At 37.6% G+C, this 57,101-nt stretch overlaps 1 protein-coding gene and 1 pseudogene across 1 annotated transcript; both read right to left on the bottom strand.

The window, feature by feature from the left end:
* Positions 1-22,498: 22,498 nt before the first annotated feature.
* On the bottom strand, positions 22,499-42,484 carry LOC110792315 (uncharacterized; annotated as a pseudogene).
* Positions 42,485-44,781: 2,297 nt separating this feature from the next.
* LOC110792317 (uncharacterized) lies at positions 44,782-46,440 on the bottom strand. Its single transcript, XM_021997129.2, has one exon. The coding sequence runs from the start codon at positions 46,438-46,440 to the stop codon at positions 44,782-44,784; it is 1,659 nt and encodes a 552-aa protein (XP_021852821.2).
* Between the last annotated feature and the right edge of the window lie 10,661 nt (positions 46,441-57,101).

Here is a 57,101-nt window from a genome sequence, read left to right as displayed (position 1 = left end):
ATCATTATTATTTTTTTGCATTGGAGTACTTCATCAAGCCTCGTTCAGGTGTTCGAACAAGTGTAGCACCTTCTGCGTGGGTGTGCACGGCTTATTACTTCGTTCGATGCGAGGATTCCTAGATGTTTCTTTCTTGTTTTTATCCTTGATTTTTTTCTTTCGCTTTTACTTTGGAACGACGTAGACTTTGTAACGGGCGCTTGTAGGGCGAGCGTTATGTGCAGTAATTGGATCGGAGTTTTTGGTGACTCGCGATTTTCAGTTACCCTTGTTAGCGGGGTGACTTTATATATTCTAAGTAGCACTTAGAATTTGGGAGGGGTTGTAGCCATTCTAAGGTTCGTTTTACACGATCAAACCGTAGGATTGTGCCCCTATGACGTGTGTATAGCATTAGCGTCGAGAATTTGCGATAAAATCGTCACTTCGAGCATTTTTAGAGTGTTTTTCTCAAGCCCCCCAATTGTAGCTACGGGATTGGCTTGGTGCTATAATGCTTGGCATACGTTTTTATGCATTCATGGTGACATGGATCATGAATAGTTTGAACCAGACTCGTTTAGTGCGAGGTACGTTCGAGTAGTGATTTGCTACTTCTCTTGTAAATGTCGTATTGTGCGACATTGCCATGGTCAAGGTAGTCACATGTTGAAGTGTGCCTTGACCAAAATCTAGGTGCCTTTCTTTACCCATAATCATATTTAGAAATCTTTTTGACTCACTTGCAACATTGAGATAAACGCATACTTAGCTTAAACCAACGACACTTTATTATGTTTGAAGAAGTCTTTGAAAATTATTTGAAATCCGAGTCCTACTGTGTACAATCCGAGGTGTCCTAAGTAAGTTGACTTATAGAAAGGTTCGTACAGGATTACATGAGTGAATCAAAATACTGTTACGATTTTCGGAATGCTGTCTAAGGATTTGCTGGAAGCCAGGGTGCAGGCGTCAAGATATTACTTGTGCCCGTGTGGCACATGCTTTAGGCTTTTAGGGCCATTTTTTCCAGAATTACGGGAATATAAACCGCTTTCAAATTGACTTAGATTTACTTGGTGTATGTCTGCACAAAAGGTCAAGGTATACTTAGTTCTTTCCCTAGTTCTTTCATTTCAATTTTTATCCCCAGTTGCTATTATGTCTTCTCATTAATGATGCTTTCAGATTTCGATTTTAGATGCCCGTGTCATATGTCTGAGTAGGGTGAGCCTTGGTTAAGTGCCAAGTCCTACTGACAATGTCTGATTTTTTTCAAAGGGGATTCGCAAGCATTTGAATTACCATGAACGGGTGCCCTGAGTTCGAAGGAACGATGGGGCGATGCCGTAGAACAATCCTCTTTATTGCGAGCTTACTTCCTTTACTACTTGTTGGCGATTATTACTGTGTCTAGTGGTGAAAGGAGGTCTTAAGTGAGTTACTTTGCTTTAGGGAGGGTCAAGTCGAGTACTTTAGAGGTCATGGACGCTCGCGCTAGCCCCCATTCAATTGAGGCAAAGCGATCTTTTGAGTATTGGCTAAGTGCCTAGGAGTGTGAGTGCTCCTTCTGGCAAGGGTACGTTCCCTTTATTATTTTTCGATGTGTGCTCATTTTGGCATCTTGATGACTTAGATTCTTTCTTTGACTTAAATTTTTCTTTCGATTTGGATTGCAAGTAATTAAATTTCAATAAGGGACTCTATTCTTTATTCTTGTTATTCTATAGGCTTTAACATTTTTGCAAATGGGTTGGACCGAATCATGGATTGCCTATGTATCCACCTTAAATAGATTTAATTTGGAATCAGGTCTTGCGTAGTTCTTAGCCAGAAAATGGTTTCTTAGAATGCCGATTTTAAACAAGTACGTTTGAGTGGAATCGTAATGTTTGAAATAAGTGTACGAAAATTTTGGAGCGTGCGTATTTTGCGTATTTTATATGATCTTCTACCCCCAAGTGTTCGTTATTCTTCTGCATGTATATAGGAAAACATACGAACACTTTTAGGAATTGGGAGTTGAAAAGTGATAAGCAAGAACGGCGCCCAGGGATTGGCATTATTATTTTAGGCGCCCAGGCCTGGGCGTTGAAAACGTGTTCTGGGCTGCATTTTTGTTTTGTGCCAAATATTTCCGAATTTTTTTCGTGCGCTAAATGCTTCTTTTTCTTTTTAGACGAACTTTAAAGGCGTTTTGCAAAGTTTCTTTTTTATTATTTATTATTTTTTTTACGTTAAGCGTAGAATGTACTTTTCATTTGCCTTTTTTTTTGTTCGTGACTCAAGACGGCTTGAAAGATGGGTTGAATGAGATAGGATAATTTGTATAGATATTAGTCAAGCATGAGGATTGGAAAGGGTAGAAGATCGTAGAACTTTGTGTAGCTTTTGTGGTATGATTTGGATTGGTTGACTCAATTTTTTTCCTTCGTTTACTTGGGCAAATTTCGCACTTTGAGAGGTACGGGCTAAGTATTTCATGGCTCGCTCTTTTCGCTCTCCCTTTTCTCTTTTTCTTTAAGTATTTCATGGCTCGCTCTTTTCGCTCTCCCTTTTCTCTTTCTCTTTTTTCTTTTTTGCTTGGGATTTCTCCCCCTTTTTACTTGGGCTAAAAGGTAGATGTGTGTGGTCTTTGAGTCACGAGGCGAGACTGAGTGAGCCTCGTTTGGTAGGCCTATAGTGGACCTTTAATTTTAGTAGGCCTAGGGTGGACCTTTAAATTGTCTTACTTTGCAAGCGTATTTAGTCGTTTCTTAAAATGTGCAAATAGCGTAGATTCAAAATATTGTTTTTACTTTATTGAAATTTAACGAAAGAATTACATCGAAAATAATTTTTTTGCTTCTTTTCAGATTCCAGTTTTTGGGATTTAATTGGAAGTTGTGATTTAGACTCGAACTTTCATTAATTTTTCTGGTTATAGCCCGTGTATGAATACAAGGAGGTGGCCTAGACTCAAAATAATGACGTGGCGTAAGCCTATAATACTTGAACAAGCGACTCTCAGACTTAGGCTAATTGGACCATAACTTTTGTTGGTTGACACTTTAGATTTTAACCCTTGGATGTTCATTTGTCATGCGCCATTTTGCTTAATGTTGGCAAGGTAGTTAGTTGGGGAGATCGAATTTTCATTTTTGCGAGGCTAGAATCATTAGTGCGGCTTCCCTCTTAGTGTGTATCGCTTTACCCCAATGGTAGCCTTATGGCATGCCGATTTGGGTATTTTCATGGTTCGTCATGTTGCATTCATGGAAAATCTTTTAGTCCGTACTTAGGAGTATTTCAAGGAGCGAGTGGCTCGAGAGGACTATGATAGTCGTGACCCAATGTGATCATAAGCCTTGAGGCCATTAATTTTTTTTTATTTTTTTTTGCCAATGGTATTGATGAAGGAAATAATGCCCTTGGTCCAAGTATGCATTCTATGTTAAGTCTAATAAATGCGGTTCAGTATTAATTAACAAGTTAATAATTCAGTGAGATCAAGTGAGCTGAATGCCTAGCTAGAGGCCGCTTCAGTTCAAGTGGAATTAATGATATTAATCCACAGCTTACTCTTGACTGAACCCGTAGGGTCACACAAATAGTACGTAAACGGATCAAGTATTTAATGGCATTAAATACTCCATCTATGAATATTCGGAACCGACGGATCTTGGTTTCAGTGGGAGCTAAGATCGTCACAGGCAAGAAATGAATACTCCGGAAACGATGATATTGCCGGAAACGGAAACATGGTACGTGTCGGAAAATATTATCGGAAATGGAAATATTGCCAGAATCGGAAATATTGCCGGAAACGGAAATATTGTCAGAATCGGAAATATTACCGGAATCGGAAAATAATTTCGGAAACGGAAATATTAAATATTTGTTCGAAACGGAAATTAATTCCGGAATCGGAAATATTAAATATTGTTCGTATCGGAAATGAATTCCGGAATCGGAAAATTTAATCGGAAGCGCATCGTACGAATAAGCATCGGACGAGGCCTGCCGGACGAGGCCCAGCACGAAGCCAGGCCATCGCCCAGCAAGCCAAGCGCGCCGCACAAACAGCCATGCCAGGCCCAGCGCAAGGCCAGGCCCAGCAGGCTGCGCGCAGCGCGCACAGCGCGCACAGCACGCGCAGCGCGCAGCGCGCGCGGGCGCTGAGTGGGCTGCTGCTCGCGCGCACGCATGGGGCCCATCGTGGCTGCCGTGCGTGTGTGTGCAAGTGTTTGTGTTCGTGCACGTTTCCTAAAACATGCAGAGTTCGGTTAATGATTAAATTCCTAATTCTATCTGATAAATTAATTAAATTAGAGTTCTTGTAGGATTCTAGGTTTGATTAATTTGTATCTGAATAGGATTTCGATTCCCTTTCCATACCGCTATAAATATGAGGCTAGGGCTCACAATTTATAACACAAGTTTCAAAGTATTCAAAGTGAGTTTTTGAGAGAAAAATTCAGTCACACATTTGCCTATAAAGTGCCGAAAATAATAGTACCTTAAGGGCGATTCTAGTTGGTCAATCATAAGGCGGATCCGGACGTGCTGTGGACTATCTACGGAGGGACGACACTTGGAGTCCTAAAGACTTGTTCTTGTTCGGTTCGGGCGCAGCTAGGGAAGGCACGCAACAAAGAGTATGCATCTAATCTATGCTAAATGATTATGTGTAAATAATATGTTTTCCTGGGTTTATGGTTTTTCCGCATGATTTATGAATTGTCATATGTATCATAACCTAACAGTGGTATCACGAGCCCCTTATTATTTTCATAATCTAAATTGCATGAACATGGTTAAATATTACAAATTTGCAAGAATTAAAAGGGGTGATTAATTTTCGTAATTGTTAATTAATTGCAAATTGCGTTTATTTAATTATACGTACGCAATTTTTCGGCAGTTTCTTCGTTACTCATCCGAATTGAGTGATTTTTGTGTCAATTCCGAACCCAGAATTCTCAAATTCGAAACCTAACTATGACTTTTCGAAGGTTTTAGTTTTTCGAATGCAAAATTTCGTAAATTTAAGATGTTAAATTAAATATTTGCGATTCCTGTTGATAAATCTTGAATTTTTGATTGACCTACTGCATATGTTTAACAAGTTTGAATGCCTAGTCTTGTTAATTATGCAATCTAATTTGTAATTATGATTAATTTGTTGAAAATTAGAATAATTTAGAATTAATTTGATTTTCATAATTAATTGTAATTTAATTAGAAACCTATGATTAAAAACCACCATAAAAATTGTAAATTTACGATAAATTTTAAATTTTTATGACCTAGACTTGAATCCATATCAATCGGAAATCAATTGGATAATAAATTTTCGATTTTTCGCTCTAAAATTATGAAATTAATATTACTTATTAATTTGTCATTAATTTTAAATATAAATTTTAAATTTTTATGCGATTCGTTCATATAACTTGCACGCACAAAGCAATGGACGCTTCGTGTTACCCTTAAGGGGTGTTGCATAATGCGGGCATGCGACAACGAGCAAGGGAGCTCGTCGCCCATGCGGCACGAATGCAATGAGCAAGGGCGTAGTGCACGAGCACAAGGCAGCAGCCCTGCCTTGTGTCGTGTGCCACGACCAATGGACGAATGGGCATGGGCGTAGGGCGAGCCAAGGCAGTCGCGTGTGGGCAGCAAGCGAGCTGCGCCACAACGCGCGCTGCCTCGCACAAGAGCGCGCAGCCTCGCGCGCAGCGAGCGCAAGCTCGCGTGCCACGAGCGCTGCGCCTAGCATTGCTCGCACGCACAGCGAGCGATGTCGCCCGCCCAGCGAGCGATGGCTCGCGCGCCCAGCGAGCGATGGCTCGCGCTCATTGCGAGCGATGTCGCCCGCCCAGCGAGCGATGTCGCGCGCCCAGCGAGCGATGTCGCGCGCCCAGCGAGCGATGTCGCGCGCGCACTGCGAGCGATAGCTCGCGTGCGATGAGCGCTGGCGCGCGCAGCGAGCACCAATGCGTGCGGAGGCTTGCGATAGGGATGCAACAGCTATGCGACGAGCGCATGGGCTGCGCGCACATGGCCAGCAATGGCTGTGTGCGTACGGCCCATGGGCGTGCAATGCGTAGGGTGTTTGCGTTACGATTAGATCGTTTTGAATGTTTAATTTGAAAATTTCAGTTCACGTAATTTTAATTAATTTTAAAATTAATAATTTAAATTATTTTCTTGGATTTTAATTTTGAATATTATAATTATAATAAATGTAATTTATTCTAATTATTTTACTAAAATTAAAATCATGAATTAATTTAAATGCGACTGAAATTAAATTAAACTTTTTGGATTCAATTATAAATTTATATGAGCTTTAAATTTTAATTAAATTTGTATGTTTCCGGTTAGACTAGAAATACATTTTTAGGTTTAAAATTGGTAAAGCATATGAATTTATTGGTTTAAGTGGGAGCGCTTTTTAGTCATAAACTCTTGATTAGGTCTACAAATCCTTAAGGTTAAAACAACTTGATTAGAATTAATAAGGACTGAATAATTGGTAGATTATTGGTGCCCTTGATTAATTGCTGCAAATGTTTACATGATGCATAATGTGTTTTACTAACCAGCTATGTGGGCCATTCATGATAATGAATGGGTGAATGGTATATATTGTATATGTACTGTTTTGCAGGTTATGAAGTGACTAGTATGGCCCAAATAGGATAGAAAATATGGTCTGCGTACCATTAATTTGAATGTAATTGGTCTAAAGTACCAAAGTTATTTTTCAATTCAAATATGGTCTGCGAACCATCAAATAGTTGTAATTAGTTATAGCTTATCCTATTTGAAGAAAATGGTGCCTCCCACGGAGATTTTCAAGACGGACTTTGAAGTCAAAGCTTCAAGATGAAGTCGGGCCATACTAGATCACAAATATCTTATGCATGTTTTAAGTTATTTATTGTTTTAAATATGTCTTAAAATGCATGAGATCAAAAGCTTGATTATGTTGCATGATTAAGGATTTTAGTTCACTTAAAATCTAACCAACATAGTAAGAGCCTTAAGTTCCAAACTTAAAAATTGAGTTAAAAGGTGCCATGCCAAAATATACACTTGCTTGGATATCCTTTACATCAATCTAGTAATAGTTTTCGCTCAGCGAGGTGTTACTTATTGGTCCTAAAGGGGCAAGGTACACAAATAATTGTGAGTACATGTTAGTTTTGGTGAAACTCAACGATATAAGTAAGGAGTCCTTTTATGTCGTGGCAAATTCGATAGGTTTACCTAATAAGTTCTTAGACGTACCTATCAACCAAGAATAGTTTCTAGACTATTAGCAAAAGGCTTTTGCTTACCTAAGATGTTCTAGGATTAAGTCGACAAACTGTGCTTAGTTCTTCAATGATTTTAGGATCTTGGAATCATTTTATTCACACCTGCCGGAACACATAAATTGAATAAAATGCTTAATAAACATTGAATTATGCATGTATGCTAGAATTTAAGTTTATTAAGAGAAACTGTGAATGGTTATTTATTTGTTTATTCTTTTCAATTGTAGTTTTTAATATGGCAAACAACAATTCATTCAACATTCGATCAATTCTCGAAAAGGAGAAGTTGAACGGGAAAAACTTCCTTGACTGGCAAAGGAACTTGCAAATAGTTCTTATGCAGGAAGAAAAGGAGTATGTCCTAGATGAGGCGATGCCCGAAGCTGCAGGCGACGGGGTCACTCAGGCAGCCCTCAATCGTTGGATTGATGCCAACAAGGATGTAAAATGTCTAATGCTCGCCACCATGAGTGCGGATCTGCAGAAAACGTTCATCAACTCAGATGCTTTCACAATCATCAGTGAGTTGAAGAACATGTTCCAAGATCTGGCTCGAGTCGAAAGATTCGAGACTCATAGGCAAATTCTTGAGACCAAGCTTAAGAAAGGCGAGCCCGTAAGTCCACATGTTCTCAAAATGATTGGACTCATTGAGAATATGAGTCGGCTGGATCAGCAATTTTCTCAGGAAATGGCTATAGACACCATCCTCCATTCTCTTCATAGCGGGTATGATCAGTTCAAACTGAACTACAGTATGAATAGTCTGGACAAAACGCTCACTGAGCTTCACGGTATGCTGAAGACCGCTGAAAAGACGCTCAAAAGTGATAAGCAGGATGTGCTTATGGTGCGTGGGGGCAAGTTCAAGAAATCTGGAAAGAAGAGGAATGCTAAGAAAGGTGGCAACAAAGCCAGCCCAACTAAGCAAACTGGCGCCAAATCTGCAAAGAGAAAGGTCAGTCAACCCACTTCTGAATCCGAATGCTTCTACTGCAAGAAGAAGGGGCATTGGAAGAGAGATTGCTTGAAGCTAAAGGAAGATCAGAAGAACGGAACAGTCGTTCCATCTTCAGGTATTTTCGTTATAGACTGTATACTTGCTAATTCAACTTCTTGGGTATTAGATACAGGTTGTGGCTCACACTTATGTTCCAATCCACAGGGACTAAGAAGAAGTAGAAAGTTAAGCAAGGGTGAAGTCGACCTACGAGTGGGAAATGGAGCACGGATTGCTGCATTAGCTGTAGGAACTTACTATTTGTCGTTGCCCTCCGGGCTAGTTTTGGAACTAGAAGAATGTTTCCATGTTCCAAGTCTTACTAAAAACATCATTTCAGTTTCTTGCTTAGATGCTAAGGGATTTTCCTTTATAATAAAAGACAATAGTTGTTCGTTTTATTTTAAAGAGATGTTTTATGGATCTGCTAGATTAGTCAATGGACTTTATTTATTAGATCACGACAAACAAGTATATAACATAAATACCAAAAAGGCCAAAAAGGATGATTCAGATCTCACCTATCTGTGGCATTGTCGATTAGGCCATATAAACTTGAAACGCTTAGAAAGACTTCAAAAGGAAGGAATTCTAGAACCATTTGACTTAGAGGATTATGGTAAATGCGAATCATGTTTACTTGGCAAAATGACGAAGCAACCTTTCTCTAAAGTTGGAGAAAGAGCAAATGAACTATTGGGTTTAATCCATACAGATGTATGTGGACCAATGAGTACAAATACTAGAGGTGGTTTCAGCTACTTTATCACTTTCACTGATGACTTCAGTAGGTATGGTTATGTCTACCTAATGAAGCATAAGTCTGAATCCTTTGACAAATTCAAGGAATTTCAGAGTGAAGTAGAGAATCAATTAGGCAAGAAGATTAAGGCACTGCGGTCTGATAGAGGCGGTGAATATCTGAGCTATGAATTTGATGACCATCTGAAAGAATGTGGAATTCTATCAGAGTTGACTCCTCCTGGAACACCACAATGGAACGGTGTGTCAGAACGGAGGAACAAAACCTTGCTAGACATGGTCAGGTCAATGATGGGTCAGGCCGAACTTCCATTAGAATTTTGGGGACATGCACTAAATACAGCTGCACTCACTATAAATAGAGCTCCGTCTAAAGCTGTCGAAAAGACTCCATACGAATTATGGTTTGGAAAGCCTCCAAATGTGTCTTTTCTTAAGATTTGGGGATGTGAAGTATACGTCAAACGATTAATTTCAGACAAACTTCATCCAAAATCTGACAAATGTATCCTTGTGGGCTATCCAAAGGAAACAAAGGGGTATTACTTCTACAATACATCTGAGAACAAAGTGTTTGTTGCTCGAAATGGTGTCTTTTTGGAGAAGGATCACATTTCCAAAATGACAAGTGGGAGAAAAGTAGACCTCGAAGAAATTCGAGTCGAACAACAAACTCTAGAGAATGCTCAAGATGACATTCAGGATGAAACTCAGAGATCTTTAGAAGAATCTGGTGAGAATCATGGTCAATCTAGAAATGTTACCCCGCGTAGATCGCAAAGATATAGATCTCAACCGGAAAGATACTTAGGTATTTTGACGAACGAGAGCTATGACGTTCTATTACTTGAAAGTGATGAACCTGCGACTTACAAGCAAGCTATGACGAGCCCTAGCTCCAAGCAATGGCAAGAAGCCATGCAATCTGAATTAGACTCCATGTCTGAAAACCAAGTATGGGATTTGGTCGATTTGCCAGATGGCTACCAAGCCATTGGAAGCAAATGGGTTTTCAAACTGAAAAAGGACAAGGATGGGAAACTTGAAGTTTTCAAAGCTAGATTGGTTGCAAAAGGTTACAGGCAAGTCCACGGTGTGGATTACGATAAAACCTTTTCACCAGTTGCAATGCTAAAGTCTATTCGAATAATGTTAGCAATCGCTGCATATTACGATTACGAAATATGGCAGATGGATGTCAAAACTGCTTTCTTAAACGGCGTTTTAACAGAAACTGTGTTTATGACACAGCCTGAAGGTTTTGAGGATCCAAAGAATGCTAAAAAGGTATGCAAGCTAAAGAAGTCAATCTACGGATTAAAGCAGGCATCCAGGAGCTGGAATATACGTTTTGATGAAGCAGTCAGTGACTTTGGTTTCATCAAGAACGCGGACGAATCTTGTGTATACAAGAAGGTCAGTGGGAGCAAAATTGCTTTCCTAGTATTATATGTCGACGACATATTGCTTATCGGAAATGACATTCCTATGTTGAACTCTGTCAAGATTTGGCTTGGGAAATGTTTTTTGATGAAGGATCTAGGAGAAGCACAGTACATATTGGGCATCAAGATTTACAGAGATAGATCTAAAAAGATGATTGGACTTAGTCAAAGCACTTATATCAATAAGGTACTTGATAGGTTCAAGATGGCGGACTCCAAGCGAGGCTACCTACCCATGTCTCATGGAATGACTCTAAGCAAGACTCAGTGCCCAAAAACACTTGATGAGCGTAGACGAATGAATGGGATTCCATATGCATCATTGATTGGTTCAATAATGTATTCTATGATATGTACACGCCCGGATGTTGCGTACGCACTCAGTGCTACGAGCAGATACCAGTCAGACCCAGGAGAGGCGCATTGGACTGCTGCCAAGAATATTCTGAAGTACCTGAAAAGGCACAAAGATGACTTCCTGGTCTATGGTGGAGATGATGAATTAATTGTTAAAGGCTATACGGACGCAAGTTTCCAAACCGACAAAGATGATTTTAGATCACAGTCTGGGTTTGTCTTCTGCCTCAACGGAGGAGCAGTAAGCTGGAAAAGTGCTAAGCAAAGCACCATTGCGGATTCTACAACTGAAGCGGAGTACATTGCTGCACATGAAGCAGCAAAGGAAGCTATATGGCTAAGGAAGTTCATAGGTGAACTCGGTGTAGTCCCCTCCATTAAAGGACCAATAGCCCTGTATTGTGATAATAACGGAGCTATTGCACAGGCAAAAGAGCCTAGACACCACCAGAGAGTCAAGCATGTACTTCGTAGATTTCACCTTCTACGAGAGTTCGTTGAAAGAAAAGAAGTCGAGATAAGCAAAATTGGAACTGATGACAACATATCAGATCCATTAACTAAACCTCTGCCGCAAGCGAAGCACAACTCGCACACTGCAGCTATGGGAATCAAGCATATTGGAGAATGGCTTTGATGTCTCTGTTTAATGTTTTAAAGTTTTAGAGTTTAAATCGTTGTAAAACATTATTGGTTAATCATTCACAATAAATGAAAGGAATTCATTTTTCCATTTAATTTGTGGTTTATTAAATGATGAGTCCCTTCAATTTGACGATATATTCAAGATAGACTGTCAGGACCAGTCCTGTGACTAAGAAATGTCTATCAAGTGAACTTGAATGTCAAAGGTTGAAAATGGTCCCTAATCGGAGTTTTCTATAAAATTGGACGCATAGAAAACGTTAGACGATTAGAATGCAAGATGACTAGTAGTTCTGTTTCTTGAAATATGTGGACATCGCAATGTCATAATCATTTGCATAGATACTTACTTTGGGAAGACTAGTATCGGACAAGACCTATGAAACTTTACTGTAAGAGATGAAAGTCTGTCATAAGTAAATTTCATTAAATTATTAGACACTAAATCCTCAATACCTGAGTGATTTGAGATTACTTGTTTGAGAACTGGTTGCTTTGACGTTGACCAACCGTCGCACCGTAAAAGGAGGCTATAAAGGCAACGCTCAGGTAATCACCTATCAAACGAAGTCTAATCTCAAGATCGCAAGATTGGGATTGTCCTCCCATAAATCGGGATGAGATGCTTAAAAGTTGTACAAGGCCACTCGGAGAGCTAGAAACTGTGAAATGCATGGCCGTGCTTGGATGAATCATAGGCTATGATTATCTGTTTATTTGATCAGTTGAACTCTGAAACCGAGGAACACCTCTGGACATAATAAGGATGACAACTCTTACCTTATGTTCAAGAGCAAGCATCGAGCGACAAAGGAATTAGGAAATGCACACTTGTCCCTAAGGACAAGTGGGAGACTGAAGGAAATAATGCCCTTGGTCCAAGTATGCATTCTATGTTAAGTCTAATAAATGCGGTTCAGTATTAATTAACAAGTTAATAATTCAGTGAGATCAAGTGAGCTGAATGCCTAGCTAGAGGCCGCTTCAGTTCAAGTGGAATTAATGATATTAATCCACAGCTTACTCTTGACTGAACCCGTAGGGTCACACAAATAGTACGTAAACGGATCAAGTATTTAATGGCATTAAATACTCCATCTATGAATATTCGGAACCGACGGATCTTGGTTTCAGTGGGAGCTAAGATCGTCACAGGCAAGAAATGAATACTCCGGAAACGATGATATTGCCGGAAACGGAAATATGGATCGTATCGGAAAAATAAATATTATCCAAGTCGTAGATGTTGCCGGAAACGGAAACATGGTACGTGTCGGAAAATATTATCGGAAATGGAAATATTGCCAGAATCGGAAATATTGCCGGAAACGGAAATATTGTCAGAATCGGAAATATTACCGGAATCGGAAAATAATTTCGGAAACGGAAATATTAAATATTTATTCGAAACGGAAATTAATTCCGGAATCGGAAATATTAAATATTGTTCGTATCGGAAATAAATTCCGGAATCGGAAAATTTAATCGGAAGCGCATCGTACGAATAAGCATCGGACGAGGCCTGCCGGACGAGGCCCAGCACGAAGCCAGGCCATCGCCCAGCAAGCCAAGCGCGCCGCACAAACAGCCATGCCAGGCCCAGCGCAAGGCCAGGCCCAGCAGGCTGCGCGCAGCGCGCACAGCGCGCACAGCACGCGCAGCGCGCAGCGCGCGCGGGCGCTGAGTGGGCTGCTGCTCGCGCGCACGCATGGGGCCCATCGTGGCTGCCGTGCGTGTGTGTGCAAGTGTTTGTGTTCGTGCACGTTTCCTAAAACATGCAGAGTTCGGTTAATGATTAAATTCCTAATTCTATCTGATAAATTAATTAAATTAGAGTTCTTGTAGGATTCTAGGTTTGATTAATTTGTATCTGAATAGGATTTCGATTCCCTTTCCATACCGCTATAAATATGAGGCTAGGGCTCACAATTTATAACACAAGTTTCAAAGTATTCAAAGTGAGTTTTTGAGAGAAAAATTCAGTCACACATTTGCCTATAAAGTGCCGAAAATAATAGTACCTTAAGGGCGATTCTAGTTGGTCAATCTTAAGGCGGATCCGGACGTGCTGTGGACTATCTACGGAGGGACGACACTTGGAGTCCTAAAGACTTGTTCTTGTTCGGTTCGGGCGCAGCTAGGGAAGGCACGCAACAAAGAGTATGCATCTAATCTATGCTAAATGATTATGTGTAAATAATATGTTTTCCTGGGTTTATGGTTTTTCCGCATGATTTATGAATTGTCATATGTATCATAACCTAACAATTGACACCTTAGGTTCACTTTTGGGGGTTGTGCGACTATGGAGGAATGATTTTCAGAATGTGACTGTTTCCATTTTGCAAATACTTGAATTACGTAATATATTCTTTTTATTGGTGAGAGAGAGTATTGAGGCCGTAGATTCTTAGCAAGGGATGACAATTACATATGGGTGCTTATTGATTTCTTTTAAATGTTAGGAAGGGAGACTTAATATGGTTTAACCTTTTAACTTGCAAAACGACACCAAGCATTAGGACCGATTCTATGTATAAGACAACTAAGACTTAGGATTTAGATTGTACTTTAGCATAGCCTAGTCTAGACTCGGATTTATTGATTTTTTTATTTGAACATTATTTTTCTTTGAAAACTTTATTTGAACATCTTTTTTTGAATACTTTGGCCATGTGACCTTCAAGGTCATTTTAATTAGCATGCTCGGTTTTGGTGCCGAACATTGTCGTCATAGGAGGCCTAATAACGACACAAGGAGTTGTTTATTTTATAAGTCGTTCTTAGAATCGAGTTCCTTTTTCATACGTCCTAGTAGAAAATTTGTTACGAATTTTTTTATTGCTACGTATACTTTATACGCGGGCACCGAGGCTGCTGTGCCTGACCAAAAGGCCAGGCAGCAACTTCGGGGCCCAGACTGGGCGTGGAAAATGTTTGGCGCCCAGCCAGGGGTGCTGAAAATGCGTCCCTGACTAATACTCGTATTCTGTTCGCGTATCCTTTTTTCGAATATACTACTTCATTTTGCGTGCTCGCCGAATAACGTCCTTTACGCGTTGTGTAGCGTCGTGGGATCCGTTACAGGCCGTCCTGGGCGTCGCTTATTTTTGTGGCGATCGCCCGGGATTGCGGGACACATATTTAGGTATAACTCTTTGGCCAATTGGTGTTTATGAGTGTTTGGGCAATTTTTAGGGTCGTTGGTTTTCTAGCATTATTTGTCACACACAATCACAACACAATCACGTAATTCGCTACACATAACTAACATTACAACATGAAGCAAAAATAATATGTCACGTAGTTTATGATACGCTTCTATGGGTAATATTTGCGCCGGCTTGGTACCGCTTCTATCGTAGATCCAACACATGCCCCGGTCGAGGTAGTGCATTCAACAGACGAATTTTGTCCCAAGAGGCCACTCACGATGTAAGCCAAGGGGGCATGCACCAATGAGAGGGACCTTAGTGGGCGAGTGATTGGGTTTGGGACGGGTGTACTAATAGCGAGAAGTGTCGAGTGGACAACATTCGAAGCGTATGCACCCCCCGGTTGGCGATGGGTATCCTTAGTCCCAACTCCTGGGATGAAACCTGCCAAGGGAGCCGAGATTCGTTATGCGGTTCTGTCCGTTCACATTAATATGCTGATTTTCAGGTCGTCCCAACTTGATAGGGAAATATGCTGATTACCTACGAGCACGAGTATTTCATTAACGTTCCCCAGCGAAGTCGCCACTGTGACGGGGTCGAAAAAGCACGAGGCTAATGCATGACCTCGTCCCTCGTGGGCGTGACGTCGTCAGATCAAGTGTAGTTAGATTTCCTGTGAGTTTACACCCAATCGACTAGTAATATAGGAATCGCCATTCAGTTTTTAACGACAATGAGAAAAACTGACAAAACCCGGTTATCGTGACATAAAGGGAGTGCAATTATGTTCGACCACGACGGCCATAGGTTCCCTTGTGATCCCTGGTGTGGGGATCGCTCAACGTACACCCGCAGGGCAGAGATTGAGAGTTCGGGGGACTGTAACTACCGAGAGGAGTGCTCATCGATAACTGCAGAGGCAGATTATCCTTACTAGCTCAGCATAATAATTGAAGGGACATGCGTTTAAACTATTAAACTATTCTGAATTGATTTTAGCAATATGCAACACATAATACTAAATCGATCGTGATTATCTTACTTAGATTGATTTAAGGTACCTAGCATGATAATTCAACTGTCCAAGGTATTATCTTATTAGGCGTGATAGATCAATCAAGTTAATAGTTTGACAATTTTATAAAAGGGTGATGAAAGCGATTAAATCATATGAGGGACACATTGCAACGCACCCTTGAGAGGTGCGTTACGGTTCTCAGAAAACTAACCACTTGGCTTTGCTATTTCTCCTTCTATTTAACGAATCTCGGGTTTCCAAGCAATGTTCCAGTATTTAGGCTTAATTCATCAGCTACAAGGGACAGGATGCGTTCTGTTCGACTTTTGGGTCGATTGCGACAGAACGCCGGATCAATTTCACAGCGTGAGGCTAGGCTTAAGGCTAGAGTCAATACTCAGGTTATGGAATTGTGTGTCCTGTTCACGTCGGTTTTGAAGCTGTATTTATAGGGAAAGAGTTTGTGGAAAGATAGATTTTTAGAATACGAATCCAAAAAGAATCCGGAAATAAAACGGCAGTAGGCATTTTCAGCGCCCAGGGCTGGGCGCCAAAGATTTCGGCGCCCAGGGCTGGGCGTTGAAAATGTGATCTGGGCCGAGTTCTTGTCAGATTTGGACTCTTAGAATACGGAGCTTTTGAGATTTATCCGAGTCTCTTAGTGCGTATTAACTTTATGACGGAATGCATCTAGGCCCGTTACGAACTCTAGGTTCGTTAGGAATTTAATTAATACGTAACTCTTATTTTCGAATCATGGCAGGAATAGAATTCCTTTTGCCAATTCTATCTCTTTTAGGACTTATGTTGGAGTGCAACACCTAATTCTGACAGATTTCTATCTTTTATGACTTTGCCACTTTTAACAACTACTTCTTACAGCAGTTACTATTCTTAGCAGGTTTCTATAAATAGCAGTTTTGGCTGAAATGAAAGGGTGATTGAGATTCGTTATTTTATAGGAGATGCGTTGCCAATTGGAGATTTATGTTCTCATCATCGAACCTTCCCTTTCGGGAATGGGGACAAAAGTGGGTGTCTACAATATCATAAACTCATAATCATGTTCATAATTATGAACAAAAATCTGTATCACATTTAACATCCATGTATCATATTAGCCCATATACCACTATTTTGTAAACTTAAAAGCTATCTCCCCCTGGTCTTTGCATATATTATTTTCTTAACTATTGTGGGAGCAATTTTTCTACCCACTAAATATGTCTCTTGATGATCTATTCTCATTGATGTATGAGGGGCATCTTTAGACTTTAATAACCAATTATTTCCTTCAGAAGTGGTGATCAAGAAATCAACGATGTTCAAATGGTTGTCCAAAATCTATTTCTCCAAATTCATAAACCAGATTTTTCATAATAGAAATCACCCAAAATAATACCATGTCTAAAGCATATAAAACATACAATCATAATACAACCTTAAGGTCACAACATAAAACACAATTATCTAAATAAACTATCATATTTTCATAATTAAAATCAATATAAACCATTTGAAATTTAATTATTCCCTCCAGGGGTGGTAAGGAAATCAACAACTTGTATCCAATAATATGTTTTGGTGTGCGGCACACATGAGACACTTGTTTTCCTCCACAAATATAACATATATTGGTCAAAATTGTTACTATTACCATCTTTGAGCTCCCACTTCAGGCGGGAATATGCGTTCACGAAATAATCTCACGATCTCTACCATATCCACCAAATATAATTCCACGTCAATAATCACACAATTGGCCACAATCGGTACTTTCGGTATGGTCTTTATCATTCAATTCTTTCTCAATATCGGATTTCATATTCTCTTCAGGGAATGAAGTTGAGCCAGTAAAATGTGATTCATGATTTTTATCAATATCTCATTATTTTTATCACCCACGAGAATACAAGATATCCATTTAGAATATTTCTTAAAACCTTTATTTTTTCTCAATATTGTGTCTACAGGACAACATTGTTTGCATGAAAGTGAAGTATGTGTTTTCTAACATATATGCATCAATAATTTTCACTCCACATAACTTCAATTGAGAAGTAATTTTAAACATGGCTGAGTTATATTCACTCACGCATTTAAAATCATGTAATCTTAAATGCAACCAATCATAACGAGCCTTTGACAATACCACAATTTTCTGGTGGTCATACATGCATTTCCTTTAAATTATTCTAAAGGACTTGTCACTTCAAGAAAAGGGGCATTTAGTGACGGAAAAATCAGTCGCTAAACATCAAAATTCAGTCGCAAGACGCCTTTAGCGACGGATTTGTGACTGATTTGATCCGTCGCTAAAGACCTGGTCCCAAAATTTTAACTGTCACTAGTAGAAAAAACCCTTATTGCAGCTGGCTTTTAGACCCCTGTTGCAGCGTACATCGTATGCTGCAACTGGGGGGCCTGCAACAAGTCTGAACTTGTTGCAGCGTACAATGTTCGCTGCTAAAATGGGTTTTTTGCAGCGTACATATGTATGTACGCTGCAACAAGTGCCAAAAAATTGGCAAAAATTTGGACTTGTTGCAGCGTACATATATATGTACGCTGCAAAAGACTCAACTTTTTGCAGCGTACATTTATTTGTACGCTGCAACAAGTCTGAAATTTCGCGAAATTTTTTTCCCTTGTTGCAGCGTACAATATATATGTACGCTGCAACAAAGTACTTTTGGCGGGAAAATTCTTATTTTGTTTAGGGATACCTAGAGTGCCTTGCACCAAATATAGAAACCTGTCAAAACAATAATAGAATAACGCAACCTGTATAACAAATATAAAAACAACAACTGGAGTTTTGTATACTATATATCCCAAAACCAAAGTGCACATATTACATTTAAATATATGTTCCAATTTCAACATAAACATACATTTTAATATAAAATTTATTCTATAACAACTAAACCAACTCGATCAAGCGCGCTAAAGCCAATAATAAATACTTGCTGGTAAAAAACTTAGCCCATTGCTCACGAACCACATCAAATTCCTCGCATAAGGCGCAATCCTCGGAGTGTAGACCTTTACAAAAACAGAAATTTAAATTAAACATTAGATTAAATACAAATTAAATATCACATTTTAACATTCAAGACACTAATGACAATGTCCTAATAGTCTAAAATGAGTCCTTAGGTTCTTTAGTTCAAAGTTGGGAGCGAAAATGTCATTTTAGCCTAAATATGACCTATAACGACCCAATGAGCCTATAGGTGCATTAATAGATTGGAACGAGTCTTAGATCGTTAAAATTATGCATATTAAACATGTAATAAGTTTTAAATGAGTCCTTAGGTTCTTTATTTTAAAGTTGGGAGCGAAAATGCCTTATTTTAGCCTAGATATGACCTATAACGATCAAACAAGCATTAAATGGGTATAAGTAGATTAGAATAAGTCCTAGAAACTCAAAACTAAGCTTATTAATCATATAATAATTTAAAAATGAGTCCTTAGGTTCTTAAGTTCAAAGTTGGGAGCGAAAATGTCATTTTAGCCTAAATATGACCTAAAACGACACAATGAGCCTTAAATGTGCATAAATGGATTGGAATGAGTCCTAGAAAGTTAAAAATAAGCATATAAAACATTTAGTAAGTTTAAAATGAGTCCTTAGGTTCTTTGGTTCATAGTTGGGAGCGAAAATGTCATTTTAGCCTAAATATGTCCTATAACGACCAAACAAGCCTTAAATGTGTATAAGTAGTTAGAATAAGTCTTAGAAACTTAAAACTAAGCATATTAAACATGTAATAAGTTTAAAATAAGTCCTTAGGTTCTTTATTTTAAAGTTGGGATCGAAAATGCCTTATTTTATCCTAAATATGACCTATAACGATAAAACAAGCATTAAATGTGCATAAATAGATTAGAATAAGTCTTAGAAACTTAAAACTAAGCATATTTATCATATAATAAGTTTAAAATTAGTCATTAGGTTCTTAAGTTCAAAGTTGGGAGCGAAAATGGCACTTTAGCCTAAATATGAACTATAACGACACAATGAGCCTTAAATATGCATAAATGGATTGGAATGAGTTCTAGAAAGTCAAAACTAAGCATATAAAACATTTAGTAAGTTTAAAATGAGTCCTTAGGTTCTTTAGTTCATAGTTTGGAGCGAAAATGTCATTTTAGCCTAAATATATCCTATAACAACCAAACAAGCCTTAAATGTGTATAAGTAGTTAGAATAAGTCTTAGAAACTTAAAACTAAGCATATTAATCATGTAATAAGTTTAAAATGAGTCCTTAGGTTCTTTAGTTCAAAGTTAGGAGCGCAAATGCCTCATTTTAGCCTAAATATGACCTATAACGATAAAACAAACATTAAATGTGCATAAATAGATTAGAATAAGTCTTAGAAACTTAAAACTAAGCATATTTATCATATAATAAGTTTAAAATGAGTCATTAGGTTCTTAAGTTCAAAGTTGGGAGCGAAAATGTCATTTTAGCCTAAATATGACCTATAACGACACAATGAGCCTTAAATGTGCATAAATGGATTGGAATGAGTCCTAGAAAGTTAAAAATAAGCATATAAAATATTTAGTAAGTTTAAAATGAGTCCTTAGGTTCTTTGGCTCATAGTTGGGAGCGAAAATGTCATTTTAGCCTAAATATGTCCTATAACGACCAAACAAGCCTTAAATGTGTATAAGTAGTTAGAATAAGTCTTAGAAACTTAAAACTAAGCATATTAAACATGTAATAAGTTTAAAATAAGTCCTTAGGTTCTTTATTTTAAAGTTGGGATCGAAAATGCCTTATTTTATCCTAAATATGACCTATAACGATAAAACAAGCATTAAATGTGCATAAATAGATTAGAATAAGTCTTAGAAACTTAAAACTAAGCATATTTATCATATAATAAGTTTAAAATGAGTCATTAGGTTCTTAAGTTCAAAGTTGGGAGCGAAAATGTCATTTTAGCCTAAATATGACCTATAACGACACAATGAGCCTTAAATGTGCATAAATGGATTGGAATGAGTCCTAGAAAGTTAAAAATAATCATATGAATCATATAATAAGTTTGAAATTAGTTTTTAAGTTCGTTAGATCAAAGTTGGGAGCGAAAATGTCATTTTAGCATAAATATGACCTATAACGGCCAAAGAAGTCATGAATGTGCATAAATAGATTGGATTAAGTCTTGTAAAGTTAAAACTAATCATATAAATCATTTAAGATGTTTAAAATGAGTCCTAAGGTTCTTTATTTCATATTTGGGAGCAAAAAAGCCTCATTTTAGCCTAATATGACCTATAACGACCAAACAAGCCTTAAATTTGCATAAGTAGATTGGAATGAGTGTTAGAAAGTTAAAACTATTCATATTAAACATGTAATAAGTATAAAATGAGTCCTTAGGTTCTTTAGTTCAAAGTTGGGAGGGAAAATGCTTCATTTTAGCCTTAATATGACCTATAACGACCCAATAAGCCTTAAATGTGAATAAATAGATTGAAATGAGTCTTAGAAAGTTAAAACTAAGCATATTAATCATGTAAAGGGTTTAAAATGAGTCTTTAGGTTCTTTAGTTCAAGGTTAGGAGCGAAAATGTCTCATTTTAGCCTAAATATGACCTATAACGACCAAACAAGTCTCAAATGTGCATAATAGATAGGATTGAGTCTTGAAAAGTTAAAAATAATCATATGAATCATGTAATAAGTTTGAAATTAGTTTTAAAGTTCGTTAGATCAAAGTTGGGAGCGAAAATGCCATTTTAGCCTAAATATGACCTATAACGGCCAAAGAAGTCATGAATGTGCATAAATAGATTGGATTAAGTCTTGTAAAGTTAAAACTAATCATATAAAACATTTAATATGTTTAAAATGAGTCCTAAGGTTCTTTATTTCATATTTGGGAGCAAAAAAGCCTGATTTTAGCCTAATATGACCTATAACGACCAAACAAGCCTTAAATTTGCATAAGTAGATTGGAATGAGTGTTAGAAAGTTAAAACTATTCATATTAAACATGTAATAAGTATAAAATGAGTCCTTAGGTTCTTTAGTTCAAAGTTGGGAGGGAAAATGCTTCATTTTAGCCTTAATATGACCTATAACGACCCAATAAGCCTTAAATGTGAATAAATAGATTGAAATGAGTCTTCGAAAGTTAAAACTAAGCATATTAATCATGTAAAGGGTTTAAAATGAGTCTTTAGGTTCTTTAGTTCAAGGTTAGGAGCGAAAATGTCTCATTTTAGCCTAAATATGACCTATAACGACCAAACAAGTCTCAAATGTGCATAATAGATAGGATTGAGTCTTGAAAAGTTAAAAATAATCATATGAATCATGTAATAAGTTTGAAATTAGTTTTTAAGTTCGTTAGATCAAAGTTGGGAGCGAAAATGTCATTTTAGCCTAAATATGACCTATAACGGCCAAAGAAGTCATGAATGTGCATAAATAGATTGGATTAAGTCTTGTAAAGTTAAAACTAATCATATAAAACATTTAATATGTTTAAAATGAGTCCTAAGGTTCTTTATTTCATATTTGGGAGCAAAAAAGCCTCATTTTAGCCTAATATGACCTATAACGACCAAACAAGCCTTAAATTTGCATAAGTAGATTGGAATGAGTGTTAGAAAGTTAAAACTATTCATATTAAACATGTAATAAGTGTAATACTCTGAGAAAATATTTAGAGACTGATGGACATGCTCACCAGTATTCGATGTTCGCGTGAGGAGGAAAACCGGTCAGACAGCAGCCCAAATTGTTGGCTATCCTAGTTGTATCTCATTATGGAAAATGCAAGTAACTGATGTGCAGATCAGTACGTGCAGATCAGTAGCCAGCTTAGCTGCCACAACTTTGAGATTGGGACCTTGCGCCTGCTCACTCTACCATAAACAACATTGAAGTTCAGGTGTTGCTGCAGATCAATCCAGATCAACATTGAAGTCAAGGTGTTGCTGCAGATCAATCCAGAGCAACCCAATTGAAAGAATTAGCCAAAATTGCACAAAAATAAATAAATAAAACAGTAATTAAGATCTGTAATAGGCTTCATAACCAACACATGTCGATTATTAAAGAAAAAAGGTAGGGAAATTTGCAGCAACAACAGAAAAGCGAATCATAGCATGCTTATCTCTTAATGAAAAACAAGGCTAAACAACAACACCTATTTCAGTCAATGAATATAATCTTGAATAACATAAACCATTATAACCCAATGTATTACCATGAAGCATAAACATTAAACACCAATGGTCCAATACAATCATAATCCACACACATTTCATACCAAGCTTGAGTCAAGTAAACTGATACATTTACCAAAATATGAATACTGAAGTCTAAAATGCAATAATGAAGGCATTCCCCATTATATTAATAAACCGTCATATAAATGTCCCCAAGTTAAATTAACAATCAAAATCGGAAAAAAATCAAACCCTAACAATCAAAATCGGAAAAAATGTATCAATTAACACAAAAAATAAGAATAATTTATATAATCAAACCCTAAAAATACGAAATTAGGGGAAAAATCAAGAATTGACTGAAAGAAAACCCTAAAAATACGAAATTAGGGAAAAACAAATACAAAAAGTTAGAAAACTATACCTCCTCAAACAGATTCGCGCAGGAGAGAGTAAGGGATCGAAATACTTGGGACAGAGACGGCGAGAACAGAACGCGATGGGGGAGATGAGGCGAGAACACAGACCCATCGGCGAAGACAGCGACGCAGGGCCGAGCAACGCCTGAGTTCGACGGCTGCTGAGTTCGACGGCTGAGTTCGAAGGCTGAGGTCGAAGGCCAGATGCTTGGAGAGAAGGAGTCGAGCAAATTTTCACAAAAACCAAGACGAATTGTCACCCAATTTCAACAATTACTTGCAAAAAACCAAAAAAAACCACGAATTAGAGAAAACTTAGAACAAAAAAGGGGGGATTCAGAAAAAAGCGTCGAAATGGGAGTTACCTGGGGAAGAAACCGCGGCGAGAAAACGGGGAAGAATTCACGAAAAGGACCTCAGAATTGGGGGAATATGGCGGAGAAAGAAGGGATTTAGGAGAGACAAAGAGAGCAGATGAAGAAGAAGAAGAATGAGGAGGTGAGAGAGTACGCAGTGTTAGAAATGGCTTCACGCAGGGAAAGCTGAGGGAAGAAGAGGGAGTACTGAGCGTGGATATGGTTCTCGAATTTGGTCCTTAGGTTTGAGATGAAATGTTTTCCTTAATTAGCTTTGCAGCGAATTTTTTTTATTGCAGGGGGCTTTTATCTGTACGCTGCAAAATAAATGGGCTATTGCAGGGGGCTTTTACTTTGTACGCTGCAAAAAACTCTCTTGCTGCGGGCAATTAATTTGTACGCTGCAACAACCCTTTATAAAGTTTGACCCGCGTTGACCTACTGGTTGTTGAAGCGTATTATTACATGTACGCTGCAACAAGGGGGTTGCAACAGGGGTTTTTTCTACTAGTGTGTCTCAGTTTCGCGACCGAAAATATTACCAGTCACCATATGGTAACCACTAAATCTGTGTTTATTTGATGACTGATTAGTAATCAACTAATCATCGCTATTTTGTGACCGGATTTTCTAGTTACTGTGTAGCGACCGACACTTCATTAGTGCCTAATTTGCGATGGTTATTTCGCGACAATGTAGTGACCGTATTACGCAGTCACAAATTAACGACCACCAATTTCGCGGAAATTAAGTGACCGTATTATGTGGTCACAAATTAACAACCAACGGTATCGTGACAATTTAGTTATTGTATCATATAGTGACAAATTAACAACAAACATTTAAGTAGTCGCTAAATTGGTACTAATTGGTACTGGCTAATTCCGTCGTAGTTTAGTGACTAAGTGAGTCGCTAAATTGGTACTAAATGTATTAGTTCCTATGTGGCAACTAAAAAAGTCGGTTGCAAATTAGCCACTTTCTTAATTTATTGGTGACGAAGAATTTTTAAGATAATAACATTTGCAATATATATTACTCTATATAACCCAATGAGTTCTATTTTTTGTTGTAAAAAAATCATTGTATTAAACTCAAAGAAAATGGCGTTTGTACAAGAGAAAACAAACAAACACCAAGCGAACAACACTTTGAAAGCTATAAAGGTAATACAACTCTTAGCAAAGTTAACCATAGTCAACTATGGGAAAAAAAAATGCCTGAGCTCAAACAGAACAAATAAGGTCTTCAACTAAGGTCTTCAACTGCTATGAAAACATATAAGGTCTTCAACAGCTACTATGAATTCCCTACTTCCCTGCAGCTTTAATTTGGCTTACAGTCTCTATGGAGTTGCATCTCGGCTCCTGGCTAACTGAGTAAATTAAAAGCTGTTAGCATAGAGCTTCACACTCTCCTTAACAGGGCAACTAATGTACTTGTGCACTCTTGGATGAAAGTAAATTAGCCACTCTTGGATGTTGTTTCTTCCGCCAGCAGTTGCCTTCTTTTTTCAGCTGCAAAGTGCAAGAGTGGTTTCAGATTTCCTTGATATAAACAAATGTTAAAGTAAAATAGGATGATCCGTATAAAAATATAATTCGCACCTGTAATACCCTGGAAGCAGCAGCAGTTGCCTTCTCGTAATCCTTCTCCGCAAATGCACTAGCCAAAATTGCCTAAAATTGAACACCAATACAATGAAGAATAATTAGCACCCACACTTGACCGGGAAATTTTGAAACCCTAGAAGACCCTCTAAAACTTTACCCCCTTGGGCATTCGAGTCGATTTGTTATAGCAGAGAACATTTTTGTGTTGCTTTATAAAATTGCAGAGTAAAAAAGCAAACAGTTGAAAGAGTTAAAGTTGTTCCTTTACCTGACCAGCTACTGCTATACCATCAGCCATAAGTGATGAAGCTAACCATACTTGTACGCAAATCTGAAATGCAACCATAGAAGTTGCACCTAGCCTTGCAGCCAGGGATGTGGCCAAGGTGACGCAGAATGTGACAGCTATGACCCTTGTGAACAAATATAAACCTGTGGCCAAAGTTGTCAGTAAACAATTCACTACTTTTGTGCTACCTACATTAGGTAACCACTAAACACGATGTATGAAGTTGAGTAGTTATGAGACAGAATACGAAATATTGAATTCAGTTATTCCTCACCATTTTTGAGAAATCGACCTAACTGCAGAGCTTTTAGACTAGGGGGCAACAAATAAACTTCCCTCGTCCACCTCCATAAGAGTATAAATGACATTAAGTACCTATAACACCGAAACAATGTCTGGGACTAACAAAAAAAAGTTACAAGACTAAGTATGATAACCGATGGGCTTTCAATTGCAGCGTGCTTACTGTGAGAGCACATGAGCAATGGATGCACCACTCACACCCAAATGACAAGCAAAGATAAGAACTGCATCCAGTACAATATTTTCACCATCTGCTGCAAATGTAAAACAAAAATCGGAATGGTAAATAGAAGAGAGCCAGAGTACTTATTCAAATCTACTTCATTAATTACATAATATTTCTACTGTCAAGAGTAGCAATTGATGTTTATAACCATAAGACTTTTTACCTGTAGCATAAAGGGGAGTTGTCGTATCTTTAAATCCTCGAAAAACACCTTGCATTGCTAAAGAAAGAAGCACAGCTGGAGCACCTAAGGATCTTAGTGTTAAGTACTTAAGAGCTGGTTGTAGCATCGGGGAGTCCTGCAACTGTTTATATGTGGGTGAGAAACATACTGAAAAAGATGATGATCAAAGAAACTTACATGTTTTATAACCATGATTCCTAAAAGCATTTTAGCTCCAAAGAAAAGGAATATGGTTTTGACATACACCAAGGAACAATCCAAGAACAAGTGCAGTAGAAGCTGACGGGATATGCCGCTTGCCTCCTCCTACTTTAACCTTCTCAGTACTACTGATTGAGACTTTATTTGTCTTTTGTGTGACTTCCATGTAATCTGAAAAATGTCAGAATCATGGAAAGATTATGTTAAAAAAAAAGTTTGTAGAAGATAAAATGTTAAATATCTGATGTAGCAAGGACCTTCTCTGGGAAGAGAGTCATCTTTGTTAATATTTGTGATAGAACACTCCTCTAGTTTCCCAAGTACATCATCTTGAGACATCATCTCTTTAGAGTTACCAGTTTCAGCAGATTCCTCCTGATGTTGATTTTCAGCATCTTTGAATTCTGCGTTCATTTTACTCACTGTCTCCTCCTCGGAAACAAAAGAAGTTGTAATGCTAACAAGTGGGTATATAGTAATTTTTGATGCTTGGTTGAATATAGCTATGGAAACACCAACTGCTGCAAGCTCCACCGCGCCTACACACACAATAAACGAGCCAAACATTTGTATGATTGATCGAAAGGTTTCCTATAGTTTAAAGTTTGATGCATTAGCAATTAATGTTGCAGTAAATAGTTAAAGAGAAAGAGAATACAAGGAAAAGAAAGGTGAGGCATACCAATGTGGCCAATAAAAACGGTGTCAATTAGAGAGGCAACAGGATCAGCAGCTAAAGCCAAAGCTGCAGGGAGTTGAAAGCAACAAAATGAATGGCTTTACAAGATAGTTTGCCAAGGATTGTATAATATGGCTTTACAGCAATAAAATGACTGATATAATATTTTATGACTTTACAACAATAAAATGACTTATACCACATGATATGGCTTTACAGCCCCAAATGAATTACATGTATATCTCAAGTCTCAAGTAGGGGAAACTACCATATTTGCTACCAAGTGTCGGTAATGAATTCATATCAAAATTCTAAAATGTTAAACATAGGCTACTACAAAGAGCCTAAACAGGAGGACATTAAAATTTCAACTTATACCACAACAAATATTCAAACTACGCTTTATCTATTGTCTTGTTTAATGTAATAAGTAAAAGCATACCCCCACAGTTAAAATTTACCACTTTGGAAAATGTTTCATCAACCACTTTGGCAAATGTTTCATCAGCATTACAGTACTATTCTGTTAGTATCCTTCCTGTGTTCATTGTAGTAGAAAAGTACTATTAAAGAAAATTCTCGTAAAAGGGATCAATCTTGGCTAGAGATTGGGTTCTGAAACTAACACCAGGAAAAAGGAACAACAATGTAAGCACAAAAGCCTAACTGTTATAAGATATCCTACAAGGTCTTTAGGGGAAGATATTTCAAAACATTGCTGCAGCTAGATACCTGTTAATTACAACTTCCAGCAGAGCCCAATAGAAAAATCGCAGCAAATAAAGATGGAAATTAATTCTTGGCTACTGTGGCTAGGAACTATACTCCAAGATTTGAAAAGGATAATGCAACAATGCCAAGACAAATTGAACCAAACCAACATGTTGTGACTTCCACTTTTTTGGAGGAATAGAACTTAGCCAGCTCGGGATATATAACACTACATGTAGCTAACTGAATGGGAAAACAACCGAGCTCATCAAAATTATTCCACAGAATGGTAATGGCAGCATAATTGCAATGGCCATTACTTGAAAAATCCAGATCAAAACAAAATCCTATATTTCTAACTCACGAATTCACTAACTAATTAACTGATAAAATAGGTAAATTTAAATAAAATCAGATGCTAAATTTTTAAGTACAAAGCTCATCAATATATATCACTCAAGAATTGGACCTTGGCTATTTCCATTGTTTCTTTGTAACATGATGATAATTAATCAAGAAAAAACTCCTTCCGTTGTAACAAATAAAAGAAAATATTGAGATATTTAATCAAAGATATGTTCCATATCTTACCTCTGTATCATCCATGTAAATCGCAGATGACGTGATTGAATTTCACATCTTTTTCTTCCCCCTGTTACAAGCCCAAAAGAATATATGTAAAACACCATCAAAAAACCTAATGAGTCAACACAAAACCAACCAATGGTGATACACACTGATACAAACAAGGATAGGATGTCAGAACCTGTAGAACATATTAACACCAACTGCAAAACAGAAACCTGCAGAACATCATAACAACAACTGCAAAACAGGAGCACTACCACCAGACCAACTTCAACCTACAAAATGCAACAGAATAGCTGGACAACAGCTCAAACAAAACAAACAAGGCTGCCTGCTTCTTCAACACGCAATTAATAATTCAATAACTCAAAGTTTCTCAACATGTTCACAACTAAAAGTAACAATATCCAAAACATAAATAAATACCGCATAGGACGAAAACCAAAACATAGTTCTTAACACATGAAGGTGCTAAATATAGTCTATTCAGAAATGAAATAATCTAAGCTTGAGATTGTGAAAATTCAGAGAATTTCTTTTGAAGCTCCAAGATCATTTCCTTGTTCCTCTTCTCATCTTTTTCAAGCACTTCTATCTTGTTTAAAGCATCTGAGAGTTTTTTGTTTGTTTCAGTGAGCTCACTAGTTGTAGATTCTACTTGACCTTGGAGTTGAGAGACAATGCTCGATGAAGGTGTTGATATATCATTGGTAATTAATTTTCTTGGCCTTGTGAAATAGTTTCCAGCGCTATTTCCTAATCCAAAAAAAGTTCCTTTCTTTGAATATCCACCAACCGCTTCATAAAATATTTCATCATCCCCCTTAGTCGAGCCACTTGCTTATGCTGCAGCTTTCTTGGATTGAAAATTATTCTGCCACAAGAATGTTGTACAAGTGACATTATTAGAAGATAAGCGCAAGAGTTATATGTAAATTCATACATTTATATCATTCAAACAACGAAAACAAAATAAGAAGTCCGCTAGAACTAAAGATGAAAAGTTCTTATAAGAAGTCTGCTAATAACATTTAACCACACAAGTATAGAAACTTATTGTATACAAGTAATATATATTTTATTTTCACATCGACCAGGTGCACAGTGCTAAGTAAATGTATTGACTAGGTTATTAACGCTACAAGAGAATGGCTGGTTATACATTTTTGTAGAGTATTCAAAAGAGGCATTGATCTTCATACTTGAACCAATACCAAACAACAAACTTTCAATACTATGAATTAAAAAAGTATGAAAGAAACACATACCCATATATTTTGTGCCGCCTCACTTGTCATAGTATTGTAATTTTTTGTATGATTTTTCAAGTACATATCAGGAGCAGAAAGGATCTTTCCATTCTTTTTCATCTATACATTATATTTACATGTGCATAAAATTTAATTAGATACTAGAAAATAAAATTAAAAAAAATTGGGAACTTACAATAATGACATATATACCTCTCGTTTAGCTATCTCAGTTGCTGAGACTGATCCCTGACTATGTTTTATACCTTTCTTTTCTCCCTCCAACCTATTTAGAATAAATTGTTGTGATTTCTTCTTAAAATCATCTGATTCTCGAAGAATTTTAAGCTCACTCCTAACTTCTGCAGACAACCAAGGTATAATTGTGTTATTTTTTTCCTTGCCGGCCCTAGAGGCCATGCCTTTAAGAGATATTGCAGCTTTCTTCCTAAAATTAACTTCAACTGATGATGCGTGTTTCTTATCCCACGTGTAACTTTGCTGCAAATAAGATATATATTTATACAGATTTCAATGTACAAAAGTAGTTTAAGATATAATCCTGTAATTGCAAGAGAGATTATGAGTGAGTCTAGTAAAGAAGAAGAAGTGCTAAAACACACGCAAATAGACTAATGCTGCATTATAGAGTAGAAGAGCTAAAGAACTTATCTAAACCATATAAATCTGAGCGAGACTCGTATCTTGTAGAGATTCCTGAACTGGACTTATTTGTTCAATTTTGCTACTCTGACATATAAATCTCATTCTCAACCGATTTACAACATGTCACAATTCAAACAAGAAACTGAAAAAAGAAGCCAAGTTCATTTATCTTCTTGCCTACCCATGAGAAGCCATCAGAAAATCGATCACACTTTGCAAACAGAAGTTAGACAGCACAGTGGAGAGTCTACCAGAAATGTAATGTTGTTAAGCCAAAAATACCAGTAATGTGACCACTTACATGGAGCAATTTTTAAGATTGAGGCTAATGAACAACTAGCTCAGAATAAAAAATAATAAAATTGACTAAAGATTAATGCAGATGCTGATCTTGATCATTCAGAGTTGTCCTCACGTTAAGGATCTTGAAATTTCGGTGAGTATATCTGTTTGTATATTGTTTTTTTCACAATTTACTTGTTCATATGCCTGCCAATATTATTTTCTAAACAGAACATTATGTTTTTTTCCTTCCTTTTTTTTTTGAAAATTGACACTAAGCATGTACTGATAATTAGCAGTGAACAACAATAATCATCTAGTATCCTTATGAACTAGAATGCTAGAAATTTTCTTAGCCTGAATGAAAGACTTCTATGATCTTTTATGACAGCAATATTATGACAGCTCTGAATGCAATATTATGACAGCAATATTATGACATCAATATTATGACAACATGAATGTCATCTTATTTTGTACGATTTTACCAATATCTACAACTACAATACACTCGTTACAGAGTCACGATTCAATAGTGTAGTGAACACATTCAAAACCTAAATTAAACACAACAGAATTACAAGAGGGGGGATATGGAATATGGTACTTCTCAAATACTTCATTTGAAGATTCTATACAATGGAATCAGAGATCCTGATATCCAACCAGGATCTCTGCTAAGCCGCTCTTCATCACAGAAACTCGATACAGCTGAACAAGCAAGATCATGAACAAAAACAGTAATTTCCCTGAAACCAAACATGAAGGAAAAATTTCGAATCTGCTAGCTAAAACAAGAGTATCATCTATAGCTAGTTGAGTAATCCCACTACGTTGGACATGTGTTTGGAGAGCAGGAATCACTACCTGGCCATCAGACCAATCACATAACAAGATACCCAAAGAAAGCCCTTATTTGTTGAATTACTATAGTTTAGTGGAACTAAGAATGGCCTGCTATCACTATGATAGCAGGACTAGATTAAAGCTTAAGTTAGGACTAATGAAGAAGCTAAACTAAATTAAACTAGATGCTGACTGATAAATAGACTAATGCAGATGCTGATAAATAGACTACATTAGTACATAAACTGATAAATAGACTAATGCAGATGCTGACTGATGCTTGTTGTGCTGCCGATACAGACATGAAGGTGCTGACAGTGTTGCTCGTGTAGGAGGAGGGGAGGGGAAGGGAAGGGAGGGGAGGGGAGTACCTGAAATGAAAACCACCAGTAGTCTTTAGCATGTTTTTTTTACGTTGGTCCATCATGTGTATGGTTCATCATAAAAGCTTTGTATGACTTTTGTGATGGTACTTGAAACAGAGTAATGATCAAACCTATTTGCAAATGATAATTATAAGTTAGAGAAATCATAAATTTAAAGAATTTTAGATAAATGGTAAAAGCAATGCAAGTTGATAATGAAGGAAATAATGCCCTTGGTCCAGGTATGCATTTAATGTTAAGTCTAATAAATGCGGTTCAGTATTAATTAACAAGTTAATAATTCAGTGAGATCAAGTGAGCTGAATGCCTAGCTAGAGGCCGCTTCAGTTCAAGTGGAATTAATGATATTAATCCACATCTTACTCTTGACTGAACCCGTAGGGTCACACAAATAGTACATAAACGGATCAAGTATTTAATGGCATTAAATACTCCATCTATGGATATTCGGAATCGACGGATCTTGGTTTCAGTGGGAGCTGAGATCGTCATAAGCAAGAAATGAATACTCAGAAAATGATGATATTGCCGGAAACGGAAATATGGATCGTATCGGAAATATAAATATTATCCAAGTCGTAGATGTTGCCGGAAACGGAAACATGGTACGTATCGGAAAATATTATTGGAAATGGAAATATTGCCGGAATCGGAAATATTGCCGGAAACGGAAATATTGTCCGAATCGGAAATATTATCGAAACCGGAAATAATTCCGGAAACGGAAATATTAAATATTTGTTCGAAACGGAAATTAATTCCGGAATTGAAAATATTAAATATTGTTCGTATCGGAAATGAATTCCGGAATCGAGAATTTAATCGGAAGCGTATCGTACGAATTAGCATCGGACGAAGCCTGCCAGACGAAGGCCCAGCACGAAGCCGGGCCATCGCCCAACAAAGCCACACGCATCACACACAACCAAGCCTTGCCAGGCCCAGCGCAAGGCCAGGCCCATCAAGGTCTTGGCGCGCGCGGAGCAATCAAGTGGGCTGCGACATTAGGCTGCGAGCGAGTGCAGACTCGCGTGGCCGTAAGGCTTGCGCGGGTGGTGCTCGTGCTCGTGCTCGTGTACGGTTGTGTGCAATACAAATCCTAAGGCTATTAGAATTTGTTCTATGATTAAATCCTAAACCTAAAAGGATAAATTAATTGATTTAGAGTTCTACTAGGATTCTAAGTTAATTAATTCGTATCCTAGTAGGATTACAAGACCTTTTCCATAACTCTATAAATAGGTGCCTAGGGTCACATATTTACATCGAGATTTGAAGTATGCAAAGGTAAGATTTTCAAGAAAAATCAGTCACTCTCTTGCCCCATAATAGCCGAATTTCATACTCCCTTAAGGGCGATTCTAGTTGGTCAAGCTTAAGGTGGATCCGGACGTGCTGTGGACTATCTACGGAGGGACGACACTTGGAATCCTAAAGACTTGTTCTTGTTCGGTTCGGGCGCAGCTACGGAGGGCACGCTATAAAGTGTATGCATCTGAATTATGCTAAATGATTATGTGTTAATAATATGTTTCCTGGCTTTATGGTTTTTCCGCATGATTTATGTTTATTCATATGTATCATAACCTAACAGTGGTATCACGAGCCTCTTATTATTTTCATAATCTAAATTGCATGAACATGGTTAAATTTTACAAATTTGGAAGGAATTAAAGGGGTGATTAGTTTTCGTAATTAATTGCAAATTGCGTTTATTTAATTATATGTACGCAGTTTTTCGGAAAAATATTCGTTACTCAACCAAATCGAGTGATTTTTGTGTCAATTTCGCATGTAAAAACCATTCTAAAATTTTGACAACATTAATATTTTTCGGCCAAACCCAGAATTCCCAAATTCGAAGCCTAACTATGACTTTTCGGAGGTTTTAGTTTTTCGAACGCAAAAGTTTGTAAATTTAAGATGTTAAATTGAATATTTGCGATTCTTGTTGATAAATCTTGAGTTTTTTAATTGACCTACAGTATATGTTTAACAACTTTGAATGCCTAGACTTGTTAATTATACAACCTAATTTGTAATTATTATTAATTTGTTGAAATTCGAATAATTTAGAATTGATTTGTTTTTCATAATTAATTAATAATTTAATTAGGTACCCATGATTAAAAACCACCATAAAAATTGTTAATTTATGTTAAATTTTAAATTTTATGACCTATATTTGAATCCATGTTAATCGGAAATTAATTGATTAATAAATTTTCGATTTTTCGCCCTAAAATTATGAAATTAATATGATTTATTAATTTGTCATTAATTTTAAATTTAAAATTTAAAATTTTTAAGAAAATGCCCATAAATGTTGCACGCACAAAGCAATGGAAGCTACGTGTTACCCTTAAGGGGTGTTGTATAGTGCGGGCACGCGACGACGAGGAAGGGAGCTCGTCGCCCGTGCGGTACGAATGCAGCGAGCAACGAGCTATGCGACACGCAAGGCCCTGCGCCTAGGCGTGCGTGCAGGGCGATGGGCAAGGGCATGGGACACAACAAGAGCACGATGCGTGTGGGCAGCAGCACGCTGCGCCACGACGCACCAAGCTCGCCAAGGAGCAGCAACCACGACGCAACAATGCTGCGCGCAGCGTAGCCCGCAAGGCTGCGTGTGTGCGTGGCATGGGCCTGGGTGCGTATGGCTGTGCGGGCTATGTTCGACGACCAATAGGCACGGGGCATGGGCCTCGTAGCTCGATGGGGCTTGGGCGCAAGCCCAAGTGCCTCTTCTTGCAAAGTATTGATGCGTTTCGTTTTAATTTTAAGTTTTCAGTTCGGAAATAATTTTAATTAAATTTAAAATTAATTATTTAAATTGTTTTCTCGGATTTTAATTTTGAATATTATAATTATTATAAATTTTAATTTATACTAATTATTTTACTAAAATTAAACCTTGAATTAATTTAAATTCATTTAATTCAACTGAAAAATAAATTAAATCAATGGATTCAATTATAATTTTATATGAGCTTTAAATTTTAATTAAATTTGTATGTTTCGGGTTAGACTAGAAATACTTTTTTATGTTTAAAATTAGTAAAACATATAAAGTTATTGGTTTAAGTGGGAGCAATTTTAGTCATAAACTCTTGATTAGGTCTAAAAATCCTTTAAGGTTAAACAACTTGATTAGAATTAATAAGGACTGAATAATTGGTAGATTATTGGTGCCCTTGATTAATTGCTGCAAATATTTATGTGATGCATACAATGTGTTTTTACTAACCAACTATGTGGGCCATTCATGATAATGAATGGGTGAATGGTATATATTGTATATGTACTGTTTTGCAGGTTATGAAGTGACTAGTAATGCCCAAATAGGATAGAAAATATGGTATGCGTACCATTAATTTGAATGTAATTGGTCTAAAGCACCAAATTTGTTTTTCAATTCAAATATGGTATGCGTACCATCAAATAGTTGTAATTAGTTCAATTATAGCTTATCCTATTTGAAGAAAATGGCGCCTCCCACGGTGAAATTCAAGACGAAGTTTCCAACCATTTTCAAGACGGACTTTGAAGTTGAAGATTCAAGATGAAGTCGGGCCATACTAGATCACATTTATCTTATGCATGTTTTAAGTTATTTATTGCTCTTAAATATGTCTTAATTATGTATGAGATTATGGCTTAATTATGTTGCATGATTAAGGATTTTAGTTCACTTAAAATCTAACCAACATAGTAAGAGCCTTAAGTTCCAAACTTTAAAAATTGAGTTAAAAGATGCCATGCCAAAATAACACTTACTTTGATAACCTTTACATCAATCTAGTAATAGTTTTACGCTCAGCGAGGTGTTACTTATTGATCCTAAAGGGGTAAGGTACACAAATAATTGTGAGTACATGTTAGTTTTGGTGAAACTCAACGATATACCTAAGGAGTCCTTTTATGTCGTGGAAAAATTGATAGGTGTACCTAATAAGCTCTTAGATGTACCTATCAACCAAGAGTAGTTTCTAGACTATTAGCAAAAGGCTTTTGCTTACCTAAAAGACTTTAGAATTGAGTCTATATACATAATGTGCTTAATTATTTAATGGGTTTTAGGATCTTGGAATCATTTTATTCACACCTGTCGGAACACATAACTTGAATAAAATGCTAATGACTTGTTTGAATTGCATGATTGCTTTAATATTCAAGTTATTATTCATGATAAATGTTTAGACTTCGCATGCTTCAATGTATGTTTTAATTATTGTTTATAATTAAATAGCTTGCACTGCAATAAATCCTTTTAGAAAGGTAACAGTAAATTTCCTCGATTGGTAATGAATCCAAGATCGATTCACGGAAATGAGAGAAAATGAGCAATTTAAAATGTGCGTTTCTTTTAGCGACTTTTATGGTTGTTTTCGAATATCAAAATCGAATGGCGAACCGATTGGTGCTTGTGGATTCAAAAATACAATGTAGTTTTGAGATCGTAAAGCATTGAGTTTAAACGCTCAGCTTTACCAATGGTTAACAACCTAATATCTTTGTCCATTTAATTCTCGAATGAGTCTAGTCCCTAGACATTCGAATAGATCGATACTTAGAGAACTTTAGAAGCTTCTGGTAAGATCATCTAGTTGAAACTTAATATTCAACATAAAATGGTAAGAACCTTGTTGGAGTGACATTGGACATGTCTAACAAAGTATAAAAGTCAACACTAGAGAATTCAATTCTTAAGACTATAAGAAAGGGTACAAGAAATAGGAAACAAGGAACAAATGAAAGGAATTTACGATTCCGTTTCTACCTATAAGTTTATGTTTAAAGAGAAGTGTCCTAGCAATCAAACTTCCTTGGTATCATATACCGCTTGAGGTTCTTACTTCGGTAATAACTTAAATAATGGAAGCTAGGCTACACTAATGGCCTACAAGTGGGAAATGAAGCATGTCAATGCTACATTAGTTGTAGGGTCATCTAGTTTGTTTTAAGTCCTTTCAAGGCTGGAACTTAATGGCTATTTTGTTCCATAATCAGCATACCTAAATTTCTGCTTCAAACACAGAAAGACTCGCATTCAAGAAAAACAAAAACAATGTTTGTTTGTTAATTTGAATGAAATGGTCAATTACGGATTGAGTCAATATGCTTGATTAAAACAAACAACTCTTTAAAGAACTTAACTAGGTTCAAATCAATCTCCTGATTTGAGTTCCACAAATCTTTGGCATTGTTACTTAGACCATATCAACAAGTTAACATTCAAAAGCTTTATTTTAATGGACTTCTGAAAGTTGGTTGATTTCTAGATCAATTTAAGACAAGCAAGTCTTACTTGTTGAAAGTAACAAAAGATATGAACTATTGTTAGAACACCGAGACAATAGAGTTCAAAGCTAAAGAAAGATTTTTTGACTTTATTATTTCACATAGATTTGAGTGAATATAGGTTTATTTACTCAAAGTGATATAAGTTTGAATCTGTTTGGCTAGTTCAAAGATTCAGAAGTATAAAATCCACATAGCAAGAAATCATAAAGATCTAGGATAGATCATGTTGATGATTACTTGAGACCAAAAATGATCATCACTGATTGTGTGTAGTAAAATTCACAATCTAGCTCCATAATATATGGCATATCTAAGTTGGAATGATCGAAGTCGATTAGTACTTGATTCGATTAATGATGGATCATAAATAATTTTCTTATAATTTCTAAAACAAAATTCTCAACTACCACCAAACTAAACAAAATTCGTCAAAGCTATTGAAAAGTAATTTCATAATATCTTTTCATAATATATCTAAAAAGTTCCTGAACTTAGTGGGAGCTTAGTGTTTGTCATTAGACAAACTATATAAGGCCCAAGTAGATATATGTTTCATTGTGATTTATTCAAATGAGACACAAGGGTATTGTTTCTACCACGGATTTTTGAGAACATAATGTTTGTTTGCTCGAAATAATGTCCTTTTGAAGATTCGTTTCCAAAATGACAAGTGGGAGAATATAGACCTCGAAAGTCTTCGAGGCGAACAACAAACATAAACGGACATTCCGGAGGCTTTTCGAAGTTCTTCAGAAAATCCGAACACTTATTCTTAAGGACTTTAGAAGTGGCTTTAAAGAATAGACATCTCTTAGAAGACTTTACAAGTGCTTCAGGGAGAAAAGAATATTCAAAGGACTTTCAAGTGGATATTGATATTCTATTGTTTGATGTTCTATACCCAAGTAGGCATAGAATTCAAGTCACTGAAACTATGAGATTCTTCTATTAGATAGTGAAGAAACATGGAGTTCAGGTTACTGAAGCTATGCGATTCTTCTATTAGATAGTAAAGAAACCTACAACTTGCAGTCAAACTATTATCATGTAGATTAATGAGTTTGTGACCTGTAAGAAAGCTATGACGAAACCCAGATTCCCTAAAATGGTTAGAGGCCATATATAGACTCAAATGTTTTAAATGGTTAGAGGCCATAAAACATACTAAATGTTTTGATGACAAAATTGAAATTTTGTTGATTTGCAAGAATAGTTTTACACCTATTGGTTGCAAGTTTGTTTTAAGGATAAAAACCATCAAACATGGAATTGTGTTCACACACAAAGCTAGATTAGTTGCTAAAGGTTACAAGAAAATTCACGGCGTGGATTGTGTTGAAGCCTCATGCAAAATCGTAATGCTTAAGTCTATAATTCAAGCAATGATTGCATATTGGTACATATGGCAATTGGATGACAAAACGTATTCCTCAATCAAATGTTGGAAGAAAACTATGTACATGGAATGTCATAGGATTTGTGGATCCAAATAAATGCTTGAAAAGGAATGCTAGCTTATGAAATCTAAGTACAGATTTAAGCAAGCAAATTGGGAATTAAAACTGTATTTTAGTGAAGCTAATAAGTATTTTAGTTTCATAAAATGTACATGATTCTTATAGATATATAAGAAGTTTAGTGGGAGTACATAAAAACTTAATTGGTCCTATGTGTATCACACACATATCTCTCTATTGTGAAATAACATTCAAATGCTAATAACTTAGGTTTGAAATTATTCATCAATGATGGACCAAGGCGAAACTTAGTACATACTGGGTATTAAGATCTATTTACAAAGACCTTATGATATTGTTTTGGATTTAGTAATGGCATTTACTAAATCAAACACGAAAGACTCCATTGGACATATTCGACCCATATGAATAAATCTAAGTAAAGGATGTTTGAACTATGTATAAGCATTTACTAAGTTAAACATCAAAGGATCTAAGTGAGATTCTTAAACCTATATTATATGTCAAAGAATTAAGCTGGATTCAGTATCTACTGAAACTAGAATGAGCTAAAGTTACAAGAATAGAATTTAATTGGGAATTATTCTGCAAAAGAATTTTTCATGTATGATATAATATGAGGATCGCCAAAAACGTATCGTATGACTTTAGGCATGACGAACATATACCAATCTCTATTGATCTAAGTGAAGATCAACTAGATTGAGATCAAGAAAAACTTATGGTACTTGAAAAGGTACATAAGAGTAGTTCTTGATTCAAGGAAATAAAGATATGCTAAATATTGATGCTACACGCATAAACACTGGCAAAGGATCATGCAAGATTCCTTTGGAGTTATCCATTGACAAGGACAAGCTAAAAAGCATCGTGTTTTGAAATGGCAACATGGATTGGAGACCATGAGTTGTTGCGTGGGAAATTAAAATAATAATTTCTATGTTCTAAGATATAGTTGGAAAGTCTTCCGCATATCTGTGAACTGCTTGGATAAGTAAATCCAAACAAAGCATCACTAGCAACCTAAACAGTTGAAGTAAAAGTACTTATTGCCTAAGAAGCAATGAAACAGGGTTGTTTAAAGTTCTTTACAGAACTTGGGTAGATCACATGTCTGCTGGCTTGATGGTTCTTCATTGCAAAATGCGTAGAACCACTCTTGAAGCAAGAAAGACGTCTGCTGACTTGATGGTTCTTCATTGCAAAATCCGTAGAACCACTATCGAAGTAAGAAAGACTAGATCACAAAATAAACAAACTCAAAAGATCTTATCATCTATCTCGAAGAACATTCGATGAAAAGGATATTAAGATTGGCAAAGCATGATAACTAAACCTATGAAACAAGTGAGAAGCAACACTCACATTGTAGCACTGGAAATCAAGCATAGCTTTGAATTCCATGGACTGTTTTAAAGATGGGTTTGAGGCCCATGGTTGTAAAACATTGGGGTTGAACATTTATCATATATGAAATGTATTTTCATATTCCATTTAATCTTGGTTTAGTATGAAATGATGAGTCCCTTCAATTTGACGATATATTCAAGATAGACTGTCAGGACCAGTCCTGTGACTAAGAAATGTCTATCAAGTGAACTTGAATGTCAAAAGTTGAAAATGGTCCCTGGTCAGAGTTTTCTATAAAGATGGACGCATAGAAAACATTAGACGACTAGAATGCAAGATGACTAGTAGTTCTGTTTCTTGAAATATGTGGACATCGCAATGTCATAATCATTTGCATAGATACTTACTTTGGGAAGACTAGTATCGGACAGACCTATGAAACTTTACTGTAAGAGATGAAAATCTGTCATAAGTAAATTTCATTAAAGTTATTAGACACTAAATCCTCAATACCTGAGTGATTTGAGATTACTTGTTTGAGAACTGGTTACTTTGACGTTGACCAACCGTCGCACCGTAAAAGGAGGCTATAAAGGCAACGCTCAGGTAATCACCTATCAAACGAAGTCTAATCTCAAGATCACAAGATTGGGATTGTCCTCCCATAAATCGGGATGAGATGCTTAAAAGTTGTACAAGGCCACTCGGAGAGCTAGAAACTGTAAAATGCATGGCCGTGCTCGGATGAATCATAGGCTATGATTATCTGTTTATTTGATCAGTTGAACTCTGAAACCGAGAAACACCTCTGGACGTAATAAGAATGACAACTCTTACCTTATGTTCAAGAGCAAGCATCGAGCGACAAAGGCATTAGGAAATGCACACTTGTCCCTAAGGACAAGTGGGAGACTGAAGGAAATAATGCCCTTGGTCCAAGTATGCATTTAATGGTAAGTCTAATAAATGCGGTTCAGTATTAATTAACAAGTTAATAATTCAGTGAGATCAAGTGAGCTGAATGCCTAGCTAGAGGCCCCTTCAGGTCAAGTGGAATTAATGATATTGATCCACATCTTACTCTTGACAGAACCCGTAGGGTCATACAAATAGTACGTAAACGGATCAAGTATTTAATGGCATTAAATACTCCATCTATGGATATTCGAAATTGACAGATCTTGGTTTCAGTGGGAGCTGAGATCATCATAAGCAAGAAATGAATACTCCGGAAATGATGATATTGCCGGAAACGGAAATATGGATCGTATCGGAAATATAAATATTATCCAAGTCGTAGATGTTGCCGGAAACGGAAACACGGTACGTATCGGAAAATATTATTGGAAATGGAAATATTGCTGGAATATGAAATATTCCCGGAAATGGAAATATTGTCAGAATCGGAAATATTATCGAAATCGGAAATAATTCCGGAAACGGAAATATTAAATATTTGTTCGAAACGGAAATTAATTTCGGAATCGGAAATATTAAATATTGTTCGTATCGGAAATGAATTCTGGAATCGAGAATTTAATCGGAAGCGTATCGTACGAATTAGCATCAGACGAGGCCTGCCAGACGAAGGCCCAGCACAAAGCCGGGCCATCGCCCAACAAAGCCACACGCATCACAAAGCCAAGCCTCGCCAGGCCCAGCGCAAGGCCAGGCCCATCAAGGCCTTGGCGCGCGCGGAGCAATCAAGTGGGTTGCGACATTGGGCTGCGTGCGAGTGCAGACTCGCGTGGGCCGTAAGGCTTGCGCGGGTGGTGCTCGTGCTCGTGTACGGTTGTGGGCAATACAAATCCTAAGGCTATTTGAATTTGTTCTATGATTAAATCCTAAACCTAAAAGGATAAATTAATTGATTTAGAGTTCTACTAGGATTCTAAGTTAATTAATTCGTATCCTAGTAGGATTACAAGACCTTTTCCATAACTCTATAAATAGGTGCCTAGGGTCACATATTTACATCGAGAATTGAAGTATTCAAAGGTAAGATTTTCAAGAAAAATCAGTCACTCTCTTGCCCCATAATAGCCGAATTTCATACTACCTTAAGGGCGATTCTAGTTGGTCAAGCTTAAGGCGGATCCGGACGTGCCGTGGACTATCTACGGAGGGACGACACTTGGAGTCCTAAAGACTTGTTCTTGTTCGGTCCGGGCGCAGCTAGGGAGGGCACGCTACAAAGTGTATGCATCTGAATTATGCTAAATGATTATGTGTTAATAATATGTTTCCTGGCTTTATGGTTTTTCCGCATGATTTATGTTTATTCATATGTATCATAACCTAACAGATAAAACCATAATGCATCAGGATCGAGTGTAGGAAGAGTGTCATTTGGGATATCATGATTTTCTTGCTCTTCCATATGTAGCTCTGGAGTCTCGTCATTAGGCTCATCATTAGGCTTACCGGCTGTCTGGTTAGATGTTCCTCTAAGCCTGAAACGACCTCTTCCTGCAGACATATCTACTAAAACCAAAGATGACTAAATACATATTGATATAATTATTATAATTAGTGGCATATAACTAACTACTTCAAAAAACTTCCAAAAATATATAGCTAAAGGACATAACAAATAAATAACATTCAATTGTCGAAACTACATAAGTAAATGAAATAGATCATAATTAGCCAAGCTTCAAATTAACCAAAAACTCATATAAGAAATCACGTTTTAATCAAATCAACTATCACTATGATCATCCACATCACCACTTGTAGTGCTTAAATCACTTTCATATCCATCTTCTTCATCATCTATGGACGTTTCGGAACTGAACTCCTCTTCCTCTTCAATATTATCATCCAAGTCTTCATCCTCTTCCTCTTCAATATTATCATCCAAGTCTTCATCCTCTTCACTCACACCTTCCATTTCATCTTCATTCGTGTGAGCATGGACAAAATCATCCTCATTTAGCTTAGATAATTGCGGTGGGTTCTCATTTCGCTCCTCGTGAAATGCTAATGGGTCCAAAGGAGCATCAACTATTGATCTAACCTTCATTTGAAACACGGCCCACCATTGATCTCGAACCCATTTTAAGCTCGGGTATGGTGCAAAATATACTTGTTCTGCTTGATAGGCTAACACAAAAGGGTCATATCTAGGATACTTCTTTGTATGGTTAACCTCGACAAGCTTATATTGCGGATGCACATTTGTACCATTTCCCGAGTCAAACCAGGAACACTTAAACAACATGGCTTTGTAACAATGTGTTGGCCCCACATACATGAACTCAATCACCTCCTCAAGTATTCCATAATTTCTCATCTCCTCCAAACTCTTCACACAAACTCCATAATTCATAGTAGACTTATCCTTCTCGTATTCATAAGTATGAAAATTATAGCCGTTGACATAATAATGCTTATATTTCTTAACAGCTCTTGATGGACCAATAGCAAGAGTCCTAATTATTCCTTTCTTGTTATTGGAACTCAAAACCTACCAAAATATTAAGTACGTTTCAATTTGTAGAGTTAACTAAAAATAAAAAAATAAAAAAATACCATGATTTATAAGATTCTGCTTACATATTGCTTAAAACATCCTTAGAATTTATGCTCAAACTTCCTCCACACATCATTAACACTAACACGTGGATTTTGTTTAACCATTTCCTCTTCAAACAACCTGCTTGAAAGAATAATTACTTTAACTTTTAAGGTATTAAGAAGGAATTGCTCTTTCAAGTGAGTTCTTAAGTGAGTTATAATGGTGGTTACCTTTCATAATCTTGCAATAGCTCACAATTTGAAAGGATATAGCCATGGGCCGCACGATTGTCAACATCAACCAAAAAGCTTTTAGTTCCCTTTTTAGTGGTGTGTCCTGTATTGCAAGAGAACAACTCAGGAACATTTACATCCACTTGCCCTTCATCACCTTCATATACATTTCGACACATATCTCTAGCCTTTGTGTCAATGTTTGGACTAAAAATAATGGGTGCAAAAGTTAGATATCTCCTCCGTAAGATATGCATTGCAAATAGAACCTTCCACTCGAGCTTTGTTACCAATTTTTCTTTTTAAGTGATGGAGGAACCTGTAGTAATTGTAAACCCAAAACGTATGATTAATAATTTGAAAATTATAATTATAGAGTTTTTTAGAATAGGTGATCGAGAAAGTCATTTTACCTTTCAAAAGGATACATCCACCTATACTGGACAGGTCCTCCGACTTTTGTCTCATACGGCAAGTGAACAGGCAAATGTTCCATAACATTGATGAACGAGGGTGGGAAAATTCTCTCTAGTTTGCAAATGATCTCTGGAATATTTTTCTCCAACATATCCACATCCTCCACTTTCAACAGTGATGAGCTTATATCCCTAAAGAACCGGCTTATTTCAGTAATTGTCTTCCACACATTGACGGGAAGCAATTCATTCAATGCAACTGGAAGCAACCTCTCCATGAACACGTGGAAATCATGGCTTTTCATGCCAAACAATTTTCCCTCATTTAGATCTACACATCTTCTTAGGTTGGATGCATATCCATCAGGGAATTTCAATTTCTTGATCCCTTTTCTCCTTGCTAAGTGTAAAAGGAGCATCAGGCATCTTATCTTTCGTTTTACTACTACTAGCACCACTATCATCGTGCAGATGTAGTCGTCGTCGTTTGCAATGTAGAGCCAAATCTTTCCTAGCTTCTTTATTATCCTTGGTTTTTCCCTTAACATTCTTAACTGTATGGATTAATTGATCAAAAAAGTTTTTCTCGACATGCATCACATCTAAGTTATGCCAAACCAAAAGCTTTCGCCAATAAGGAAGTTCCCAAAAAAATGCTTTGCTTCATCCAATTATGTGTTTTATCTCGAGCTAACTCACAATGATCAATTGTTTTTGGCAAGTGTGACACACGCTCCCACAGTTCATCACCACTGAACCTTGGTGGGGGTGGGGAGTATTCTGCCTTATTTTTGGTGAAACCACTTTTGTTTTTTCGAAAAACATGATCTTCAGGTAGAAATTGACGATGGCAATCAAACCATGTTTGCTTATGACCATGTTTCAAAGTGAAAGACTTTGTATTCTCCATGCAATAAGGACATGCCAACCTCCCAGCAGTACTGCACCCGGATAGCATACCGTAAGCTAGAAAGTCACTCACAGTCCACACTAGAGCTGCCTTCATGTTAAAATTTTGCTTCTTTGACACGTAATAAGTCATAGCTCCAACATTCCATAACTGTTTCAACTCCTCCACTAGAGGTTGTAAGTATACGTCAAGCTTTCCTTTAGGACTCTTTGGGCCTGGGATAATCAAGCTCAAGAATAGAAAAGGCCTTTTCATACACAAACCTGGTGACAAGTTATAAGGTGTAAGAATAACAGGCCAACATGAGTAACTTTTCCCTGAATTGCCAAACGGGGAAAAACCATCCGTACATAACCCAAGACGAACATTGCAAGGTTCAGCGGCGAACTCTTTATAGGTGTTATCGAAATGCTTCCATACTTCTCCATCACAAGGGTGAGCCATAATACCCTCTTCTCGTGGATTCTCTACATGCCATCTCATTTCTGTGACGGTGGCCTTAACAGCATACAACCTTTGTAACCTTGGTGTGACAGGGAAGTATATCAGCTGCTTCTTCGGGACACGCTTCCCTTTAGCCTTTTTCTTGTACCGATCTTCGTTGCATACAGGACAGTTTTGAGGATGTGATTGGTCCTTCCAGAACAACAAACACCCATTAGGGCATACGTCAATCTTTTGATGCGGAAGTTCAAGACCCTTGAGCAATTTTTTTGTGGCACGAAAAGTGTCTGTCATGTTACTTTTTTCGGGACATATGTCTCTCATTAATGATGTGAAACCATCCACGGCTCGATGAGGAATGTTATACTCGCACTTCAAATTTGTAACCCTCGATGCTACCGACAATAAAGATTCTTTGCACCCATCATAGAGAGGCTTCTGAGCATTTAGTAGCATATCAAAAAACTTTTTTGCTTCTGGATGTGGCTCTTCTTCTAAATTCTGGAAGCCCTCTTCATTTAAACCTTCAAATTGAGGGCCAAATGCATCCATTATCATGTTTGTATAAGGATTCGAATCCAATCCACTAGAGCTTGACTCATCACCTTCTCTCGTGCCCTCAAAGTATTCTTCTCCATGACAACTCCAACAATAATAATTCGGACGAAATCCATGCATGTACAAATGAATCCTAATAGTATCGACATCCTTATATGGCACTAACTTGCATTTGATGCATGGACAGTTCATTAGTTTAGATTGTTTGTAATATTCTCGCTCACAAGTATACGTTATAAACTCTTTAACCCCTTCAACAAACGTTTCCCTAAGATAATTATCACTATCAAGTCTCTTGTACATCCAATCAGGATCAAGATTCATCTCTAGGTCTACACATAAGTACATAACCATTATATCTTTTAGGTCCACACATAACCAAACAAATATTTGGGATCATAATAAATAATAATGAAAAAAAAGATTCAGGGAAATTAGTCCATCAGACACAAACTTTATTAACATATCCTATCCTATATAATAATAAGAATGTCATTTTTCACCACAATGCTCCAAAATCTCAACCAAGCTTTCTCATTCACTCCCTCCAATTTCACTCAAACCAACCTAACTTCCAAAATTCAAATGTACTACTTGCTATTTCTAAGTTGCTTATTTTCACTCATTCCGTTTATTTTTGGACTTTATTTTAAGTGCAGTAATGTACTACTTGCTATTTCTAAGTTGCTTATTTTCTTATCTGCTAAACCATATAATATTTGTGCAATGATCTATTAATATATGGTTTCAAAATGGTTTATTATAACTATTATCAATTAGAAATTGACTATGATCTTTATTTTTATTTGTAGCATTTTACATATCACGTGCTTATGCACGAGCACATTCTAGTATATAATAATAAGAAAGTCATTAGGCTATGGGAGGCCTCAAAAACCCAAATGTAACAATTCTACACACTCACGCAAAAAACATTCAAAAACAATCTTAATCCCTCCAAACTGTTTTAAACAACATTAATCTGATAAAAACAAAAACAAAAAACCAATCTACAAACAAATAACCGTGATATTCCAGTAGGAACACACACAAGAGGGGGGGGGGGGGGGGGGGGGGGGAATTGTATTTCGAACTTTAAGAGAGTTTCTTGCGGAACTTAGAAATATTAAAGGAACTGAGTATTAAGAGAGTAAAAAGCAATGATTTAGAAAACTTCTTGACACTAATCAAGAAAAGAATTCCTTTATATTATGGTAATAACTCGATTGCAATAACTCTCTGACTCGAGTTCCTCTCAAACTCGAGTTTCTCACAATAACCTACTCTAATTACAACTCACTTTTTTTCTCTTCCTCTCAGACTTACACTCTAAGTCTTTACAGGATAACTCTATCCTTTCTAATATGAATAAGCTTAAGTGTATATATAAAGACCTTTAGGAACTTGGATTAAACTAGGACACAAACTCGTTTTTAGAAAACTCTTTAAAACGTTTTAGGAAATGCAAAGCTCTAGGAATGTTTGTGTATTTTTTCCAGAAAACTTCTTGGCCTTATATAGAGTTTTGTCCTTAGGGTTTGTTCCCTTAAAAAACTCAACTGCCATCAACTGACCCTTTGTTTGTCACGTCCCTAAACTCGAGGAACAAGGGAAGACCACTTCCCACTCAACTCCCTCAACTGCTGGACGTGTTCAAGACCAAGTCAAACTTCTTTGTTTACTGAAAAAACGTTTGTTTATTTTATCAAAACATTTAAGAGAAGTTTTAGGAAGGTAAAATTGTTTTTATTTAAATGAACAAGATCTAGAAAAAAAATCTGATTTTTTATTAAACGCAAAGATAAATTTTATTTAAATACAAATTCATTGAAACTGTGTTGCCTGATATTATGATAAAAACAAACGAGTAATCCAAGTTCCTCTAGTTCCTTATATACCACTGAAAATATTAATATATTACATATAATCTAAGTGAGATAAACTACCTAGACATATATGTCTTCCCTTTGGTGAGGCATTCAGCCTTGAAGCTTCACTTATTCCAGCTCAAGAACATTGATGAGTTCCTCTTATGTTCTCAGAGGAACTCGTAGCCATGAGTCTGCATTTTGTTCTTGTGACTATGAAGAACACTCGATTTGTAATATGTGTTGCTCAATCCTTTTGTGACTTTGAAATTCTAGTTGTACTGCTTCCAGGTCAGGAACTCCAGTAGCTGTTCCAAGTGCATATCAGGAACTTCAACATCTGTTTCAAGTTCCTATCCTATTAGGAACTCAGACACTTACCTGTCTAAAGTCATTAGCAACCACAATCAGGAAGTTTGCAATATGTGTGTGTCATCAACCAAAACCTAGGAACAACAACATTCCCCCTTTTTGGTGATGACAAAACTTGTAAACTTTTTACAATGAGAGTAAACATAAACAGGAACTGATGCAGACTTCAATTGAACAAAAAAAATTTAAAGAAGAAAAAAAACTTACAGAGAGTACACAAGAAGTCGAATCAGGAATTGGATTGATTTTACCTTGGAAGTTTGCACCTTGACTTCCCCCTGTTGACATTAACAAAAAGCATAGCACGAAATATAGCCATTCCAAACACAGTGCCCCACGATCAACGTTTGGAAAGTTAAGCTAGCCTCATAGTATTATACTAACTCACACAATAAATTAGAGAGCAAGCAGTAATGATCAAGACCAGAAAACACAAAGATACTAATCAAGCAAGTCAAGATAAGATGGAACAAATACCCAAGTTTAAAAATTATACAGACCAAAAGAAAAAATTGTTCCATGGAAAAAGAAATTTAAACATAGGAGAGGCTGATTAGGCTTGGGAAGGGGAACCAGAACCAGCTGTTTCTTCGACCACTGTCTCCTCGAAGGATTCTAGATTGTTGATTTTGGTGAGAATGATGGCACGAGTGGCATTGGCTTGATCTGAGTAGTGTTGGAGATTGGTTTGAAGGGTTTTGACACTGTCAACCAAGGCACCAATGTGAGCTTGCATTGTACTGATCCTATGGTCTGTTCCTTCCTGCAGTTCCACCAGACGAGCAACTGTTGCTTTGAGCTCCAATATCTGATCATCTTTTTTGTTCCAGGCACCCCCATGATCTTGAACATGTTCTTGTGTAGATGGAACACGACGAGATTTGGATTTCTTGGAAGATTTAGGTGTCCTGGTTCTTGGCACAGCAGCTTCAGGCAGTTCCTCCTGCTTGATGGGAACAACATCTTCTTCTATGGGAATCTCCTTGACCTCCCCTTCCTCATTAATTTCCATAAAGATTGGGCCCCTCTTTTTGTTTTCTTGCATAGCCACCCTCATGATTTTCCTTTTTCCTTGGGATCCTACACTCTTTCTTTTCCCTTTAGGAACTCGAGACAAAGTCACCTCCAAGTGATCGAGCTCCTCCTCCTCTTCTTCTTTAACTTCGATGTCCTCTTGATCTTCTTCATCCTTTTTCTCTTCCTTGCCAGCCCTAATGACTTTGCCCTGAACCACCTTAAGGTTTAACAAATTGAGCATTTCAAGTTGTAGGATTTGGGTCGATTTTAGAGGGATGACATAGTAGGGACTAAGGTCCACATAGAAGCTTTTGAAGATTGCAGTGAGAAGGGAAGAGTATGGGATTTTGTATTTGGGAATACAGGTGGAGAGATGTTTGATCATGATTGCTGGAAAGTTTATGGGAATTTTTCTTTCGACGCAATACATGAGGCATGCATCAAACAGACTGGCTATGTTTCTTTTCTGAGTTCGAGGAACTACACCTCTCCACAAAATATTGAATAATAATTTTTGAAGGGGAGAGAAGCAGTTGTGTGTTGTGGAGGTGGAAACTTTGGACTCTCTTCCGATGGAACCAACAATATCATTCTCATCTACATTGTCAATTGTCACTGTAATTTGACCTTTCAACCACATATCAAAACCCTTATTGGGTGTACCAAACAGCTTTTCCAGATAAGAGGCATCAAATTCGATGCGAGTTCCATTCACTTTACTTGAGCATACATTATCAACACAAGTAAAGTGTTTGCAAAATTCTTTCATAGCTTCAGGAATTAAAGGCGATTTGGCATAGGTACTCAACAGGTTTACTGCAGACACCTAATTTATGTCTCCCCTTTGGGATGATGACGATACCATTATCCTTGTTAAGCGATTGGAGTAGCTCCAGGCGGAAATCCCAATTGCTAAGAACACCTCCAAGATCCAAGGTCCAAAATCCAATCCCCGAGACCGTTCCCCTCCCGGAACTCGGTACAAAATACAACTTCCAAGATCCAATTTCAAAATCCAAGTTCAATCTCAACTATTAGACCATCCCATTGGTTTTACTAGGCCTTTTCCACTCAAAATCATATAAGGCAAGTCAAATTCGGGCGCCGACCCACAAAACCGAGCATGCCGGGCCCCGTCCCGTAAAACCGAAATTCAAAAACCCGAGAAAGGTTTGTTTTTAGACGCAAATTCAAGCCTTAACCTCCAAGAAAACACTACGTGCCAAACATCGTACTATTCGTACGAAGGTACACCCATACAAGACAAATCAAGGACGGCATCTTTCCGTCCTTTTTGGCGGCATTCAGCCCACGTCAGCAGCGCCCAGCGCTGGCCTGGCGCCAGGCGCTGGCGTGTGCTGGCGTTTTGCACCATTTCCCTCCTATAAATACCCCTCATTTCCATCAAAAAACGGGGGAGCACAACACATACAACGTCGTAATTTCGACATTATTCCTCATAATACAAACTTCAAAACTCTTCAAAAACACAAACAAAAATTCCAAAATTCAAGAGCAATTGGGAGCTCGTGCCTAAGCTTAACTAGGTAAATCCGAATCCCATTTCAATCAATCATGCTATTTTGATTTCAAATGATTAGCAAGTTGGTGTTTTTTGCCATAAAAAACACCTTTGCAACAATCATACACGCTTTTTCAAAAATACAAACTTTTTCAAATACAAAATACAAATTTTCAAGATTCAAGGATGTTCAAAGTTGTTTGCATTCATCTCTTTGAACTAGAATCACCTTCAAGTGTGGAGTAATCAAAGATGACACCTTTTAGCATTTAAAGTTTTAGTCTTTTGAGATTCAAGACTCCATTTTTTCAATATACAAGTTCAAGTTTTCAAATTTCAAAGATCCCACCATGTTTAGGGTTGTTCATAGTTACCTCTCTAAACTAGGATCATTTCAAGTTCAAATTTCAATCATTTCAAGTTCAAGTTTCAATCTTTTCAAGTTCAAAACTTTCAATATTCAAGCTTTCAATTTCAAGTTCAATATGCAAAATCTAGGACATTTGGGTTGAGCAACCTCTCCCAAGTTGAGATTTTTGGCTTTGACTTCGTGTCGGGCGCACTTATTTTTAAGGAGCCGCTTGGCGTTCGAATCTCATATGCCCAAGTACAAATTTAAATTATGCACCTTTCAATATCGCAATTTCAATATCGCACTTTCAATATCGCACTTTCAATACCGCAATTTCAATACCGCAATTTCAATATCGCAATTTCAATTTCGCACTTTCAATTCCGCACCTTTACTTGCCTAGTCCATTTCTAGGCAATGTGGACCTACTCCCTAGTCCTTTTCTAGGGGGTCTTGTATTTACTAATTCCGCACCTTATTTAGTATTGTGATGTTTCTTTATGTGCTCTATTGCTTTCATTACCAACATGCTAAATACAACAAAATACAAAGGTTACATCACGCTTAACGAAGATATTTTTGGACAAACCGGCCTTAGGTTCCTTAAATCAATCTTTAAAGCAAAGTGACCACCGTACAATTAGAAATTCTATTTTGTTCTAAATTTCAAACCCACATAGTCTAATCTTAGGGTTTATTTTCGAAACAATGTTGTGCCAACGTACTTGAATATTTCTAAAGCTCCCCGAATAAGTATTTTCGTTCCCGAGCCCGGATCTCACCCATCCGTTTCAAGGATTCAAGGCCTTATCCAAAAATAGAGTCATTTTGCGGTCTTCCCAAACGGGACCTAAAATAAGTTTGGTGGCGACTCCTTCGAGGTGCAAAAACAATTCAACGGTTCTCTAAACGAACCGCCGCATGCCAAACCCCCCATTGTAGGAAACGGGAAAAAGATCCAAAAAACCCCCTACAATTCTTGGCGACTCCACTGGGGACTTTCTTATTTAAATTTCGAAAATGAGAGCAGATTTCAAGCAACCATCCACTGATCTGCCGAAGTACTAGATGCCAGCACTGGCGCCAGGCGCAGCCCCTGGCCCAACGCCACTGCCTGCATCCAGTACGGTGGCTCACAGTGGCTTGTTCCCACTTTTGCTCAACTTTTCTTGTTGGGAGTTAGTTTGTGTTTGCATCTGGAAGGACGCTCCCAAGCCTCGTGAACGAGTGCCGAAAAACGGGCTTTACAAATTCATTCAAGTACGATTTCAATTTCAATTTCAATTTCTAGGCATTTCATGCATTTTTCGAAAACCATATTGTGCAAAATGAATTTCTACCTTTGCCCAAACGGATGTGTTCTACATTCGGGCTAGCCCCGGGGGCAACGAAATGGTGACTCTCCATACGGTTCCCGACCAAAGTGTGTGACCATATCCGCGCCTACCGAAACTTGGCATTTGCTTGACATTCCTGATGTCAAGTATGGAGGCCGTCTGCCGACACACACTTCCCTTAGGCGGAACGTGAAAGCTTGTCGCCGGATCCGTCTCTTAGCGGAGTACCTTTTTGACACCCAAAGCCGACCACTTGCATCATACAAAAACTTAGACCGACCTTAGGTTGAGAACTTTGCATGTCGCATTCATATTCATGATTAGTGTGACAACGTGCTTCTTGTGTATTGTCTGGGCGTCTTTGCACGCGTAAATGGCTAACCTCGAGTTCTAGCTTGCCAAAACCAATTAGCCTCCAACTAGGAAACCAAACCCCTAGGAGCATCATTCAAACCTCATGCATCTAAATCGCCGATTTTAGGGTCTTTAGGAGTGTCACTCCATTTGATTCAAAACCCTTAAACACGCCTCACGCACAAATTCCAAACTCAAAGTTCAATCCAACGGCGTCATAATGCCGGATTTTCGAGTCCAAATTCCAAGCTACAAATTCAAAATTCAATCCAACGGCATCATAATGCCGGATTTCAAGTCCAAGCTACAAATTCAAAAATTCAATCCAACAGCGTCATAATGCCGGATTTTCTATTTCAAAATTCCAACTTTCAAAATTCAATCCAACAGCGTCATAATGCCGGATTTTCGAGTCAAGTTCCAAGTTCAAAATACAATCCAACGGCGTCATAATGCCGGATTTTCTATTTTCAAAACCTCAAATTTCCAAGCCAAGTCCAAATCCAACGGCGTCATAATGCCGGATTTTCTAGTCTAAATTCCGAGTTTCAAATTTCAAACCAAATTTTGTAGTCCAAAACCTCAATTTTCAAGTCCAAATCCAACGGCGTCATAATGCCGGATTTCCTAGTCTTCTAGCCTCAAGTTCAAATTCAAACTTTCTAGTCCAAAACTTCAATTTTCAAATACAACCCAACGGCGCCATAATGCCGGATTTTCTAGTCCAAATTTCGAGTTTCAAGTTCCAAGTCAAGACTCAATCCAACGGCGCCCTAATGCCGGATTTTCTAGTCCAAATTTCAAGCTTCAAACTTCAAATTCGAAAACCACAAATCCAATGGCGTCATGCCGGATTTTCTATTTCAAACATTCAAGTCTTCAAGCATCGAAGTCAAGTTGCCAATTCCATGTCTCAAAACCTCAAAGTTCAAATTCCAAAGTTCATGATCGGCGTAACGCCAACTTTTCAACTCCAATTATCAAACCTCAAATTCCATGTCAATCTTTCGAATTTCAAGTCCTACGCTCAAAATTTCAAATTCCAAATACATGCCGTCGTAATGCCGATTTTCCATTCCACATTTCAAACCTCAAGCTCGAAGTTCAAAAATTCCAAACCTTCAAATTTCAAATCCAACACTCCAAGTCCACGGCGGCATAATGCCGGACTTTCAAGTTCTCAAATTCAATGTCTCAAATCCACGGTGACATAATGCCGGATTTCCCAAATACGAAGCTTCATGTTCTACATACAAAATGCATCCCTTTCCATTTCCAAATTCAAACTTCGAGTCAAGTTCAAATTTGACGGGTTGAAAATCCCCTAAAATAATACAAGTTCAAATTCGACGGGTTTAAACTCCCCAGAAATAATACAAGCTCAAGATTCCATCTACGGGTTGAAAATCCCCTGAAGTAGTACAAATTCCAATGGGTTGAAATTCCCTCCAAATACTCCAATTCCAATGGATTGAAATTCCTCTAAAATATTGACGGGTTGAAAATCCCCTAAAATAATACAAACCCCATTCCAAATATTTCCAACGGGTTGAAAATCCCCTGAAATAATACAAATTCCAATGGGTTGAAATTCCCTTCAAATATTCCCAGTCCAATGGGTTGAAACTCCCCTAAAATATTGACGGGTTGAGATTCCCTCTAAATAATGCAAAATCAGTCCCTTTCAATGGGTTGAAATTCCCTTCAAATATTCCAAGTCTAATGGGTTGAAACTCCCCTAAAATATTGACGGGTTGAGATTCCCTTTAAATAATGCAAAATTAATCCCTTTCAATCGGGTTGAAATTCCCTTCAAATACTCCAAGTCCAGTGGGTCGAAATTCCCTTGAAAAAATCAATTTCCTAGTACAAGTCCAATTTCCAAATCCTAGAGCGGGTTGAAACCCCCTTCAAATAAGTCCAATTTCCAATAGGTCGAAATATTCCTTGTCGATCTCCCATATTCAAAGAGCCAACTTTCACAAAAGAATGAACGCTCCTCTCAAACATTTCCAACGGGTTGCAAATCCCGAATACAAGTACAAAATCCAAAATCCCGAATCTTCGGAGTGACACTTAGAGTCAAGTCTAGGTCTCATTCATTGCATGCATATCATATCATGTGTCGGGAAGTTCAAGTTCTAAAGGTCAAAATCATGTCCAAACTAGGTGCTCAGATTCCTCTTCTCAAGATTCTACTCAAGATGACTTCACTAGCAGCAGCTGTAGCAGAGCTCTATGAACGTGTTGGGGAAGCCGAGGCTCGCATAAGGGCTCTCGAAGACAATCAAGAAACTCTTTTCCATGCTGTGGGCCCATTCGAGGTAGAGGAAATATTTCATAATCAAGGGTCTGTGCCACACTTTGTACAGCCAAGTGAAAACTCGGAACCTGGGTTACCTCAAGGAGACATTTGCGGGATCTGGGCCAGCGATGATGAAGACACATATCAGGACCCTCCTGTTGAAAACATCTCCGACGATGAATGCCGAGAAATTGTAAGCGCCGACTGGTACTTAAACCCTAAGGCAGAAAACAGTGTTCAAGTCATGACTAGGTCTGGTCGAATTCAAGAGCCAGCCAACAGAACGGCACTAGCAACAGATGTTCCTCTACCCACCGAGGAGAACCCTCTAATCAAGAAATTGAAGCGCACTAAGGCAGAGGTTAATATTTGGCAACTCATGACTTCCTCTGTGGAGCACCGCACTGCTCTTATCAACGCTCTGGTCAAACTGAATGTCACCCCAGAAGTTACTCCTGACGAATTAATCGGGTTGCCTACAAATCTGGAAGAGGGAATCACCTTTACTAATGCTGACCTCCCACCCGAGGGGGCGGGCCATCACAAGGCTCTCTATCTGACTGTTGAATACAAAGACAAGATCATCCCCATGACTCTAGTGGAGAATGGATCGGCTATCAATGTGTGTCCTCTCCGCACTGCCGAAAATCTGGGTTTCACCCCTAGTGACTTTTCTAGTTCCACCCAAGGTATTCGTGCCTATGACAACACTCGTCGGGAAGCAATGGGAACTCTCACTCTACTACTCCGCACAGGGCCAATCGAGCGGAAAGTGAGCTTTCAAGTGCTTAACATCAAAGCAAGTTTCAATATCCTACTGGGAAGACCTTAGATCCATGACCTCAAAGTAGTGCCATCTTCACTTCACCCGAAAGTCCGAATGGAGGTCCAAGGAAATGTCATTACCCTGCACGCATCTCATCGAAGGACCAAGATAGCCGACAAGGCTCTGATATTAATCGAACATGATGACAGGGACGAAGACCTCTGGGGATACAGTGCTGAAGTTGGGGCCATCGAATCTCGAATGAATCCCATGGAAAAACGCATGATGATCAAGCGTGGGCGTTTCTTGGGCACTACTCTGCCACCACCCACTGAATCTCCTTTCAAAGCCCAAGGACAGACCAACTGTTGCGGTCTGGGATACAAGCCTACTAAGTTCGATGACAAGCAGCAAAAGGCTAAGATAAAGGCCCGTCGAGCTGGCAAATATCAATTCAAAATACCTCCTCATCAACTCACACTCAATGGGTAATTCGTGAAAGAAGGAGAGGATGACTTATACTTCGACTTCCCAGAACCATTCTATGACTCTTCAAAGGGGGTTCTCTACCCTGGATTCGAGATCTTTCAAGACTGTCACTTTCTAGAGGATGCTCCTCCAATACAAGACAAGGCCTCCCCTCAATGCCTTGATTCATCAGCTTTCGATCTATTGTTTGGCCAGGAGATGACCCCTACCATTTCCGAAGACACCATGGTTCAAATGATCACTCAAATCGAAGACTTCGACCCATCTAAGATGATTACTCCAACTGAGAAGATGGTCAATGACTGGAGAAAGTCTCTCAAGATAACAGCTCCAAATGGCAAAATGTTCAAGATTAATGTGGGCGAAGGATCTATGATGAGCGAGTCCGAGTCGGAGGATGAGTCTGGATCTGAGTCTAGCAATGAGTCTAAGTGTCTAGAACTAGAGTCTTGCATCAATCAAGAGCCTCTAAAGGCCGAGCTTCAAGTCAAAACAGTCGATGTAATGATTGCTGATTTGAATAACACTTCAATTTCTACTTACTCTCCGAGTCCTAATTCAAAACACGATCCTAATCCAAACAACTTTGCTTTACAAGAAACTGACTTTGAATTTCTAAAAGCTGTCGAAAAT

Source organism: Spinacia oleracea, chromosome 6 (assembly GCF_020520425.1).
Source record: "Spinacia oleracea cultivar Varoflay chromosome 6, BTI_SOV_V1, whole genome shotgun sequence".
In the NCBI taxonomy this organism is placed as follows: Eukaryota; Viridiplantae; Streptophyta; class Magnoliopsida; order Caryophyllales; family Amaranthaceae; genus Spinacia; species Spinacia oleracea.
This window is presented reverse-complemented; position numbering and strand designations above follow the sequence as displayed.

Bases quoted from the DNA above. Each gene is read 5' to 3' on its own strand.
- LOC110792317 (XM_021997129.2), bottom strand. From the start codon at position 46,440: ATGGTTATGTACTTATGTGTAGACCTAGAGATGAATCTTGATCCTGAT.